The following is a 55,559-nucleotide window of genomic DNA, read 5'->3' as shown; positions in this document are numbered from 1 at the left end:
CCCTTCCAACCGCTGCCGTGACCGCTGGTCTCTTTGGAGAGCCGCAGAGGGAGCGACCGTCTCTTGCTGAAAGAGGGAGATAACTGATGCAAAGCTCAGACAAGGACAGCCTGGCTCTGCATTTTGCTTTATTTCCCATGCCCTTACGGCAGACATGCTGCGGATGCACCCAGGGCTGGCCCCGAGCTCTCGGGCTCCGCTGCCGTTGCCGTTCCTCAATGGCCATCGCCCCAGGGACTTCGGCCTGCGCAGCGCCGGGGAGCGGGACCGCAGTGCGAGCGGGCTTCAGCCTTGGCGCTGCGCCTGGCAGCATCCTCTAAACCTCATCGGTGATATCCCGGCTCTAAATGGGAAACTGGCCAAAAAAAGATAACAGGAGCAACGAAATTCAGAATTTCCAGAACAACTCTTTTTACACCATGTGATGGCTGTTAAAACCAAAACTGTTAAGGCATTTCCAGTAAAAACACAGCTTTCTTTTTTCAGTTAAAGAAATCTTTCAGGATGCTGAAATCTGTCTGAAAGATTTTACCAAGAGCAGTTTTTCTTTGTTTGCTTCTTACTGTGTGCAGTAAATTATCAAGGAGATAACGGTACTGTAGAATTTAGCTTAAGAAAGAATCCAATTAGATTATTCTGGGCTTGTCTCATACGGGATTATATGTGTTTCTGTTAAGATTTTTTTTCCTCTTGGGCCAGACAGCAGCTTCAAATCACTTTTTCTGTTTTATCTGTGATTACATGTGCAAGAACAAGCAGAAAAACCCCTCCTGTAAGTGATACACCAACACCAGCCCCTGAGCTGCTCAGCAGCCCGGGAGGAGGATGGACACAGCCCTGGCCTGGGTTTCCAGTCCCTCCCTCGCCGCTGCTGGTCCTGCAGCCACTCGCACCCCGTCACCACGCGTGCCTGGGAACACGGGAAAACACCGGGAAGGGCAGTGAAGGTACGAGGAGAAGATGCTGAAACACTGCCTTTGTCATTCTGGAGAAGTACGTGGAAGTCCTGCCAAACCAGCTCCGCGTTATGGAGTATCATGTGAGAAACATCATGAAGTTTAGAGAGCACATTGAAGTATCGGAGAGAAAATGTAATAAACTGACGTCTTGGCTGCTTTTGTGTTATCCAGAGTTTGTAGGGAGCTCTGTGTGCCTGCAAAATACCCCTCTCGAGGTAGAGGAACTCACAGTGAAAATCCTGACAGACACTGACTAGAGATCAGTGTTCAGGAAGTTGTTCATGGAATCGTTTTTCATGACTCTCTCTGGATTACCTTTCGCGCTCTGCTGCAGTAGGATGGCATTCTAGATATTTTTTATGAGTGATGTCTTCGGCATAGTTTCCACGTAGACTGATTTACACAATTTCCCGGGCTCGCTATTGCGGCTTCTCTGGCGCTTCACGGCAGGTTTTAAAGAAGGTGGGAGCGGGTTATGGACCGAAAGGAACCGTCATCCACGGGGGAGATGGAGCCCGCGTGCGGCTCGGTGAGGCAGAGCGGTGGGACACGAGGGCTAATTTTTCCAGGAGCGGGAGTGTTTGTTTTGCTTTTTGAGTGATGACAAGTGAGCAAACAAGATCTGAATTTCACATCTGCTCCGAAGACTTCTCTTACTCTCTGTAAGTAGCCAAAACATATCAGGAGTTGGTAAGACAACATGTCTGATGGATTTATCCTTTTTTTTCATCAGCTTGCTGAAAAGTGGAAGCTAGATGACAAAACATTTCATAAGCAGTCACGGAGTCCATCTCCCGGCATGTGGGAGTACTGATAAAAGCCAGCTTTGCCTGAAATTGTAACTGCACTTTATTAGCCTTGATTTGAGCTCTGTAACATGGTCCTCCTGTTTCCCATGAGAACTGGGTGACCACCACCACTTGGAAGCGTTTGCTTTACTCGCCGAGGTATAAGATGACCAGGGACAGGGTCTAGCGTAATTTTCCAAGGTGCTGTTACTCATAATGGGCCATTACCCTGGTTTGGTGACGTTCGGAGAAATTTTTATCTGCCTGGATCCTGCTAGATGTAGTTATTCAGAGTATCTGTTTTCTGACCATTTGGAAATGGCTGTGGGATGGCTGCTGGCAGCTAACACGTCTGTTATGACACAGGGAATATATCCAAACCTATTTAAATAATCTTTTCTCTGTTCTGTTTAAATAGATGGCAGTTATCCTTAGGGGTAAATAGACTACCTTCCCGGTACTCTGTCATCTTTAGACACACCATGCAGTTCGTTATAGCAGCACTAAATCAAAACCACTTCTTGTCAGAAGGAACCTTCCCACCTATTTCCCATGAAATCTGACAGTGTACACGGCAGATAATGGCTTTCCTGCTCAGGTGACCCGCCGGTCTGTCCCAGCCGCATGTCTAACTGGGTAATTGAGGTGATGACATAGTCTCTTTTTTTTTTTCCTTCCCCAGAAGTAGAAGTTTTCTAAGTGCAGTAGAGAATAAGACTGGAATAGCTTAGTAAAGAAAGGGAGAAATTACTCAAATATGTGCTGAATGTCCCTGGGATTTTGCATGCCAGGAAGGAAAAAGGCAGAAGGTGGCGAGGGAATAGGGCCGAGGTGCCCAGGGAGCTGTCGGCAGCCAGACGGGCAGAGCACACCCCCGTTCGCAGCCTGTATTTAGCTGAACCCTTTCGCAGTTGTTGCAGGTGGGGGCGGTTTCCCAACGCGCTGTCTCTGCTCCTCGCACCCGCTGAAGCCCAGCGCCTGCGGCGGGGTGTCCCCGAGCAGCATCCCCCGGTCCCCTCACCCCGCACGGGCACACGCGTACGGACACCCTGGACCACATGGCAGGGATGAATGAGGCGCTTAGCCATTAATGCAGTGAAAATGATTGTTTATTATTAAGGTCTAAAAGCAAGTCAATCTACATAGCAGCCACGTGGAAGAAAGTGATTTTTAGATCAGTTTTTCCCAACCCCAAATATGCAGGTATTTACTGGAATTTTCTTTAGCCTGACTGGCAGAGGGTGAGCTGTCCTGCAATGACTGACATGAAGTTGGATTTAGGGTACAGTGATGAACGTAAACCCCACAGTTAGAGTGGTGCAGGTGTGTTCCTTACTCCAGCCTTTGCCAAGGATTGTTCATATAAGACCAGAATTACGACAACCCTTAAAACCGGTATGAAAAGTGCTGTAGCTTCTAACAGCTGAGATTTATGGTGATGGCTTTTGTACCAGAGCCACCTCCCTCCTCATAAAGCTGCACGTCAGCTTTGAGATGCCAGACAAGAGACCACATGCCTTTCTCCTAATTTATTACCGGAGTCATCTGGTGCCATTTGATTCCTCCCAGTATGAAACCATTTATTATTTATATTGCGAAGAACTAGAAATAGCTGTCAGGTGTCTGTTTTCAGGTTGGCATTGGCAGAGAGGAGCGCAGGGTATTCTGAGCATCTCTACCACTGTCCAAGGCCGCCTCGGAAGGAGCAAAATGGGGAATGAAAGTGTTATTTCTGTGGGATGCTGCTCGGGACTCCCATGCTGGCACACAGAGAACCAGCGCGCCGTGGGGAGAGGCACGTCCTCCTTACCACCACCCGCACGCCCGCAAGCAGCTCTAGGTGCACAGAGAGCATTTTGTACATTTTTTTTTCTGCTTAAACCAGTCTGTATGTTTGGAGCTCCACTGATCTTGGTCTGTCGGGTTCTCCTGACTCTAAACAGCTGGTTTGGTTCTTGCTTGGTGAATAGGTTTCTTGGCTGTGATCCTTATCGTTTTACACTTTACACTTTTATTTCAAGCTTCTGGTTCATAATAATCTCGCAGCTCAAACCGCAACAAAAGCTGGAAGCATCTCGTACAAGGATACGGGGGAAATCACAAAAAGAGTGTAAGTGTGTGATGGCAACAGCATACCAGAGCTACCGCTGCACAAGCTGAGGGTAGATTTAGTATGAAAGCTTCGTGGTTACAGTGACAAATTTTGTATTTCTTGGGAGTATGTGGGTGATTTGATCAATGCTGCCTTCTCTTGAGATACAGTGTAAAACCAGATTTGTAAAAAAAAAAAGGTGAAAGGACAGGCAGGATGGGAGCTGGAAGGAGGCGTGGGATTCAGAGCCAGGAAAATCAGGCTGCTTAGGAAAAGGTGGTCCTTCTGCAGGAGAAAGGCCTCTGTAGATGCAAATGCAGACTTGAAATCATTCTCACGTGGTGTTTCACTGAATTAAAAAGTTCATATTTTCTGTAGATAATTAATAGAGAAGCAGATGCACAGCACAGACCACTCTACCAGATACTTCCTAGCAGAGCGTTTTCTCCTTATTATTTTCTATTGCCTTCCTACTCTGCTTAACAAAATATATCCAATCACATATGATCTATTAGTGCAGATCGCTGCCAGCGTAAGGAGCCAAGCAGTGAGTGTCCTGGAGGACGCGGATGCCAGCTCCTTGGGGGACAAGAGGGACACTTGCCAAAAGGAAGTTTCCAGAACATACTAATGAACCTGCAGAGATATCCCGAAATGATATGTCCAGGCATCTCTCTAGTATGAAAACTATTTATTCACCGTGTTTTTACTTTGTGCTCTTGCTCAGCACAGACCACTTCGTATTTAGTTCACTGAACCCAAATGAGCAATTTTCCCCGCGGCGGGGCACACCGCTCACAGCGGACACAGGATGCGCGGTTTGTACCAGCGCTTCGCTCCTGCCTGTTTTGGATGCACCTTTAGCAGAGGGTGATGATTCTCCGGGCACCGCTCTCCGGGCATCTTTTCTCCGAAGCGCAGTGCAGGGTGCTGCTCTCTGCCTCTTCCCAAGGACATGGACTTTCGCAGGGACCGTATGTTTTGCTGCAGCAATATTGTAGTCTGTCAGTGGGCTGTTGATTGGCAAAATATTTATTCCTTGAGCACAGGTTTTGCTCCGGAACGGCTTCTGCTGTCAGGAGGGAGCAGTGTGGGATAGTTTCCCAGGGTGCCGAGGAGTAAGCTCTCTGCCCGCTGCTCGCCGTGTGGCTCGCGGGGAGCAGGCAGAGCCCAGCCGGCTGGGCTGGCACCGCTCGGGCCACACACGTCCCTCTCTGCTTCAGTCTGCCAATGAAATCGTCTATCAGCAATACTTCTTTTGGGCATTATTAATCTTTGAGACTCGCTATTTGTTTGCTTCCTCCCAGTACTGCAGAAGCCTACACTCACTTCTCTCCCTTAGGGAAAATAAATTCAAAAAACTTTTTGTGCAAGAGAAGGAAGAGAAAATCAGACCATTTTCCTGAGGCCAGAGAATTTCTCAGATATCCATTTCAAGGTGTTTATTACAGCCTTTCATCCCGTCCCCTGACTGTTGAGACTAAATTCCCTGCCTGGCAACAGATGGGATGCCAATTTATTTTTAGCAGTTTGTTTGCTTTGATTGAACCCTTAAACAGTATCCTGCTTTTAAGTCCTTGAATTACCTTGGGGGCTAACAAGCTAGGCTGAACTTCTCTGCGCAGGGAAACGTGGGAGAGAAACTACCTGTGACAAAGGACTATCCTGGCTGCATAAAAACAATGTTTTACTCTTCATCCAGGGGACCTGGAGTATGTTATAACTATTCACTGGCACACTGAGCAGTGAGTTATTCATTTTGTTTTACAGAAAGGAAACCAGCAGAGATTAATGCCACCTCAGTAAGGGCCGGATGAGCGTGTAAGGTCATCCTCAGCCTTAGTGCTCTCTGAAGCTGACAAAAGACGTACAAATGGGTCAAATGGCCTTAAGACAGGCATGTCGGCCCTGTTTGCGTGATCCCGTGCACACAGTTTTTTCTGGAAAAGCAACAGTTATATACAAACCTTCTCATTTCTTTTGTCTGAACCAGGAGAACTGTAGCTGCGAAGAACTTTGTGCAGTTTAGAAGGAAAATAAAGGAAGTAAGACAAATTTATCCTTCCTCTGTTCTTTCAGACTTTTGAACCTTCCACTGCCATTATTTGTATGAGACATTAGGTGTGTTGGCACTGGACTGGCCTGTTGGCCTTGCTGATCTAATAAACCCCCTGGATTAAAAATGTTCCCGTGGCCAGCGGCCGGCTGGAGTCCGCCTGCGAGTCCGTCCCAGCGCTGAGAGGTGGAGAGAGACGATGGGCGGCGAGACAGAGCCGCCGGGGCACAGGGATGCAGATGGAGAATTTTTGCATCAAAATTAGAATATCCCGATGTGGTGGAGTCTATTACATACTTGGAAGGAGTTATTCCTGCTAAATATATCCACGTATAAATAAAGTAATATTGTCCTGTGCATTAGGAATTTGGGATAAACTAAAGCAGAGGGAGGAAAGAGCATCCTGCTGGGACAGGGCTCTGCCAGGTGGGGTGAGATGCGGCACCTCCACCAGCCCCCGGCATCTGCACCCCGGCCCTTGGCCCTGCAGAACCCACCCCGAGCTGCAAATACAGGGTTTTGTCTAAACACCAGTTATCAGTCATCGTTTTTTGGCTAAACAAACAAAGCCAAGTCCCATCCTCACTCATTACCGCAAGCACTCAGCAGCAAGACTTGCTTCCTCACGCTCCGGGCTGGGAGGAACACACACGGATGCACAAATCCATGCGAAAACTCTTCGGAGGACTTTTTAATGCTTTCTGTAATGAACATAAGAGGGATCATTTCTTTTAATTGGCCAACGTCTCTGCAAGCTGTCAGCCGCGGCTGCAGAGAGAACAAAGCCTTTCCCTTGCGTTCCACTGAAAAGGTCTTAATGAAGCTCTGCCCATTTCTGGGAAGCCTAAAATCTTTGTGCTCGTTCCAGCGTCAAGCTGTATACAAAATACAAAGTACGAGAGTTACCAAGTCTCTCTGTTGGGGCCTGGCTAGAGAATGAATTGCTTTTATTAGAAATATTTTACTTCTGGTCTCCTTTCACCCATTTGTTCAGTTCTTCGCTAAAATTATTCTTTGAGTCATAGAGAGCTCTTTTAGTTTTGGTTTTTCCCCTCTACATTGCTTTTAATAATTAAATGTAATGGAGAAGCTTTGATTGGATTCCTCATTCAGATGGTTAATTAGGTATATCTAAATAAGTTACAAAATGTACTCCTTTGGACTCAATTCCTTTCCCTGTATCCAAACTGAAATACACTGTTCTCCAGAGAGTTCTTGTTTGAGAATTGACTGAAGGTAATTATTTCAGATAATTAAGATCACTAAGCAAAGTAATTTAATTTTCTTCCCTGCCTCTTCCTCCCTCCAAGAAATGTAAATGTCTGTGTAACCACTCGATCAATAAAAAAACCTTTTCAAAGGTTAAGTTGGCCAAGTACGCTGTTAAGTTAGAAGAGAGCAGCATGAAGGGAAATCCAGTAGAGATGTTTAGAAAAGTAATTAAATTTCCAGTTGAATGATTTTTTCCCCATTTTTTTTTTGGTTTGGGTTAGGGTTTGTTGGTTTCGTTGTTTTTTTTATTAAATTCTGCTTCTTTGCCAAGGGTGGAGTGGGGACAGCAGGTACAGAGACAGGAACCTCTACGGCCAAATGAGTTGTATTGAAGTCAGGTGCTGTGGGGCAGGGCTGTGAGACCAGCAGGTGCAGGAGATGCAGAATAACGAGCAGAAGGTGGATTGCATTGAGATGAGGAAGCCCCACCAGTGAGATGTGCAGCAAACCCTATTTAGCAAGGACTGTGGTGGGGTAACAAAAGAGAAGTGGAAGTTCAGGGCCTTGGAAGACTGGAAAAGCTGGGAAAGAAAAGGCATTTGGGGTTTTTACTTTTCTTTTTCCTCCTTGCCTTTTCAGTGTTTCTCAGTGTGTGGTTGCTGCACGACATAGAAATAACGTGTGGTTAGGGGAGTCTGGAAGACTTGCTCTAACCTTTTTGTTGGAGTGAGTAACCAGAGAAAACCAATCTGCTCTTCCTGTAAGTCACAACATTTTTCATGTTTACTAACTTTTCTGTTTAAAGGAGAAGGGATGAAATTGGGAGCTCTTTCCTTTTGTGCTTGGTCTTGGGGCTATGAGACAGGAACCTGTTTGCTGAACTTGCTTTATGTAACCAAAGAAACTGAAGCAACGAGGCTTCTCTTTGCTCAGTGAGATCCTGAGTCATTCCAGCTCCTGCCACTTTAACCCACTGCTTTTGTTTCCCCTCTGTCTTTGCAAATGTTTTTTCTCGTCTTAGCTGTATCCTATCTGTGTCCCACGCCGCTTGTGCAGCGAGTCGGTGATATTTATATAGAAAACATCTCTTACGGTTCCCTTTCCCTGTAACTCTGTGGAATCTCAAACTGTAAGTTCAGAAAGTGCGTTGTCTCATCAGTGCAGGTTGGCTGGGTACAGCCAAGCGAAAAATAGCAATACTAAGACTTAAGCAGCTTTTGGGATTTAAACTTTATTCGATCCTGTAACCTGGGCCGTGCCTTAGGCTCAAACAGCATCTACAGCTGGGTCAAACCTTCCTGAGCTGGTTGGTGCTGCCAGGGGCCGCGCTGGGGAGCGGAGCCCCGTCCCCGTGTGCGGGCAGGGGGTCGCTGCCAGCGGAGAGGAGCCGCGGCCCCGCGGGGCTGGAGAAACCTCTCGCTGCTGCGGAAGCCTGGGCTGGGCTTGCGAAGAACAGAGCTGGATACCGAACTGCTGGGGATGTGTCTGCGTATCTAAAGTACTTCTAAAAATCACTCTTGCTCAGAGAGGACAGGCTGGCTGCTCGTGTGCTTGCCTTAAACTGCTTTGGCTTCTCTTCTGAGTCTCCTGGAAGCTGTTGCTGCTTTTAAGGTCGTTTGTAATACGCTGTGTACTTTGGAGAAGCAAAATGGGGCCATTCAAATATGGCTTTTTGGAAAGGATGGATCCTGGACAGAGTGTCTGGGTTGGTAACCAGTGACTGCCAAGGGTTTGGAACGCCTCGTCACCGCTGCTTTCCGCAGCAGCAAGTTTCCCACCTGTTAACTGCCAAAGCTCAGTTTTTCTAGTTCCAGTCATTTTATAATGACTGCATACCTTTATTAAAGCTTCCTGCGGTGTATTCATTATAATTTCTGTTTTACAAGGGCCACTCACTGAAATGCTCAAACACTTCAGCAACCTGTCTGTGCTCTGCTTTGAAGCCGGCGTAGAGGCAAATACCGAAGATCTGCTATCTTAATTAGTACAAGAGGTTACGGAGATGTTAATACCTGATCTTGCCGGGCTGGCAGAAAGGATTAAAGGTTGTGGAATCAGATGCCTGTAAAACAGCGGGTTCTGGGCACTACTGTTCTTGCTGAGCTCAAGTTAGCAGACTGCAGCTTCTCTTGCTCGGGTGAAGGCACTTGTTGGTGTGAGTCAGGGTTGGAGCGTACGGAGATGCGTGGCTTGCGCTTGGGCCAAGGGTGGGAACTGCCAGAAAGGTCTTAATTCCTTCAGGCTTTGATGGTATCAAATTCTATCAGAAATACTTGAAATAATGCCTATGCCTTGTGGCGAAGAAATATGATCTTCCAATTCATGTGTGTTCTAAACAGCCTTGCTGCTGTGCTTAGGAAGCTTTGTGGGACGTAGGCACACGATGTGCATTTTACTGGCACCCATTCCTGCGACCCGAGGCCAGCAGGGCCCCGGTGACATGGGTGCTGCCCACAGCACCTGCACAAGGTCCACTACACAGCAGCCAGAACCACCTTTTCTTACAGCACTGTGACAAACTGGAACACTTGTTTCCGTAGCGCTGGGATGCCGAGCAGCTCATGTGAGAGGGTCAGCAGAAAAGAGGCGCGTTGGGAATCCTCGCTTGCTCCAGTGCTGGGGGGGGGGGGGTGTTACACTGGGGAAAGGGTCACTCCAGTGTGTATTTGTGGCAATTAGTGGAAATCAGATACTAGACAAGATGCACCTTTTGCAGACCTGTTCTCCTTGGCCTTGCCCAATCTGTTCTTGTGATTCATGCGATGAAATTCCTGAGGTGCAGACCGTGCTCTCTGCCAGGTAGGAGCCCTGCTTGAAGCTGTCGCTGGGTGGGCACAGAACAGCAGCGATGCTTCAGGCTGATTTGTAGCTCTCAGGATGCCGTGTTGCAGTCGGGTGTCGGAGCCCTTTGCCCACGCTGCTTCCACAGGCCTTACCCTGAGATGTTTGTAGTTTCAGGCCCCAGTTCTACAGTGAGGTGGCTTTGGCTGAATCTTTCAGGATATCTGTATGTGACAAGTAATACTCAACCTGTCTAAAAGTGGTAAAAATCTTGCTGTAATTAACTAACTTATTGTATTTTATGATGTTTGGTGTGCCTCCTTGGCACCCAGAGGATCTCAGGTCTTTGATCCAGAGGGTGTGATTTATTGGGCAATTACACATCTACACACCATCACTCATGCTGGAAAGAGGCGCTGTGATCTCATCAGTCTGGGGGAACGCGACATGGAAGGACTTTTATCAAATAAGGGGGGGGCTGATGGATGGAGAAGTCGGGGAAGTATTGATTCAAGCCAATGTATTATCTTCTACATTAATACTGTGCAGACAGTAGCAAATAGAGACCCTGCACTGGTGTTAGTGTTTTTTCCATGATGAAGAATTGCCCTTCCGTGAAGTTTCATTTCAATGAGGAATGATGTTTTGGGACGTTAAATGTTTTCTTATGGAAATGTTGCGTTATACAAAGAAACAGGCAAAACGCACAATTATTTTTCTTGTGCTACCAGGAGGAAATGGTGTGAGGTGAATCCTCTTGGGAATATGGTACGGGAGAAGAGTTTTCCGTATGTGCTGCTCTATGTTTTGGGAGATGACGTAGAAAATAGCACGCTGTGGGTCCTGCAGCCTGTTTCTGTAGGTGCGTTAGAAAGAATGGTGGCCCAGGCCACCCACTTGTAGCTAAACTTCACTGCAGGTCTTAGGCCCCGATGGTGGCTATAGAAAGGCGAGAGCAGGAGAAGATTTTTAATCTGTTTAGTCCTGTTGACTGTCTAAATAGCGAATCAGGGCCAGAATGTGCATTATGTGACACAGGTTCCTCCCCTTCTATTACTGTTTCCGTATAATTTGAAGGTCACTCTGAGTGTAGCAGAGGTTTTTCTGTTGATGACTGATGCGTTCCTCCTGCTATCCATTCTACCTTGTAATACTGCATTTATTAATGTATCAACAGAGTTCTTCACATATTCATCAGGGCCAGATGGTGATAAGAAGGACTTCTGCTTTAAAAATTACCTTCCTCCTTTTCTTCCCTGGCCCCCACCAACAACAGAAAGGGAGGGGATTAATCTTAGACCAAAAGTGTTTCTGTTGATGCCTGCCTCCAGAAGTCATTGGTAAGATAACCAGGTAATCAAACTGATGTAAGAGACCTTGACTTGTGTTGGCAGAAGAGAAAGTGGACCACTTTGCAGCATTTTTGTTTTCGTTGGGATCAGGTTGCTTTGTACAGGATACGGCACGGCCTTACAATGGCAGCTGTGATGGATGTGATCTTTGCTCTGCAGAGCACGCACGCTCCATGACTTCGGCACAGATAACCCGTCCCCACTGGAGAGATTCAAGGGGTTGGTGTGTCTTTGTAGACCTCTTATGGCTTGTATTTCTTGAGACACTAAAAATTTATGGTATAATAATTGAAGATGCTATTAGCGTGCACAAGTCGAAGAATTCTGAACTTAGACCATAATGAAGAACTTATTTACAAATAAAGCGTCCCTATTTCCAGTAGATTAATGCTGTTGAGCTGAAAGGAGTTAATGCTGCTTTGCTCTTGCCATCAAGCATCCCGTTGCTTCGTGTGCTTTCCACGCGTGTTGGCTCATGTTGATTTCTTGTGCTTTCTGTGTCGCGTGAAGACATGAAGCTAGGTTTAGTGCACAGCAAGGTCTCTAGGTGACTTCCCCCCCCCCCCCCCCCCCCCTTGTCAGAACACTGAAGAGTTGTCTACATGTTAGAGGGATGCGAAGGTTGGGTTGGATTTATTTGGATAAAAATGCTGAGGAGGCTATCTCAGACCAGCTGGCCTGCTCGTTCATCAGGCAATAGAACTGGGTGGCCTCTGCAGGGGCATCTCAGCCCCACTGTCCTTGCTCCAGGTTTTGCAAACAAAAAGGCTTCTGCTACACCAAGCAGAGGATGGGTGTATTTTCCCCTGGTCCCCACTGGAGGTCACTGGAACATTGTTCACCATTGTCTGTTAGAACAAAGGAATTGCAAAACTGACGTTTTATGAAATTAATGTTTTAAATTTTCAGAGATTTTATCAATTTTACAAATGAAAATAAATCTCCAAATTGCTCATAATCCCTGTGTGTAACACGTGTTTTATAAACATTTCTTATGTCCTGGAGATATATGAGCAGAGCCTTTATTTTACTACAGTATGAATTGACTGATAGGAATTTTGAGAAGGGCTCCTGTGATGGGTTCTCTGTGCCCCAGCTTTTGTCATGCTCTGACGGACGTGCCCCAAGTGCGGAAACATACCTTAAGCTGTTTTGTGTTCATCAGCAGGAAACCTAAATGTTGCCGTTGCCAATCGCTTTATTGCATATATGTTGTTATACATGCTGGAAAGGCGACGAGCAGTTGGGTGTTCTGCAAAGTTCACTTTATTCAGTTTGGTTCAGACCAGGGAGGCAAAGAATGTCGTCCCCCCCTACCCTTGTGCAGGCAGCAGTTCCTGCCCGCTCAGAACTTTGTGAATCCCGCTCAGACACCCCTCCTGGCCTAGGTACAGCCCCCTCCCGCATGAGGAGTCCCCTGCACTTGGTGCTGGAGCAGACGCAGATGCTAGACTAACAGGATCTAATTATCAGTAATAAGAAAAGTTTGGCAACTAGTCGTGGAATCGGCAATAAAATGAAACAAAGATTCTCAACCCATCTATCAAAGTGTGTGCAGTTGCTGTTAATGATAGACTGAATAATAATTAGTATTAACTAAAAGGATCCCTTTATATTTCCCAGTGTTATTTAAAGCCAAGAAGTAGACTCCTGACTTTTGGGTGATATCCAGTTTCAATATAGCACTGGGATTTATATTTTCATCTTTATGTGCAAAGTGCATTTGTGAAATGTATCAGCTTATGGCAAATTACGTGCCATTTGCTGGAAGTTTTTGACTGCAGGAGTGCACGCAGTCGACTGACTAGAGCAGTGCTTGGGCTCCTTGGAAAGTGTGTGGGAGGAGTTGGGGATTTCCATTTCAGATGTAGGTACTTCCTTTAAATCTGTTCCCACAGACAGCTGATGGATCCAAAAGCCCTGCTGGAGTATTTCTCAAATAAATAGAAATGCATACAGGAAAAATCTCAGAATGTAACACTCTCAACAAACATTTCTGTTAGAGAAACACAATTTGCCGTTGAAAAATTTTGAGCAGAAGTTCAAACTGTTTGCAGGCCCATGGGGAGCTCGATGTGGGGCAGGAGGGAGCAGGGTCAGTCTGAGCGGTCTCCCTGGGCGGGCGCTGGGGAGATCTCTCGCTGCTGCCTTTTCCTGCTGCCATTCCCAGACCCTTCAGGTGGAGTCTGTCCGGTGAGTTAAGGTAATATATCTCTTGGCCTCTGACAGTCATCAGAAGTCTCATGGGAAAGTATTTCTAACAGCTGACAACTTGTTTTTCTGTTGTCTCAGATCTCTCCCTCTAAGCTCCCCATTGGGAAAGGGATGGGTGAGGAAGACCCCAGTTTTGGTTCTGCTGGGGCTGTGCTACCCTGGTGGCACCGCAGCTGCCCCGTGGGGCTTTGGGGGCGCCTCTGGCAGACGGAAAGTGCTGACATTGGTCTGATGGCCTGGCTGGAGTGTCTGCTTCAGACGCGCACTCCAGGTGAAGAGTCAGGCTGAAGTGAGAGAAAGTGGCTCTTAAGACACTTGCCCTGTCCCTGCTGGGCCCTGGGCTGTCCCTGTGGCTGGCGCAGGGAGGGGGCAGCCAAAGGGAGACCTGCTGCCAGGCACTTAACAGGGAAAACACTACTGTTATAAAGACTTCAGAAAAGTAACGCTTGATTGTGTTTAGCGAGTAATTTTCTGAACCTAAATAATAGGCTCATCTCAAATTGATGATGAATGCAGGGACTTCAGTCCTGAACTACGGAGATTTGATTAACGCATTAAAATGATGAGGTACTCAGTTGGAATAAGAATGTACTTGCCTGTAAGCTCTCTGTAATACACTGTGCTTGAGAGATCCACGCGGGAGTTTTGTGAACACAGTACTACTTGTAGATTCAAAGGGGGCAGACCATCTCCCAAAACGTTACTGCTGGGCGTTAAATTCTAGAGACGGAGGTCTCTGATGCTGTCCTTACTTAAAGCTTTTGGCAAACGTGGGGAACAGGAAAGCTGGCAGGATATAAGCTGCCAATAACATGTTGCCCAAGAACCATACGTTTATTTGTCAAATTCTTCAGCCTCAAAGAGGTTCAAAATACCCTTGTGTAGGCACCCGAGCAAGCTAGGAGGAGAGATGGCTCCGTTTGCACCACGGCACCAAATCGGAGGCTGGAGCGGGTCTGGAGCAGTACTTCTGCTTTTGCTGCGTTTAAAAGCTTATCCTTAAATGTTTGCACTAAAGCCCTGGAGCCCTGAGAAAGAAGATGCAAATAACTTGACTCTTTTCCCATGGAAGCAATTAAGAAACTGTGTTAATAAGAAATCAAGTTGTTTGTAAATTTTAATGGTTTAAAAGATGCCTTAGGGAAATCACAAACAAATAGGACACTTTGTTTGATGCAGACCCTTGCTAGCCAAGCAGCTCCACCTATGTTGTAGACGTGATCAATTAAAAATTATCAGGAGAAAATGATGTGTTCTTTTAATTTAACATGCTTACCCAGAAGGATTTTTTTAGAGGTAGGAGGAGAGCGTCATTTTGTTTTATTTCCTCCCCACTTAAGAAAAAGGGAAACCGTACTGCATTTGCGTAGGCTGGTTGGGAATGCTGGGAGCAAAAATCAGCAGGAAGTTGCATTAATATTGAAGACAATGATGAAAAAGGGATTTAACAGTGTGCTGGTCGGCAAATGGCATAAACTGTGTTTATTTGACTCGTGGTGTGTGTTTGATGTTTGCTGGTGTCGCCCAGTGCTGTAGGGACAGGCAGATTTGGGGGATCCTCAGGGGAATGGTTTGGGTGGGAAGGGGCCTTAAAGCCCAGCCAGTGCCACCCCCTGCCCTGGGCAGGGACACCTCCCACCAGCCCAGGTTGCTCCAAGCCCCGTCCAACCTGGCCTTGAACCCCTCCAGGGATGGGGCAGCCACAGCTTCTCTGGGCAACCTGGGCCAGGGGCTCACCACCCTCACAGCCAAGAATTTCTTCCTCAGATCTCATCTCAGTCTCCCCTCTTTCAGTGTAAAACCCGTTCTGCATTGCCCTATGGCTCCCCTCCCTGACCCAGAGTCCCTCCCCATCTTTCCTGGAGCCCCTTTAGGGACTGTCAGGGGCTCTAAGGTTTCCCTGGAGCCTTCTCTTCTCCAGGAAATGTGAGTACCGATAGCGGCTTAAGAGCAAAAAAACCCAACCACCGTTAAAATGTCAATATTTTTCTTCTTTCAAGTCCATGATTACAAAGCCCATTTCATTATTTTGAGACCCAGCTTGTGCTTTATGTAGCGTGAGGGTTGGCAGCGCTGCTGCTACCATGGCTTGGAAGCGGTCCTGCAAAGAAGTCCTCTTGCTTTCCAAATGTGCTAATATCTGACATATGCAAAGAGCACGAGCGGAGGCTTTCATTCTGCTGTGGTATCTGAGGAAAATATTAATGTGACAGGAATAGAAGATGGAGCTTAAGGCACAATACTTGTATTTGAGGCAGGTGAGAAACGGAGAGTGACTACATGACAACTGTGTTTACTGCTACTTGGGTGTGTGATACGTATGTGGTCTCCATAAGGCTGAATTATTGTGATTTATAAGAAATTCATGGAACTACATTTAGTTTTATGTAATGTGTGTCTACACATACACGAAAATCAACAGAAGATTTCATTATTGCCATGACACGTTCCTTCCAACTTGTTCACTCCTATGATTATTGCAATTTGTTTCTCCTGAAATTTCTGTAAGGCATGACAAGACACCAAAGTTATGGTGAGTTACACAAAGGACTCCTTTGCATATTAAAGACTTTGTATTGTCACTTGACTAAATTTGGGAAAACATCTACCACTGTGAGTGTCATTAGAGAGAGATGAATTCCAGTGCTCATTACTGGGGTGCTGTGACAAATAGGTGGAGGAAGGACTATAAAGTGGCAGCGTGCTTTTTTCCCAAGCCTTGTCGAGGCTCATTTTACTTCTCTCCATCTCTAGCAGTCTCAGTCCCTTGATAATAAATGCAGCTCGCATATGAACAACCCCCCGGACTGATTTCTTTCCACTGGAAGAAGCGATTTAAAACAAGACAAAAAAAGACACTGAATGTGTTCATTATTGATAATCTTAAAGATTTACTGTGGGCTTTCAGAAAAGCTGCTGCCTTAAAGCAAACTGCTTTTATCTCCTTTATGTTTGCTTAGTTGGCTTTTGTGGGTTTTGTGTTTTTTCGTTCAGTAGCTCATGTAGGTAGAAGCTTGAATATCTTTCTTTTTTTTTTTTTTTTTTTTAAATTTTCCTGAGGGGAACTTTGCCAGCCCCTGCTGGCAGTGGCAAAGCTCAGCGGGAACCACATGAGGATGTGTTTTGCCAGTAGAGTGGTGCGTGGGGTTCAGCAGAGCTGGCTTTGGGTGCCCGTGGCCACTCAAGGCACCTGGCTCTGCCCGTGCTGGGGAGCGTCGCGTGTTACCAGCACAGCAGCTGGGTGCCCTGGTCCCTGGAAAGGGCTAGGCTCCTACCCTTGGGCATCAGGCCATCTTCAAAGCGTTCTGAATTAGACATTAATTGTAAATATTTGAAGAAACAACAACAAAACTCCTTGGCAAAATAAATAATGGAGAAATCAGCTCAGCAAATGAAGCTGTTTCCACTCTTGGTCCTTCTGAGCCCCCGTGGTAACGCCCGATCTCCATTCTTGCTCGCGCTCCCCTGTACCCTTCCAGAGCCCCCTGTCCTGGGTGTAGCCTCCAAGTCTTCATCATAGGGTACGGGACTGCACGAGAGCGCAGGAAGCCAAGAGGAAATGGGAGAGGAAAGGGGAGTTTAATTCAGATGAATCCCCAACTGCTCCTTCATGCTAGCTCAAGGAAAGATGTTGACAAGGTAATTATCACAGCGTTTTGTGTTTTGTTGCTTCCAGCCCTCTCCTTGAGGGAACAGAAACAGTTGGTGCGGTGCAAGAGAGGGGATGGCAGATGGGAGTCAGGTGCACACTGACTCAGCCAAAGCGTAGGAAACCAGGAGAATGGGAATCCATACTAAAAAGCCCAAGAACAGTGAATTTCTCCGTTGGGTTCTGACCTTTCTCAGTGCACATCAAAGGGCAGAGGCAGTCACCCAGTGTTCAGAGTCATTAGATATTAGGGATGTTCAAAGTACAAGATATCAAGCTGGGAGGCGCAGACCAGATGTGCTCATCCACCTCTCTGCCCTTCAGTTTCCAGAAGTTCCAGAATCTCTAATTAAAGCCAGAAATAGGTTCAGGGAGGAGCAGATGGCATTAGGAATCAGGAGGTGAGAATGAGCTGCCACAGGAATATGAACTTTTCACCCACATCACCTCTCGATGGGCCCCGGGAGGGCACTGTGCTGTCCTGAAACCACTGGCCTTCCAGAAGGTCTCCGTTGGAGCGGGACGAGGAGGTGGTGGAGAGATTGTCACCAGAGAGTGGGTGGGTCACAGGCTTCCGCTTGGTTCTGTGCAAAGCATCCTCGCTATTTCAGAGTGATTATGTTTCCTGGTTGACTGTCGGGAAGCAGAGAGCACTGACCCAAAGGTCCATGAAATTGAGAGAAGCTGCAGGTGCTCAGTACCTTGAAAAATCAGGACTTCCAGTAGAAGCTTTTTCACCTTTTTTTTCCTGTGTCTGAAGATATGCATCCCTGGACTTTATAGTATTTGTAAACAAACACAAACTCTCTGGAATTTAAACCCCAGAACAAAAGGAGAGGATCCAAACTGTGCAGTGGGGAAGGACCAAAGACAACCTGGTAATACCGTAGCTGAGTTGAGTAGTACGGACGGATACAATAAAAGCAGAGCAGGGAAAACTTTACCCTGATGTTAAAGCAAGGAAATAACTTTGCTTGTCTGGGGACTCTGGGCTTGTCACTTTTTTCTTTTGCAAAGTGTGCTTTCCTCAGTAAAACAATGCAGGATCTGGGGAGGAAAGTGCCAAGTAGTGGCTTTTAGGCACAGGAGGCACAATTGGCTGGTTGAACCCATGGGCGTTTAGGGGCCTGTGCCTAAAAAGGGTTTGCAGGCTTCAAAGTAAAAAAGCTGGATAATGTTTACTGCAATACTGGTAGGAAATACAGAGAATTTGGTGTTGGAGTCAGTACAGTGTATCTTTGTAACCAAGTCCCTCCAGTTTAGGGGTTTCCTGCATACATAAGCAAAAACCTATCAGGCAGATGTAAACTTGGTGACATGGTGGAGCAAAAGCAGAACTGAATCAACTTTGGTTTTTTTCCTAAGTAGCTAGAAGGAGCCAGGTGACTTGCGCAGAAAGCGGTCAATGGTGTGCTCTCATTTGCCGTTTCCTAGAGTGCCTCTGCCTTCCACCTCGTGGTGTTTGCTTCTGAAGCAAGAGATATTTCCCAGAGGTCTCTGAGCACGTGGAGCTGTATTTCATCCCCATAGTTAATTCAACAAAGAATACTGGAACACAGAGTATCAGAAAACATTTTCTCTGTGTTCAGAAAGCAAAACCATATGCTCAAACCCTGTCATCAGTTCAGAGGCGTTTAATAACCTCATACTTCACCAATCAGAATAATTAAACAGGCTCATTATTTTAAATATTCATTGCGTCCAGATTCCATGTTTGGCTTTCTTGGTCAATTTGGTTCTTGCTAATCTGGGGGAAGGAAAGAATGTTCTCTAGTGCTTAATTTGCATTAAAAACACTATAATTTGTAAGTAAATTGGAAAGCTTTTAAGTGAAGAGGGAACATCAGTGACTTGACAGTCAAAGCTCTCCTTTGTTTTTCAAGCATAATGTTCCAGAAAGATGCTCTTCCTTTCTTGGAATTGCATGGCGGTAAGAATGAAGCCTTGTAATTGTTCATTAATCCAGGGTTATCAGGAGACTGGTGGAAGAAAGCACCAGAAGAGAAAAACAAACCCAAAGCTGGTAGTGTCTTGCCTGTGATACCTTTACTAGAAAATCGATCTTAAATTTCTTGAGTTATTTAAGGGGGGTAAATCATCGTCAGAAGCGCAGTCGCTGCTGCGCGTGGTGGATGCTGGGGAGATGGAAGGACGGTGCTGCCCCTCTGGGAGGGCACTGAGACCCATCCCTGCCCACCGCCCTGCTGAGCTCCAGCTGCTCGGCCGTGGTGCTCGCATCTGGTTTATTTTTCCTTTCCACTACTCCCAACTGTGCAAGCTTCCTCTTACTGGTGAGCTGGTGAGAGTGGCCCACAAGGAGTAATAACTGAAACTTGGCCAAAAGGAGCAAAATGATATAAAGATATGTCACTGTGGCTAAATGGGGGGAAAAAAAGCCTTCTATTTTCTTGCTTGACCAACGCGACGCAAAGAAAACGTCTTAATTGGTTTGATTTTTAAAAATGCCCCAACAGACAGGCTCTATTTTTCTTCCTTTTTTTGGTATATCTGATTGCATGGATATTTCTTGAAAAAATTCTCTCTGTTTTATTAAGGATGTTGCTTTCTTTGTTACTTCCACCTCTTTATTTAGGAGGAGGGGAGAGGAGTGAGAAATGCAGCAGAGAAGCTTATTTCAATGCAAATCTATTGTTGATAATTGCAGTTTTAAAATCTTCTCAACCTTCAGCTGAACAATGATAAAAGAGTAATGGCTGTGAATTATTAGCTGTTCCACTTACCTTCAAAATAGTTCTTACATTGTTGTGATACTTGAAGGTATTTATTTTGCACATCTTTTTGGTTTTTTTAACGTGCATGTGGTTCCTGTGGTCTTAATTGTCCTTAGGATCTCTGATAATTCTGCATCTGTATTTTTGTTATGGCTATATAGGGCTAAAATCAATTTAAAATCTCTACTTTCTTCCATGCTTCCAAATTAACCAGATCCATTTTTCCATTATTCTGTTTCTAGGCCAGGACAATGCAACCAATATGAGTGTCAAAATGAAGCAGCCTAGGGAAGGTGAATGGGCTGGGTTTGTGCCGCTTGGAACCTTTTCCGTAGGCATTTGCAGAGGTGTCTCAACTCTGAGCCGTTGAGCTGCTCGTTGCCATCGAGGCCGGATTTCTGCCAGCTGCGGCACTTGTGCGGGGCGGGCAAAGGGAGCACAGAAGGCAACTGGGGTGGGGTCCAGCATTTTACACACATTGTGTATTTACTCTGCATGTAAACGGCCTCCAAGTTTAGGGAGGTGTAGGGAATCCAGCCCAAGGGATTCTTACCTTATGTGTGCAAATGTCTGACGGTCTGCATCGACTCACAGAGCAGGGGCTTCTTCATTTTTATTTGATTTTATTCATACTTCTTGATTTTTTTGAAAAATATTTAGAAATGTAATGGCAGCTATGAAAACTCCTCAGAAGGAAAGGGAGAGAAGATGTGAATAGCAGTAAATAATAGTAATGAAGCGCTAAGGGTCTTAAACGTGTATGCTTAGAGCCGCAAAGCTACAGGCTTTGCTTTTTTCCAGGCTTAGTGTTGAACACCTTTCCCTCCAAATCACGGAGCCTTGCTTGTAGCAGGCAGGCGCTGTAGCTGATGAGTGTATTTATCTGCCGTGGCAAAAGAATGGCAAATCGAGATGGATATGTTTCCACCTGTCTGAACTGACAATTTATCACCCTAATTCCTAATGGATCAAGCATTTGCTAAAAGAGGGTAATTGTTTGGATGTGAAACTTGGCTTTCTGATGCAAAGGATTTATGATGTGTCAAGTTGTGGACATAAAGTATAACATCATATTATGCTAATTCTCGTCATGCTTATGCATGTCATATGACAGCAACTCTCTAACGTGTAAAAGTAGTGAGTGTCTGTGAACAGGGAGTGCCCACTGCTGATTCAGAGGGTGAGGGTCGTACAGAGACTTACCCTAGAGGTGGAACAACCATATTAAGAGACGGAATTTCTGTGGTGGAGTACTGGGTTACTCTGCCTCCCTGCTCTTGTCAGGGCAGTCTTGAAGCCGTGGAGCTCTTGCCCAGAAAATTCAGTGCTCTCTGGTTTATGCATGGAAATGATCTCCTCTTCCTGGGGAAAAAAAAAAAGGCTTTCTGGATTTTTTTTTTCTGGAAGTGCATGAATAATATGAGAAGAAGGTAGCATTTTCCTTAGCAGGAGGCATTTGCGAGAGGAACAGCAAAGCTCCCAGTGACTTGATGAAATGACATTAAGGACAGAACCAATAACAAGCAGACGAAGGGAGCTCGGCCTTGGTAAAATGGCTGCCGCCGCTTGCCGAGGTAGCAAGGAGATGTCTGATCTCCATCAGGAAGGCCGGACCAGGCTGCTAATGTGTAAGTAGGAAGGTAAATTATCAATGGAAGGGGCAGGATCATCCTTTGAAGCCCTGTCGTTCGGCGTGTTCTCCTCTCTGAGCCTTTTAATCGGCCATCTGTATGGGGCGGCCTGGGCTTGGAGAGTGAGACGAGCCTGTCTCGTCATGGGGGGCATTACTCCCAGAAAATCCGTGCACCTTTGATTGGAAGCTGCTGCTGGCATATGTTATCCATGGCTGTTGAACACACATTTGATTCAGAGGACAAACACGGAGTTGTCAAGGACTTGATTGTTGTTCTCAGCTGCCTGAGGAGTGTTAGACCCTATTGTTTTTGACAATGCACCTCAATTAGGTCTTAAAAATAAAATTGGTAGTACATGCTCTGTGAAATTGGAGGAGCTGTGGTGGATTCCTCAGAGAACCGAGCTGCTTGATTTAGGCTTAAGGATGATGTTTCTCCACAAGGGAGTCACCAGTCACAATAATTACATTGCTGTCTTCTTATAATATGATTTATTTAGATGTTGCCGTATGAATTAATTCTCTCTAATTGCTGCTCTTCTCACTGTAAATCAAGGTTTCTTGCTTTCTGGAGAGTAGTGAACATGATCCTACACTGAAGTAATTAGTCCAATTAGAAAGGAAAGCAGATGTGGAAAACCAATTACTTTCAGGAATATGTCTGCTCCTATGTAGTCCAAATGCTATTCAATCAAAACGTAATAGTAGTTCAATAAAACATTGTTTTGTTCATAAACTCTACCCAACATTAAGACTATACCAGCTCTTTTTGAGAAGCCAGTTTGGGCTAGTTTGTGGCTGGTGAGCTTTCTTCTGACTTCTCCGAGTTTCCCCAACTCCAGTGAGAGAAAGCTCATGGAGACCCCTGGGAGCGAGGGCAGGATGCCCTCCCTGCAGGGAGAGTGGAGTGGGCCGCTCTCCTTGGCACTGGTACACGTGCTGAGAAAATGTCCGGCAGAGGTGGAAATGGGTCGTTACAGTTGCACCCCCAGTTTTGGGTGGTGAGTCCCCTCCTCTCTGTGGTTAAAACACCATCAAAGGGGTGAAATGGGAGTGAGTGCGTGGCCCCATCCAGCCCCGCTGCTCTACAGTCACCTGGGACCTGGGCACAAACTGGTCATCAAATGCCCATCAGCATCCAGATCATGTCCTGACCCAGAAAATGTAAGAGCTGCTGGTGAAAAGGAAACACAGAAGAATGATGGTGGTTTTGCTGGTGGTGTGAGAGCCCACAATCCCTGTGAGCTTTCGGTGAATCCTGTTGTGGTGTGTCATGGGCGTGCACAGTGCGAGCCAGACATGCTTCACCCTATCCGTGGGGTGGCAGTGATTGATGTTAGTAGAGAACTTAAACATCTGAAGGTCAAGATACTTCACAAAACTAAATAAATCTATGGGAAGGAGAAATGCAGGTACCGGAGTGAGAGAAAGTGTGGTGTTTAACAGAGATTTGAAAGGAAATCGAGAGTTGAGGAGAGGGTTGCAGGGGTTTGCAGATGAATCGTGCTGCTCAGCTGAGAGTGTCTGGGGAGAGAGCTGAACTTGAAAAGGTGCGAGGAGTGGGAGGAAACGGGAGAGCACAGAAGATCCTAACGCGTGTTGCAGAACTGAAAATGTGAGCAAAACCCAGTCGTCTTTCTGCAGCACGCTCGTTTGCCGCTGCTGTTGGAGCAGAATGGGCCTAGTAATGAACTTGCACTCACCAGCAGCTGCGCTCTGTGGGGGGCCGGACCCGCCAGTCTCCCTTGCACGCTCTCGTTTTACGTCCGAGTTCTGCAGTATTTATCAGCAGGGATTTTTCAAATGTATAAGCAGGGGCAAGGCTCCCCCACTCTCTTCCCCTCAATGTAGTTGTCAAATCCAGCAGTTGTGCCCAGCCTGAAGCAGCAAGTGAAGGTACCCGCTTAGTTCTGCGGGAGAACGGCTGCCAGACTGACTGCAGGCAGCACTTGTGATCCTATTTCATCAAAGCAATTCTGCAAAATATTAGCCTAACAAACATTTCCATTAGACAGGCAGGAGCTTGCGTAGTTGGAAGAGGTGGTTCTGTGCTCCTGTGCCCATCGCGCCTCTGCCGGTTTGGAACCAGGATTTGTTTTAGGAAGGAAGCACTTTGTTTAGCATACGGAAGTAATCGATAAAACATCAAGCTCAAGAAACGGAGGGAGGCAAACGCTCAGTGCTTTTCCCTGTAATTAATTTCACTGTGTGGTTCTCGGAGCGGCGGCTGCCGCAGCCCCACGCGGGAGGGACAGGAGCAGAGCAAACGGCTCCCCAGTCCCCAGGGTGAGCCAAACACTCCCAATGGCCTCTTGGGGGTTTGGTTTTTACACTCTTCATTAAAATACCTTCGGAGGAGTTTTGCATTGGAAGTTCACTCATCTATTTTCTTCTATCTACTGTGGGGAAGACAAGTGTTCTCATAATTGGGCCATTAAAGAAGGTGTTGAAATGTTACTAATTGTCAAAGGCAATTAAGTTTAGCAACATGTCACAGGTAAATTAACGAGACTCCAGGTGTTTGGAGGAAATTGCATTTCTGTGGGTGTAAAACAATTCCAGTCGTCTTTGCTAGTTGTCTGTACACTTTTGGTGTGATCTTTTTTTTTTTTTTTGGGTCTTCTTAGAGGAATGTAGCTATGCATCAGCACCTGAGCCGGCTGGTATTTATAGGGTCTCTGTGATGTGCTACATTATTGTGTAACCCTGACTTTAGAGATGCTTAAAATCCATAGCCAGTATTTTCTGGCCCTTTGGGTTGCAAGGTGCTATAGACATTTGAGATTTTGTAAATGTGACTTTATTGGTAAAAATATTGTGAGGAAAAAACGCATGCATCCAGATTAGTTTCTGCTTATTTGTGCATCATACGCGCAATACATACAAGCTACTGTAGCATGGGTTTAAGTTTTGCATTCACTAAAATACTAATTTGTCTACTGGGAATTATAGGAGCCATAATAACAAAGTTCCTGTGGATGCTTCTTATTTGAAACAGTAAGAATGCTGTTATCTTTGCTCCGTGCATAGCTATTTTCAGGAAGACCTGCAGTGACCCAAAATCACTGCTGAGAATATTCAGAGTTTTACCCTTTGAACAACTACCACGGGTTTTATTTCTGGTTACCATTTTAACATACAAAATCTGGAGTTACTAAATTGAGAGTGGCCAGCAGCTGTATGGCTCCTGCCAAAGCCGATGGCATCCTGCCCTCCCCCTGCGGCTCACAATACTGGAGATATTAGGAGAGACCACAAAAGGGTGGAACTGTCACATGGTCCCATAATTATCACTCTTTGTTTCTCTTCTGTTCCCGCTGTATTAGATGCCCTCCCTGCAAAGAGATTTGTGATTGTGTGTATGTGCACACGCGTGTTTGAGGGTGGGTGAAACCCTAATTGTATATTATTAAAATATTATGATTTTTTTCCCCTTCCAAGCTGTAGCAATATGCAGCACCTCCCTGATGTCTTGTGCAGCTGGCTTTGACTGGCACTTGCAAGGTTGTCCTCCAGGTGCTGCATCAGAAATCTTTTGACACAGTGTCAGTAATTAAGTGTACAATTAAGAGAATGTCTGCAATTAAGTTCAATCAGTCAGTCAATCAAATCTACATTTGTAAAGGGTTTCTAAAGGGCCTCTTACCCAGCCTCCCCTCTGCTTCAGAGCTCTGCAAAGTTAACGCCAGGCATAAGGCAACGTTCATTTGAAGCAGCTCAAAGAAAGGGCTATAAGGTTTATATTGAGGGGATATTTGAGGCCTAGCTGCCTGCTGAATAAAAACTGACTTCAGCTAAGGAGTTTGGGCACAACACTGAAAGTAACTCTTAAAGGTTGAAAACTTCTGGCTTTTCTAGCTGTCTCCACGGGCTCGGGGGGCTCAGCTCCCACGTTTGTCTGGCGTATGCTCTGTACTCTGGGACACTGAGGCTGTTGGTAACCAACACTTCAAATATGCCCCAAATCAACCCATTTCAACTGGGTTCTCCAGTTCCCCCTCACCAAGCTGTAGTGACAGACAGTATTCAGGACTTGGTGTTCACAAATAGCAGCAGGAAAGGAGACCAGGTTTTCAGTTCTTCTATGCAGGTGGTTAAACCTCGTGTCGCTGAGTGAGCCTGCAAATAGGGAAGTGAGGGGGTTGCACCTTGAAAAGGGCCATGTGTCTCCGTATGGACGTACCTGGTGTTCGTGAGACCCCTTTGATAAGTAAAGGATTAACATCATGCCCCAAGGACCAGTGCTGGCAGCACCAAGAGGCAGCTTCCAAATGCACAAGCCAAGGCGAGCGGCTGGTACTTTTGTGACTGTTTTGCTTTTGATCATTCCTTTCACCTGAAAGTAAGCTTATCATGTCTGAATTGCCAGATCTATATCATCAGCTGCTTACTAAGGTCTGGAAATACTCAGTCTTTAGACTGCGCGTATTACTCCAAAGAGTAACTTGAGGATTTTTCTTGTCTCTGGTGCTACATCAAGGTGAGCACCAAGCCCTGGTGTCTTTGATAATGAGCTTGCATTTACATGGCACCCATCATCTCCTGAGGGGGCTCTGCTCACTGCAGGGCATCGACAGAGACTTGTCGTGTCTCTGGCCGTTTGTCTGCTCTCTCATTGTATTCATTGCCTTAATGTATGGAAAGCTGTTAGCCAAAGTGCCCTTCATATGGGGGGGGGAAAAAGAACAAATGGCGAAGTAATATATTAATAGTAGTGCCATAAACATTCCTTAGCATATCATTAATGCCCAACTACACTTCTGTCTCTTATCTGTAGAGCTCACGGTGCCCTGCAAATGAAGGCTGCTGAGGCTGGCTGGGGAGGGCAGGGCAGGACGGTGGTGAGCGCAGCAATCCCACTCCAGCGGATCCTCAGCAGACACAGCAGCTTCCCAGCAGAGGGTCCTGCCCTCGGGACCTGTCAGTGCCCAGGCAGCGGGAAGGTAGGTGCCCTTATTTTATTACACTGAACTGGTAAATAAGCAAACTTGTGCGTTTTTCATCTGCTCATGCTTGACATGTGATACTTACCCTCTTGCACTTTCACCTCTTTCACTCTTTGCCTCACCAAAAAGATAACAGGGGGCAAAAAAACCCCAATTTTTTGTCAGTTGTTACCCTCCACCAGTAATTGCTACCAGAACTCTAAGGAATGACTTGTTAAGGTCCCAGTTGTCCTGGTATGTCCTGAAGAAAAATACTTCAGGAAGAGATATCAAGAGCTCTTTTTGGTTGTTACATATTTCAAGATGCCTACAGAGATGGAATATTAGATGGATAAGAAAAGCATACTTATAAAAGTATAGAAAACTGAAACAGTATAGGGTTGAGTAGTTTCTGGTTTGAAAACATGTTGTGGTCCTGTTATTGTAATGATTTGATTTGAAATAGAGTGTAACTTTAATTAACACTATGCAGGGAAATCAGTTTTTGTAAGATACCTGACACAGGGCGTGTGTTATGCTTAAGAATGAGCCTGGAAACAGAAGTCGGAAGCTCTGAGGACTCGCCGTGCTGGCTGGAAGAGCTCAGCACTGCTGTACGCGGAAGCTGGCTGTTGGCTTTCCAGGAGCAGACCCTTCAGTGGTCTGTGTTTGTAAGAAAAGCCATCAGCAAGTAGTTTTTGAATGTTTTAAAGTCAGTCAAATAGAAGGGGGAGGGGGAAAGAAGGATTAGGCAGGCAGCTGAGAAATAATACAGGGCAATAAATTCTCGAAATCTGGTACTAAATCTATCAAAGCAAATAATACGTCCTGATGGTAGGAGGACATTTGTTTTTTGTTTTAAACTTGCCAGACCTCATTTTTTTTGGGCATTCGTCTTGGGGAGGTGAGGACTTTGAAAAGGCAATTACAATTGGTGAATGATTAGTGTTAGATGTGACACTTTTATGCATCAAATATGTTTAACTGCATTAACCTTCGAGGAATTTACACTGACACCTTAAAAGATCTATCTCATGCTCAGCCTGAAAAATCTAAATTCTCCCTTAACTTAAATCTTATTTACATTAATTTTATTACAAAATAAATGGGTCTGAAATTTTAATGGAGTTTTGCCAGATTCTGAAGGCATTGTGGCAGGAGAGTTGGAAGGAAACGGGCATTGTTGGTGTGATCCTTTAGAGAAAGGTCCTCCAGGGAACGCGGAATGGTGCAGGTGCACCAAAACAAGGTTACATTCTGGTTTCTTCACTGGATATACCATCCTAGAGGGAAGATGACTGAAAGCGATGAGGTTACGCATCTCATTTATCCACATTAGGGCTTAATTTCCTGCTAATAAGGTATTTCAGCCTCCCAGAAAGCAGCTTGTGGTCTTTGTAGACTTTTAATCTGTACATATTATGCAGAAAGGAAGTACATTCTCAAAATGGGTTCTTACTGGAGACTTTCAAGAAACATTCAGGTTATTAAAGAGTGTAGTGCTCCTCTCCATTTCCCAGCATGCGTGATCTCTGTTTGGATGCCTGGTGTATCCACATTTCCATGCAGTTTCCCCTCTCTGGCAGTGGGAAGCAGTTCCTCGTGTTGCTGATTCATCTCCATGTCTCTTGTGCTTCACTCCACTGAAATCTGGTTAGGTACGAGACAGACTCCGGTGGAATGAAGGACAACAGAACCCATGGATCATCCTTATTTCACTCGGAACACGCAGGCGAGTTTATCGCATGTTACCATACCTTTTAGGGAAGCACAGCGGGTACACCTGCAACGTTTGAATGCTGTGTGGGAGGCAGGGAACTCTACCACCGGTGCTTACGGGGATGCTATGGGCTGACACTTTTGCTTTTTTTCCCCCCTTATCCCTGTTTTTCATTCCCTTTAATTTTAGCCTGTAACAAAGTAGCTGGGTATGCTTTGTAATGTTAACTGTGGGAACAACTTACCAAAGGATAGGGCAATTCTCCATCTTTTGAAGGTCTTAAACTATTAGGAGCTTCTCCAAATTAAACACTCAAGGGTTTGAGCTTTTATGGCTTTTACAAGAGAGATCCAACAAGATAATCACCATAGTCCCTCCTGGCCTTAAACCCCTGAATCTGCAAAATCCAAAGAATGCCAGTAGGCAATTTTCTCCTACGTGCTGGTTCTTTTTAAAGGCCTTTGGCAATAATGAGAATGTGTGGAGCTACTTCCCTTTAGCCTCCATAGGGGAGAAATAATCTTACTTAGTCCCAGCACCCACATGACGTGGTAATTGGAGTCCACTCGCGGAGCACGGGCAGATCACAGAGCAAGGGACACAGGGCTTGTCCCGATGTGGCACTGCCAGGCTGCCGCTGCTCATGCACACACCGTACTGCATCTGTGAAACGGATTATGTACATTATAGGATTGCCCCAAGGCACTGTGAAGATGCGAATAGTTAAGCTAAGCACTGTCCAAACCCTCTGAAAAGCGTGTAGTCTCTTCCAAAGAACTTCCAACCTGTGAAAGAGACATAAAAAAAAAAAGGAAAATTAAGACTGTCAGAAATATTCCCCCCTCCCAAAACCCAATCCCAAGCCATCTATGCAGTAAAGATGTTTTTGAGATTCTTGTAAAGGAATCTGATTATAGACTGAAATGTCTTATTCTTTTTAGGTATGTCCTGGTTTTGCCTGTAAAATGACTACTGAAGTCTGAATATAATGCATGTACTTAGCCTTTTATGTTGCTTCTCATATAAAGAATTGAAAACATTAAAAAAAAAATCTACCCTGAAATACACAAATCCCATGAGTGAAATGACAGTTCACCATATCCCAGCAAGGAATGGCAAATTTTTTTTCCAATTTGGGTGACTTTGCTTCACAGGGAGATGAAGCCAAATAAAGGGAGCCAGCCACGGTTCTGGCCTCCTTGATACCTGGGAAATCTGGGACTTTCAAAATGCCTAGAGAAATGAAGTGTCCAGTTCTGAGTAGCAGCGTGTTTTGGCAGCTCTCCCATGCACTTGGATAACTTAAGATTTTAACTTTCCCAAGCTGCAAAGTACAAGGAAATTAAAAGATAGGTTGGGATGCAAAACCCTGACTTGAAGATGAGCCGAAATGCTTGCCTGTACTTTTTTAAAAAAAAAAAAAAAAGAGAGAAAGAAAAAGCCAACCCACAAAGCCCCCACTATGGGAGGTGCCGATAAAGGATTTAACAGAACAAATAGCTTCGGGTGTTTCTCTCTCCCTTTTGCTTTTAAATATAAACCTGCTTTCTGTTGCTGCATTGAAGCCTCTCCCTTCATTTTGTCAAGACATGTTGAAAGCATTTGGGTAAGTCCTGAGAAAGGGTGGCCCAGGCAGGAACCCATCAACTGAAATTCCTCTATGCAATCCTGGCTTATTTGAAATGCCTTTTATCAGGCAAGTTACAACGGGCTTTAGCACCACAACTGCCTAATGCACAGCTTCCAGCTATTAACCGCTTCGTGCCTGGAATTCACAAAACCAGTATGCCCAGCAGAGAAAATAAACAGCTGCAAGGCTGGCTTCGGCTTCCGCCGGGAACAGCTCAGATCATTAAGTAAAGGTGCTTATCAACAAAATCTTACATTAAAAAAAATGGTAATAAAAAACTTGAAATACAAGCTCCAGGGACCCACCTCCAACAGCTAACTACCCCTCAATCTTGAACAACAAATTTAAAGTAAATTAAAGGTTACCAGTATGGGGTGGGTATTTTTTTCCCAACCTTTTAAGGAGATACCACTTGGTTTTTGCTTCTCCCCGGGGAGCAGTTTTGAGAGTCAGGCTGCAGTCTTTTGCATCTACCTGAGCAGTAGCAAAGATGTGCTGCATCCTCAACAGCAGCAAACCTTTAACTAAAGGTCAGATAAAATTGTACTGCACTTCTCTGAACTTTAAAGTGAGCAAATGTTTCTATATTTCTTTGTCTATACGGTAACTAAGGGATAAAGACAGATGCTCTGCGCCAAAGCTTGCTGCATTTGTGACATTAAATGGACTTTGCATCGGGCCGGGCCTAGTGATTGCAAGCCCTTGAAGTTTTCAGTGCAATGCCCTGTGTGCTCTCAAAAGTGCCGGTAGCTCATAATCCTGGTGAGAAAAGTATATAATAATTTGTTTTACTGTAACATAAGCTTGTATTTAAAATTAAGCATAAGTAAAAACTGCTTTCTGAAGCTCAGATCTGACACTAGGTGTGACTTCCAGCAGCACTCTTCTGCAGCTCCTGCCTGATCCAGCTGTAATGTCTGAAAATGACCTTTGCTGGGGTCTTTTCTAGGAAATGTTCCTACTCGAAGCCTGTTCTGCTGTTCATTCAGGGGTTTCCATTTTTCTGCCTTAAAACCTGCTACTGGTTTTTAAAGGGAAAACAGCTCAGCATTTGTCTTGATTTTGAGCAGGCTTTACAACATCGTGGTTAAGTTAAATTTGTGGTTGGCTTTACCACCACGCATTGCTCTTGGAGAGGAACCTGATCTTACAGCAGTAGCTGAAGGCACTTACAAAGCTTATGATTCTCTGTTTGAAAAGTGAGTGAGCCAGCCTGGGGACTCCTCTCTCGCTGGTACACAACAGCCACGTAAACAAGGCATCCACAGAAGGGGGAAAAGGGGAAAAGCAAGAGGAGCCCACTGGCTCCTCCGATCCCGAGAGAAGCTCTGGCTCTTCAGGAGAGAGCTCTCCTGGCTGAATGCTTCAGCATCCACATGCGATACAGGACTTCGGGACTTCAAAGTACTTGGCAAACTTGTCAAACTAATGCAAGTTAAAACTTTCTCTATAAGGAAAAATAACAAAAATGTCTACTTCCATAAACATTTTCATGATATCTCTGGATAGGTAGGAAAACATTTCAAGTGATTTGCATAGAAAATCAAGAGAAGAATCAACCGATTGAAACTAAGCTAAATTCTTACAAATGGTAGTTTAGGTGGCTGCTCAAATGTGGTATTCACTGCACCAGAGCAACTCCATGGGTTCTAACAGAATTACATTGTTCTTATTCTACATCTTATTCTTATATGGTTGTTCTACAGTGATAACCACCTAATTCTTGCCAGTTCAGGAAATATTTTTTTTTGGGGGGGGGGGGGAGGAAATCTCTTCCTGTATCATCAATTGCTGCTTTGAGTAACTCTGCTATTACTTATGACTTAAAATACCCCTTGGAAAAGTTTAAGAAGTTTGCATTTTTCCTTTTATAAGCTGTTTCCTGGACTCAGTTTCCAAACAGTAAAGGGCAGCTGCGTTGATGGTTGTATGGAGTGAGCATCGCTTCTGCTGTACGAACAGTATTTAATACACCTCGTTACAGCCTCCTGCGTCTTCTCTCCAACGCAGCCGCCTTCCGATGAAACCACCTCTAGCCAAAGTGACTCCCAGCCACGATGCTCCCCCAGTTCCCAGCAGTTTTATACAATACAGAACACGTGGCCGTGCCATTCACTCACCTGTCTTGGTTAACTGGTACCAATCCCCTCGTGCCACTGCTTTACTGAACTTTAAACCAAAATAAAAAAAAAAAGACTAAGGAGACAGGAAACTAAAATAAAACGGCTGGTAAATAAATAAATTCAGGGCCTATTTATCTTCTTTTCCGTCCTTCTTGTGCACAGAATCCCAGAGGAGGTGAAGCAGCAGAAGACGCGTGGTCCTTTACTGGGGTGTCGCGGCGGTGGGGCGAGGGTGCGGCGGGGAGCGGAGCAGAAAGGGCACTTTTTACCCTCAAAAGAGGCGGGGGGAGCGGCCCGTCCAGGTGAGCCGCAGGTGGGCGCTTTATGGCCGCGCTCCCGCGGGCGCAGCCCATGGAGGCGGCGGCGGCGGCGGCTCCTCCCCGCGGCCCGGCGGGGCCAGGCGGGCCCGGCCCGGGGGGCTCCGGGGGCTCCCAACCAGCCCCTCGCTGGGGAGGCTGCGGCCCGGCCCACCGCCTCCCCCCGAGCCGGGAGCTGAGCAAAAAGCTTAGCAAAGACAATCCAAAAACAAGTTAGGGTGTCTTCTGACGCCAGTGGGCTGCAGTGCTATCGCGTCTCCAAAGGGAACCCTTCCAGGTGGTTTCTTGCTCTCAAATAACTTATTTTTAAAAGCATTAATACTGTGAGCAACCGCTATGAAAGAGAACGTCTTAATTTTTCATCAGAAAAAATTGCCTAACTTTTGTATTTGTTTTTCTGTGTAAGAAAGATTTAATTTTGCCTTTCCAGAGCTGCTAAAGAACTGGGAAAGCTACTCCAAAGCCAGCTCTGGAGCATGGGATGGGTTGTGAGGTTGGGGCCATAAGGTAATCCCTCTAAAGAGTAATTCAAGCAGCAAAAACCTGCCGCCGGGGTATCTCCTTGCAAAGAATTGGGATAGAAGGTCTTTGTGGAGTGTAGGGATGCTCGGTCAGAGGGCTTAAATGCAATGGTTTTAATTCCAGCTCTAAAAGAAGGCAGTTTATGGTGGGGCTCCTAGAGTTGTATTGAGTGTTATGTGAATCTGGCAAGTCTTTTTTTTTTTTTTCTTGTCTTTTTTTTTTTTTTTTAAACCTTTGTCTTTGCCCTCCTTTTCCACGGGGTGCAGGGGTGGAAGGTGCCCACCCCCGTCTGGCATGGGTGGTGCCGCGCAGGCTTGGGCATGGTGCTGCTGGAGCAGGGGCTGCCCTTCAGCCTCCTCCTTCTGTGGGCCAGGCTGGCCGTGGCCGCGCTCTGCACTTGGCAAAAGTGTTCTGGAAAGCAGATTACTTCTGGATTTTTAAGTCTGCTAATCTGCACAAATCAAAATATATCAATTAGTTTGCCTTTCCAGTGGAGCAGGGTATAGATAACTAAGAAAACAAAAAAAAATTAAATTTCACTTCTTTATTTCTTTTTGTAGTGCTAACAATTTATTACAATTTTCCCCCACTGCTTTCTGTGTAAGGACTGTGCACAAATTCTACTTTTCTGTTTGTTCATTGGGTAAAACAGCAATTTGAAATTCAGGCTGCTTTGGTTATGACGCAGGTCAGAAGGTTTGCTGTTTTAATTTTGGTTGTGCTGAATTGCACTGAGCAGCAGTGTCCATCGGAACTATCCGCAATTATTAATAAAAAGTTCTGATTTTTTTGCCACTCATTTTAAACGTGGGGGTGAACATACCAGCCTACAAATGTGTCTGCTGGAATACCTTTGGAGAAAAAGGAAGTTGGTGGTTTTCATATGGGAAATATGTACTGAATGTTACTGCTATTCACGGCGTGCTTTTATTTTCTTAGGCCTGTGTGAAACAATAAGCCAAACTCTCCACAATTTTGCACTGCTGCACAGTTTGAAGCCAGTAGTTCTTTTGGATACAAATCAGTTCTTTCTTTTATTTGCTACTGGAAAATAACAAATATGTCTGAAGTTTACAACTAGTACTGTCAAGGACAGATATGGTGGGACTGGCTGTGGCACGGATAGCTGGATAGGAATGTACTGTTGTTCCATAATACCCAATCTTCTCAACTATCAGTTCCCTTAAACTTTCAACACGTACCCGTTAGGTGGAAAAAGCTGCCAACACCTCATAAAACTGCCGCTGCAAGCTCTCAAAGCCTGCTGATGGAAATACGTCCGGGGATGAAGGCTCTTCCCTGCAGTATCTGAAAGGCGCATTCCACCGTTTGGCTTCCAAGGAGGAACCTGTGTGGTCTTGAAGGCTTGTCAGCTTTGACCTCTAAATTTGTCCAATAAATGGAATCAAATTATTTACTTGGTCTGCAGGTTGGAGACATCAAACACGGCAAGGAAAGCTCAGGGCCACATCTCCTGAAATTGCCCACTGTAAATTCAGTCCACAAGCAGGTGGAGAATAATTACTTGAGGGTTTTCCCCCGTTCGCCTCCAAAGTTTATTTATGATTGTGAAAAACATCTTTATAAAGCAGCTGCCTATATAGGAGTAAGGATTAAATGGAGGCCTCGGACTATGCATTCTTAATGTTCTCCATCACAGACAACTGAACCACAGAGTAACGCTGCGTTTCACTTTTATTTTGCGTGGTTTTTTCCCCTGCTGAGCTGCAGCGTAACCAGCCTTCCTGCGCCCTTTCCCTCTGCAGCACTTATTCTCCCACATGCATAAAAGGAAAACACTCTTGTAACATTTCTGAAGTGAAGCCAAAAAGCCTTGTTTGATGGTAGGGAGTCATCCTCCTCACCCTCTTCTCCTGCAGGCTCCTCAGACTGTGGTGGTGGTGAGACCTGTGGTGTTGGCACCTCATCTGTGGGAGCACGGTTCAATCCGCTCAACGCTGACACGAGCGTTATCCAGTCACAGTGCTTCTCCAGCTGCTCCTGTCGCTGTGGAGATGGGCAGGTCCTGAAGCCTATTGCTGTGAACAGCAAGAGATACTTGTTGCAAAATTAAGACTTAAAGCTTATAAGAAAGTCTTTGTATTCCAGAGCAATGGAGAAAAGGGGAAAGATTGAGACTTGCTTTGGGTTCTTTGAGACTTATTCTGGTACCGTCATACCTAACCACTTTTTGAGACTACAGGCCTATATCATTTGAATTATTGATTATTGTTACTTCTTTTTAAAGCCTGCTTCACAGCTATTCTTGCTTTCTGATGGAAACGTCTCAGAAATGTATGTTCTCATTTACATCAGCAATCCAGGAAGCGTGTGGTGTTTCACCATTCGCCTGAGTTCTCTGATCACTGACAAGCAGAGGTGTCTGAGATGGTGTAGGGCACCTATAGCAACTTTAGGACCTTATCTACTGGAACTTGCAAGGAAAAAGGCAGGACGTGCCCAGATGTTTCTGGGGCACTTGTCCTGATGAATTCATGTCACCCCAAATGGCATTAGATCCTGAATGGCTTGGTATAGCCGAGGCTCTAATCCTACTCCACGTTCAGCAAGACATCTGTACAGAGGTCAATGAACTGATGACAGGTTCCGGTAATTTTATTTCAAATATTTGTAGCCATAATTGCTTATTTGCAACTTGCAGAGGAAGGAAAACGGATTGCACCAGCCTCTCTTGTCATCTTCACCCCATCCCCAGGCTCCATGCAAGTTTACTTTTTTCCCTTTTGCTTCCAAATTTGAAAGAAAACACTGCCTCTGTTCTGTTCCCATTCCCCCTTTGGCAATGGGAGTTGGCATGAGCTACCACACCTGGTTCTGCAGCGGAGTTAAGTATCTGGCTCTTCCACATTAATACCTTTGGCTCTTTTCTTCCTTTAGAGGCATCTGATGTGACTGTGGTGTGTGTCCTTGTCAGTCCTGGGCATCTTTCCTGCGAGCTCAGTGTTAATGAGCCGCGGCAGAGCGGGAAGGCTCCCATCTCCCTGCTGCCTTATCCAGGGAATGGGGCTTCTTCCCTGCTGGGCTCTGGCTGGGGTGAGCGTTCGGCAGCGCACGCTGGAATGGGCAGCGGCTGCTCTGAGGGTAGTCCAAGAGTGCAGCAAATCGTAGGTAGCACTTCCAAAGTAGAGAAGCTACAAAAAACTATGTCTGCGGATGCCAGTGCAGGATAACTGCGGAGCCTGTGCGCCTTGCAGGGCCCCCGCGCAGAGGTGGGGGTCTTGCCCCGGTGCTCTCAGCAGAGCTCTCACACTGAACCAGCGTGAAAATGAATACGTGGTAGCATAGCGGAGCATTGGGCTTTTCAGTCTGTTATGACTTCTGGGGAAAAAAAGAATAAAATTGAGACTTTAGAATCTTTTAGTCAATGTTCGGTTCAGCCATTTTCCCTTTGTTTCTTTTCTTCTGTCACTGAAGAGGTAAAAGAAAAAAATAAGCTGAAAAAGGAAAGGATGGAAAATAGAGAAGTAGAGGAAGAAAACCGTTTTCTAGGAGATTTAGTTCTGTCTTTGCAGCAGGGACCATTTCTATGACAGTATTTGCTTCTTTAAAAGAAGGAAGTTTTTGAGCAAAAATGATTTGTTCGTATTTTTTTTTTTCACTCAGCTTCACTCGATTGCTTCAGAAGGTACCAGTCACAAGCCCCCACCGAGAAGAGGCAACAAGCTGTAACCTGCTCTCCTGCACTGTTCCTTCTAGGTGCCACATCCATGTTTCAACACAGCGCTTAGGGCTTATAGAAGGACGCTGGTGACACATCACGTTAGCTCTGTGTTTCCCACCAGTGTTTATGGGATGGCAAAGTAAGGCTGAGTTAAAGAGCGTGCCTGCGGGTGCTGAGACACTGGAAAGGATCTTTCTGCCTTTCCAGTAAAGTAGAAATTTGGAAACCTCACTGTTTATTCCATAGCGTTTTTCGTTTGGCTGTTTCAGACTCACACGCTCTCAGAGCTATGAAGTAATAACGAGCTAAATCCTGATGCGTTAAACCAGGAAAAAGGAGGAAACACAACCTTTAACCGTAGATAAGATGGTCTTTTCTGCTGTTTCGGTAACTAGAAAAATAACAGCCCCCAAGCAGTGTTCATGTAAAGCAGGTTTGTGTCAGGGGAAAAAAGTATCTGTTGACAGGAGCAACTTAAAAGCGTATAGATTTGAGCATTAACAAAAGGACGAGTCTGTAGCCATTGCAGGTGTCGGATGCAGTTGTGCTGCTGAAGGGAGCTACTGTGGACACGAAGCTGCTTGAGAAGACAATGGGCTGCCTCCGTGCCAACAGATCTTCTCTTGCTGGATGATGTGCTGGTGTATATTAATTTCTGGGTAAAAACTGCACTCTCTGCCAACAGAGCTGTGCCGACACAAGGTCCGTCCGGGGGCCGGTGCTGCAGCATGGCCCAGTCAGCTCCCGCTGCTGCCCCATCTCCGCTAAGGCTTCCCAAAGGGGCTGTCGTAAGGGAAGGGCTTAAATAACCTTCAGATGAAATAATTAAAGATTGATTGTACCTTAATTGTAAAACAGTATCCCAAGGCTCTAAAGGTAGCAGGCCTTTTCTCCTCTGCCTTTGAAGATAAGACAGAATGGCTGTGTTTTAATTATAGGAAGGTTACTTGCATTTTCTGTGTCTGCAAGAGGCCAAGAACTGAAATATATAGTAATTCTTGAATTTCTGCTTTAGAACACAACTATGTGCTATGCAACTTTTGCTTGGTCTTTAGATCTGGGTTTACAAAGGGCAGCATTAGAACATGAATAAAATGCAAGCGTTTGTTGTCAGCTTACCTCTTCCTGCGTTTGTCCCAGTTCAGCAGTAACACATCGCTCCCTGTCTGGTGTCTGGAGCCACCCTAAAAGCTGCTTTTGCACAGTGCAACGGGTTAGTGCGTGTGGACACCTTCCACGAGGCACACACTGATCAGACGTCGAGTCTAATTGATCAGACCAACGGACAGTCTTAACGTAGCGCTTTGGCTGGGTAGCTTGGTGGGTCTCAGCTGTAAAGTTTAGCTAAAGCTTATGGAACAAAGATGCTCGTGCGGAGGCGCCGGCCGCAGAGCCGTTGGGCACAGCAGGCTCTGCACTCACAGGTCACTTCGGAATCAAAGCTCTCTGCGCGCACTTGGGTCTGCACGCAAGGTCTGAGAGCGAGAAGGCAGAAGGTATCGTCCTGCTGACAAGACTAATGCAACAGTACTTTAAAAATAAACCTTTTAAGCTGATGTAAGTGGCCTAAAGCCACCAGAGCACTGCTAAGGGGTATATTTTTCAGTTTTATGTTTGTGAAAAAACAAAAAACCACCCTGCAAGAAAAAAGTCTTTGCATCTACCCACAGAGGGAATGAACTTCTAAGCAGAAAAGATGAAATTTCTCACTTCTCTGTGAATTTTAATGCCCTGAAAGAAACATTTGGCATTGTTTTAGCTGTCAGTCTGTGGAGGTCTCTACCTCTCCATACACAGATGCGTTTTAGGAGCCCTGTTTGCCCATTCCCAGGCTGGAGCCTCGCTTGCTGCGCGCTCCCACCCAGGTGAAATAAATAACTGACGGCAGGAGTTCAGGGCTAAGGAGGGAAGGTATCAGGACGCTGATGTAACTGAACGAGATACAGATATATGTCTGTAGAGATCTGTGTTATTTATACTATAAAAATGTACAGAGAAACATAGCACATGGTGGAAAATTAAATTTCACAGAAACCTATTTCCTGGGCAATATGGAGGTAATATTCCTTCCTCTGTTCTGTAGTTTAGAGCAACACTAAAAAGTTACATTCCACAGTAACAGATATTTTAAAGAATCTGGTAACTGTTGTGGGTGGGAGAGACAGAGGATAGCTGGTTTTCCAAAGAATCTGGGGACTACAGGCACAATTTTATATTTTATTTTTAAACTAGGAAAGCCATAAGCAAGAAAGCCAAACCTCTTTGGAAGCACTATGGGCGTGCATCTGTAGCTGCATGAACTGCAGGTCCCCAGTATGTCTGAGGAAGATAAATGAATTATATTGCTGTAAAGCCACTATGATAGGAAATCCAGAGCCAAAAATTACACGAGGAAGGAGTCGGTATCTTAGTTATTATACCTAAATGAAATGCACTGCCTGCTCCTTTGGAAGGCTTTTCCTAAAAGTTGTTGGGCTTGGGTTTCATTCCTGTTACCTGGCTCAAACGGGCCGTTCCTGAGAAGCTCTGCCAGCGCACAAATAGAAGAAGAGAATACGAATATTAGATTTCGCAACTTGGGGAACAAAGCGGCGTGAAGGCAGCTCTGCAGCTGGCAGGCAATGCCCGAGCGTGCCGGCGCGGGGGTAAGCGGGGTGTTGCAATGCGCCTGGCTGGGAAATCTGACTTCTACCATCTTCATACTTAGGGCACGGACGGGAACACTACTGGCAGGTCTGGCATTATTTGCAGATACATTTTTTTCCCAGTTCTTGCAATTAATCCGTTTGTGATTCCATGCAGGCTAGGTTTTGCTTCCTGCAGCGACACCTTTGTTACCTTTAGCATGTGCCAGCACGTTCCTTTCAGAGAGGAATGCAGAGAGCTATGCAGGGCTGTGCCCTTTCTGTGCCAGTTTCCGAGTAATGGATTTGGGCACAAACATCTTTCAGACCCCGAATCTTGGCTTTGCTCTCTGGGGGCAGCACAAGCTCAGGGGGAGCGTGCCTGCCTTTGGTGAAAAACTACCTGCATTGGTGAAAAATGTTCATCCCTCAGTTTGTATGAAACAATTATTAGATAAAGCAGTGTTATTCAGTACTTGTGCCGTCTTGATTGTTTTCTGGGAGACTTTAGCTTTCCTGTGAGATGGCACGCGCTGCTGCACTGGGATTGTGCAATAGCTGCTTATGAGTGCCCATGTGTTCGCAGCGCAAAACTGCCAGCAGTTGTTCTGACTCCATCCTGCAGCTGCAAGTGCTGACGAAGCTGAGTTTCAAATTGTAGTAGTGAAAAATTTGAGTTTAGTTTGGATGAGTACCCTTGACTTCCCGAGGCTTTTTCATAATGTTCTAGCCTTTTCTGATATTTTTTCTGAATCCATTTACTGGTAACGTTAAGAAGTTGGGATGTGGTAAAGTGATTTTTTATGACTTGAATGAAGGTGAAAATACAGAGAAATATGTTTTCTGTTCTGGGTTCTTTTTGCTTTTCTACTGACTAGAAGTAGGAAACAACTCTTTAAAAGTTGACCGTGGGTCTGCTTGTGACGGTGTGCTGGGGGAGAAGTCTCTCCTGGCATTTGACATGAGCAGTTAAGAGAGAACCTGTAGAAGTGACCGTGTTGAGGACAGACTTAGCAGTGCAGGTCTTGGTTTGACCCACTCCTCAGTGCCCGTCCCCTGCTCCCTGCCCAGCTGGCTCCATGGTCCTCACAGTCTGAGGACCGTCCCGCTAGTTGTCCCCGTTGGGCTGTCCCATCACGCCGAGCCGTGAGGCTTTGTCAGCTCATTCCCGGCCTTTTGTCCGCAGCTCCGCGCGCAGCTTGTGAGCAGCCCGAGCCCTTCCCTTCCCCTGGCGTGACGGGACACGCTGCTTATCGGAGCAGCAATTCCAGCCTGGGCCAAGGGCACGCCTTTGGGAACTCTCCTTTCTTTAGCCTTATTCAGCTTTGCCTTGTCTGGACTTGTTTTGCGATGCTCTCTAGGCTGCGAATGCATCTGTGAGCGAACCCTCTGCGGGAGCTTTCTGTGCCATTTTGCCCCTTTGAATCCAAAGGGAACGATGCAGCACCTGTGCGCGGCGGCGCTTTGGGGGGCTGGTGTGCCACGTGCGATGGCTTCTGAAAAGCTGGGGCAAGCCAGACAGTGACGAGGATAATGTGTACTTGTGTGCGTGGACCCCAGCTTCAGCTGGGTGTGTTAAAGTAACACCCAGATTCTTTTATATTGTGGTTAAATAAATAATTTTTAATTTGAGGCTTCATTCTCCTGATGAAGTCGAGTACTGGCAGCATTTAGGAACTTGCATACGGAGTTTGGCGGCTGTTTAACACAGTCTGAAATTTGAAGCTTGCTGTATTGAAGGGAAAAAACCAGCCGTTTCCATTTCTGTGTCTGCAAGTGACATGTCCAAAGAAGATCACCTTCTTGGGGGGGTGTTTGAAACTCTAGTGGAAGGGAGGCCCCGTGCAAACCCTGTGCCGTGTCCCACCTGAAGATGCCTGGCAGAGGGGCTGCAGAGCCGGGGGCTCGGGAGGGCTCAGGATGGACTTGCAGGTTGGGGCAGCTGCTGCAGCTCCCTCCTGACCCCCTGCTGTGGGAACGGGTGCGCCTTTCTGTTCAGAGCTGTATGTTAAAATAAGAGATGGATAATTTTAATAATTCTGCATAATAGCTGATGTTCTGATCTTTATGTAGATTGGGGGGAACAGAGGAGTGTTCATGTATGTGTGGCTTTAGTTGAGCAGGAGATGAAAGGGTTCAGAGGAGTATTTAAAGTACATGCCTCCGCTTTGCTGGAGGTCACAGGGACTGAGGCCTAGCCAACACTAATAACACAAATTTAATTATTTTGGTTAGAAGTGTGGTGTTTTTACCAGGGCAGTTATTTAGACACATCCCCACGGGTGGTGAGTTGCAAGCCCATCCCATCACCCCGGTGGAGCTCTGGGGTGGCCAAAACAGGTGGTGTTAGAAACAGCACCAGTGTAGCACCAGACCCCTGCGTGGGCTTTGCTGGTCTTGGACTGGGAGAGCTGGGGCAGTAAAGAAACTCTGTTGGCAAGGTCTGAAGCACGTGGTTTAAGTTGTATATGTCTTAGCGTGCTTTGCTGACTCAGGACCGGGATGCCCGTGTGTGCTAGTGACAGCCAAAGTGCCGCTGTGCTGGCTGCCACCTCCGGGGGCTCGTGGCTCCCGTTTTAGCTTTTCCCTCTGTCTTATGCCTCTCCCAGTGTGGGATGCGTAGCTTCAGGACATATTCACCCGATGAACAACGTCTACCTCAGTAACTTTGACCACACCTTGGGAAAAAAAACAACTAAGAACGGCAAGGTATTCTACTTGCAAATGATGGGCTGTTATTACCTCCCAGCAGCACAAGAGCAAAAGACATGAACCGGATGCTGTGTACTAATATTCTTCCCTTGCATTATGTACTGTTACACTGTGTATTCCCATGCTCTCCTGTCTAAGGTGACATCTCAGCTCTGGATTTTTGATGACGAGGATTATAATGAGACAAAGGAAGAGAGGCAGCTCAGGTTTCATTTGGATCCCTTTGCCTTTTTAAAAATTGAAGATTTCTAACTCAGCAAAATGCCTTCCACGTGAGACCGTGTTTTACGTTCTGTCTCTTTGCAGACCTGCTATATAGGGCCTTTATGCAGAATCCCAGTATGTCATTGTTCTATTAATGACCGAGTGAGGCGTTAGCTTGCCTTTCCTGATGCTATCTTGTATTTTCATGTTCTGAGAGGGCATTTTTAGATGTGTAATAAGCCAATGTTAACTATTAACATAGATGCTGCTTTAGGGAATCTGTCTTATTCAGCCAAGAATGAAAGCCGTTTCACAGTTAGAAAGTCTTTTTTTTTTTTTTGGTTGACTTCATTTCACGAACAGTGAAAAAGTCTGCATTAACTGCTGTGAAGATACAAGCTATTTATCTTGCCTTGGGATGGACGGAAGGTAACTTTGCAGACATTGTAGGTGTTCTCAGAAAATAACTGAGACTCACTGCCCTCCATCCCACTGAGAAAAATGCAGAATTCTTCCTTTGCGCCTGCGAAGCTGAGCCAGAGCACCCAGGGGCTGAGCTTGAAAGCTGTCAAGAGAATTCACACCCAAACCGTGCTCCCCCCGTGTTAGCTATGCGTGTTCTCAGGAGGGCTGTGTAGGCAGGACTCTGACACAGGAGACTCTACCATGAATGGAAAGCCTTATGTGCTGTGTCTCCTTTTCCTGCATGAGGTTGCCCATGTGGCTCTTAAAGAGCAGTCTGGGACCCGGGAGCAAGGTTTTTCCCTGCTCCGTCCCGGCCATGCTCCAGGCAGCCTGTCCGTGTCCTGGGACCACCTCCTGCACTGGGGGATAACCTACTTCTGAGGGTGTCCTCAAGGCGCCTCTTGGAAAACAGAGTTCCGAGACAGTCCACGGGATGTGGCAGGAGGAGCAGAAATTATCTCCTTGTCTGTGTGTGCCAGGGCCGGCGCCGCTGCAGTTTTACCTGACAGCACTCTGCCCTATTTGAGCTGCTTTATCTGAATACATTTTGAGGGAGTTACTCCAGATCTCTACCAGAACAAGGAAGTAGAAAGTCAAGCTGAAACTCTGCAAGTATTTCCATAACCTGCCTCTGCCTGAGGCTTTTCGTGGCTGAACCTGGTGTTAGCTGGGGGTACCTCAAGTAGCATCTTCGGCTGAAACTGGAGAGAGTCGAGGCAGGATGAGGGTAGGACGTGGTCCCTACTCGGGGCTGCCAGGCTCTTGCAAGGGCTTAGACCTGACCAAGGGGGATGTTTGTCCTCCCCGGATCGCGCCGTGTCCATACTGTGGTCCTTGGCTGGTCCTTGGCTTTGCTACAGTTTTAAGGCATCTGCCACTGATTTCACAAGACTTCCCCTTTTCGAACAAATCTGACTACAAGTGCTACAGGTCCACAACTCGCACTTTGCAGCAGCTGCCCTTCACTCAATACCACAGCTAAACTCTCATCCGCTTTGAATTAATTTCTTTTTTTTCTAGGCAGCAAACATGAATCAACTTGCTTCATCAGTGTATTGCTCTGGAATTACTGTAGCAGAGGCATCGAGCAGCCGGGGGAGTCTGACATCAGTCACTGCCTTACGGGTGTATTCAGTTTCTCAATCACATGCAAACTGGTCTCTGTCTGTACTTGCAAAGCCTCCCGAAGCCACTGCCTTTGAGAAGCTGGTATTCCCTCCTGCTCCAAAGCTAAAATAAACTAGACCCACTGGATCCCACATTTGTGTTATTTACAGTATTTTCATCCTCCGTGTAGTGAGCATGCTATGGGCTGCTCAGCTGTCGGGGGGATGCCGGGCTGGTGGGGCGTCCCCAGGCTGGGGGAGCCGTGGGGGCCGGCAGCTGCCCGGGCTCGGGGGGCTCCTCTGAAGCACAGAGCTCAGTGCCCACATTCGGATCCCGCTGCCATCGCGGGAAGGGGTGTGCGTGGTGTGTAGGCGACACATTACGGATAAGCAACAGCTCTTCTTTAGGGGACGGTCTCTGCCCGTGGCTGGCCTTGTTTGCCACCTGGTGACTCTCTCAGGCGTGTTGCATGAGTTGTTGAGGAGCAGCGGTTCAGTCTCACCTTTGCTCTGTGTCTGTTCTGAGAAAAGTCTGGTAAGGGAATGAGAGATACCGATATTTGTGTCTCTGCTGTTCGTTTGCTCCTATTGCCGGCGTGCAGAGGTGTGGAATACAGTGTACACAACCATTCAGTGTGTGCAGACGCCTCCGGAGGCAGCGGGCAGCCGGGCAGGGTCCTCAGGTGAAGGGCAGGCACTCAGACCTGAGGGAAACAGCCCCTTTTAGTTTCGTACATATCCAAGTACATAAATAAAACATTGGTCCAATAGGTGTTCATGAAGGAATAAAAATCAATACTTAAAACCCCACCAACCAAAAAAAACAATCAAAATTTTCAGGTTTAGATATATACTTAAAAAACCCCCCTGATGGATAGTATCATCCCTTGCCCCAAAGACAGCACAGCCTGTGGGATGGTAGCAGGGAGCCCAGCAGATCTGGTTTTCCTTCTGAGTCCTGTGAGTGGAGAATGTTTTAAGGGGTTCATGCTTGTTTGTATTTTAAAGCTTCTTATTCTGAAGTGCAAGACCAGGGGCTACATCTTCAGCTGGCATAAATCTGCCTGGCTGCATGGAGATAAACTGATTTACGCTGGCTGAAGATCTGGCCTGGGATGTAAGAAATGGAAGCAGGTGGATGTAATTTCTCTAAATTTCCACTCAAGCTGCACATGCCTGGAGCACCAGAAATTGAACGGCACTTTCCCTAAGAGTAAAAAAGTTATTAGCTTCATATTTGTGTTAGTGCTTCACTGCCCTCCCTCTTGACTTGATCATCACACGTAGCCACGGGCTGTCTCTGGCAATGACTCTGTCTCCCCAATAAAATTAAAAATCACTTTTGTTTCATATCTTTTTAATAAGACGTGTCCTTTTTAATAAAGGACTCTGCTCTTTAATGGGTGATGAGCTGATGAACAGCAGGCTCAGAGTTTATTGCATTTCCCTGATTTGAATTTCTGCATTTCAGATGTAACAATAAAGCTAAGTAAAAATCCCCAAAGCCTCGGCACATGCAGCACAAACACGGTTTTGCTACCACTGCTGGGCTGAAATTGATGCTCAGTGGAAGTGGATGCGTGGCTGTTGTGCAGCTGGGTGTAAGGAATAGACTTTATTTTTGAATGTACAATGTGGGAAAGAAGAGAGGCACAGGTCCAGGAACATACGGTCTGAGTCCACGACTGTCACCAACGTTAATGGCATTCTGAGAGCTGAGGATCTCCCCCATCACAAACAATTAATGCCTTTAGCGTAAGTGCTCGTAAAGAAAATAAGGACAAGGCACAGTGATGTGCAGGAGAGAAGGAAATGTTTCTGTGGCCACTGGCTGCGTGCTCAGAGACACATGCACAGGCACGCACAGCTGCTCACTGCCACTCACGTTGGACTGTCCCCTGGTCTTTATGGTGCTTTATGTCCCAACCGTGGGATGCAGCTTCCGGCTGCAGATGGCCACAGAGCATCTCGGAGTGGCAGCACACCAGGGACACGAAGAAACTCTGGTGGGTTGTGTTCTGTTTTCAACGCCTGGGCTCTCATGGAGCCAGGCTCAGAGCCTTGGTGCTGGTGGGTGCAGGGCTGCTGCAGGCAGCGAGGACTCCCGCTGCCTCCCAAAGGTTATCTGCCAGCGAGAGGTGCTGGGAGCAGCCACCGTTTCACAAAGTTTTGAGCAAAGGGCCCTTTCCGCTGGTGGGAGAAAGCTGGGTGCAATGAGCTGAGGAGCCCTCAGCACGGGAAGGCGGTGAAGAGGACGGGATCCCTGCGGGCTGTGGGCTCAGGCTGCTCTCATGCCCTCGCTGCATCCACTGCCACGCAAAGCTGCAAAGCTGGGGTGGAATTAAGCCGTTTGTCTCGTACCATGCTTTTTTCATTATATTTCGTACATTTTCCTTTAAAAAAATGAGAGCAAAGAGCCTTTCATAAGAAAGTTGTTTTCAAATTATTTTTTCTTCTAAAAGATCATTGATTTGATTTCTAAAATCTTATCCAGAAATCTTTACAGGATTCTATTTGATTTTATTACAAAATCGGTTCAGTGATGTTGAAATTAATTTGCAAACGTTTTGATGCCATTAAATTATACTGGGAACAGCTTTGGTTAAAATTACACAATCTATGCCTTAGCACAAAAGTAAATAGCCTGTATTGCTAGCCCCAGAAAAAAAAAGACAAAGGTTAAATTCCAAGGATTTGCTGAGTATTAATTTTATTCAAATAATTTATGCAGATTTCCTGCCTCTGAATTGTTCCAAGTTTGAAGAATTAAACAAAACCAAATGCCTCGCTATGTTTAGCTTCTTATATTGATTCATTTATTCTTGGGATCGTTTCAAACACAGACCTGAAGTAACTTTATGAGCCAGATTTTTTTTTCAAAAGTGAAGAAGCAAGACAATTAAACCTGAGCTGTTCAGGAGGCTTTCGCAACAGCACGTTTATATCCTGTTAATAGCAGGAAATAGGGTCATAGGGAATCTTAGCCTTAGCAGATTACAAAATAAAGTATAAAAATAAGAAAGGCTGGGCTTGGGCCCCATGGCTCCCCCGAGCTCTCCTTTCCAAAGCCACGCTCCTGGTTTCAGAGCAATCACCAGCCGATGCGCATCCTTGGGGCAGGGATTGTCCTGCTCCCACAGCCGGCTCTGCGCAGGGGGATGGATTTATTCGCCTCTGGAGGCAAATGGGGACAAATGCCAGCACGGTCAGGTGCTGTCTGGGTGTCGCTCACTCCAGAGCCTGGTTCCCTTTCCTCTTACATGGGTGTAAATTGAGATAATTAAGATAACACAGTGCCAGGCGTAACACTGTTGAGTTTCTCCCGTGTTTGGGTGTATGTTCCCGTCGTCCCGCTCTGTCTCCTTCCGGCTCTTCAGGGGGAGCGAGACAAATGGGACAGAGTGGAAGGATTTGTGCAGACTTTTAATTTCTTAATCCTGTAAATTAGACATGATTTTCTTTAAGCTGTATTGAGAAAACTAGGTCTGATGCCCTTCTGCTAAAAAGGGTAGACAGGGCAAGGGCTGAGAGCATCATTGCCCTTCTCCCCGCAAGCAGTGGCGTCCCGTGGGCAGGCTGGGTGGAGAGCGAGGAGCAGAGATCTCTAACCCTTCCAAAAGCGAGCCCTGTGCCGCCCCTGCTCCGCCAGCCCAGAGGAGTCTGCGAGTGATAAAACCTTCCTTTAATTAAACCAGAACCTCCAGCTCCGCTGCTGCTCGTGTGCTGTGGTTTCTGGGGTTTTCCAGCGCAGAAAGTATAACTGTGGGCTATGTTTTCAGGGATGGCAGAGCAAAGGTGATACAGTTGCAGTCTTTTTGCATACTTCTAATCCTCAGGCTTTCCTGTGCCGGTTGGTGGCTGTGCAAGTTAGAACAACGCTGGGCTCCGCTCTGCCCGAATCCAGCCCGGCAGCCGCCCAGCAGAGGGAAGATGCTGCGGCTGGGGGGGAGCGGGGCTGGGGCTGCACCGGCCCCCGCCACCCGCTGCCATGGGCTGTCTGCGCAGGACCCTCCGCTCTCTCAAAATCCAGGGGTGCAACAGGCAAAGTTTGAAACAGAAAATAACCGAAAATAGCGATCGGTGACTTCAACAGATTTTCTCTTGCTTATCAGCTCCCTGCGGCAAATTTGGCAGGGATGTGAAACAAATCATGGTGTCGCTTTCCCAGTTAATTCAAACAAGATACAGTACAGTTAGTGTTGACCTATGGCAGGTTGGGGGATATCGCATTCAAATGCCTGTCCTGCACCCAAATCTTGGATCTGAAAAATTCTTAATGGTCAGACTAGTCCAGGCTTTGCAGCCCTCACTCCTCCTTCATTCCACACGCAGACTTGTGCATCAATAGATGAAGCACTGAGCACCGGGCTCTGCTGGAACACCGATGTGAAAACCAAGGCTGAGGATGGCTCTGCGGCAGCAAAGGGCCGTGGGAAAGGCTGCCCACGCGGCACAAACGCACCCTTTACGCTGAAGGTGTAAATGATCCTAAACCAACCCTTGCAATTCCAAAGCTCTGAACCAAAACATGTTCCTGTTTTAAAAGAATTATCGTGTCACACTTTCCAGGGCATTGTGAGCAGGGGGAAGGTCATTTTATGTGTTCTGTGGTCCAGGTCAAAATGATGTTCTCCTGTTTAAGGCTCATGGACTTGGTTGGCTGAGAGCTTGCAGGCGCAGTGGGCTGTACCCGGGGGCGTTTGGCAGCTCCGTGCACGGCGTGTGTGGGGAGAGCTGGGTGGTAAACGCTCATTTTAGCACCGGGTTCACAGAGCATTGCTAGATCCTCTCTCCAGCCAAGTGCCACCACTTCTGGAGTGTCACTGAAATCTCTGCTGATCTTCAGAAGGGGGAAGCAATTTGTCTTTATTGTGGACTAGGGTAACTAACTAGGAAGATAAGTTAACATTAATTTTTAAATTTCTGTGCAAGTTTAAAATATTATGGGCATTCATCTTCCGGAGTAGCCTATGCTCTTTCTGTCATGGCTTTTCATGTTCTTCCTCCTGCTATTTTTCTTTTTTCCATGTCGGAGCAGTGATGGAGAGGAGTGGATTCCAGGTGCGTGAGCCATGCGACATTTACTGGTTGAGGTTCAGAAATTCCTACCCTGGGGTGGAGGGGGAAGTTAGAGGGAAGAGAAGAAAAAGAAGAGAAATGAGAAAATAAAGTAGGCTCCACCACCTGCCATGTAATGATCGGTTCTGGAGATAAGGCTGTTTTAAGGTGCATTCCAGACATATGGGTCCTGCCCAGACACAGCACAAAAGAAAAGGGAGACTTAAAACAACAGCCAGCTCCTCCTCCCCCCGGATCAGGTGCGCACACACATAAGAGAATAGCTAGCTCTAATAAAAACCTCTCTCCTGGCCCATGTTTTCTTACAGTTTGGATTCAAAGCCCCCTTTAAGTACACACAGCCCCTCTCATCAAGTTGACGCCTGTCACTGGGGGTTAAGCACAGGGGATCCGAGGCCAATCCAAACAGAACGTCACCCCGGAGAAGCTGCCGGCAAATGCCATATGGGGACTGGAAAATGCCCCATCCCCTTCTGTGATCGTTGCAGGGAGACTTGCAACGTTGTCAAAAAACCCGAAAAAAACCAAAATTGAAAAGAATTGCTCGTTTTTCCCTTGAAATGGGAAGATTCCCTACAGCCATCCTGGATGCACGTTCGTGTCTCAAAATTAAAGCAGGATTAGACTTTAATGTGGCACCTCATGCAGCAATTCTGAAACCAGGGGGCTGGACCCTGTTGTGGTGCTGCGGCTCCATGGGGGCTGGGGGAGGTGGCAGAGGGTGAGCGGTGGAGGGGGAGAACGGTCACAACAGCCAGATACGCCTTCAAGAGGCTTCGCCTGCTCACCTCGGTGTGATTAGTCTTCCCCCTGTTATCTTTATGCTCCTGCGATTGTGAGCCATTTGAGATGGAGACAAGAATAAGGCCTTTATATTATTTCGAGATGCTGCCGGTGGCACTATAAATTTACATCTCGGGGGTACGCGGCATGTCTCTGACGGTGACAAGGGTAATATAAAGTTGCTAATTCACTGGGATTTGCCCCAGTGAAAACAGAAGAAAGAACAATGGGTAATTGTAACAGCAGCTTAGGAAAATGCCAATGTGATAAAAGTGGAATCACCCAGTAAAAATGTGTTGTAAAGCTCCTAAATTTCAGGCTCACTTGTCATGCTGTCTCTAAGCAAATTTGCTCTCTGTTGGACTGTAAAAATCAAGTGGTAGACACTGGCTTTTGATACAAAAATAGGAACGTTAACTCTGCAAGACAGAAATTTTATCTTGAATCTTAGAGATTTTTTTGGGGGGAGGTGGTTTCTTTTGGAAAGGCAGTTATTTTTAGAAAGCAAGAGAATTACTACTTTAATTCCTTTCAATGTTCCCTAAAATTAATATTGGTGTGAATTTTAATAAGTGCAATAATAACGACTTGTAAGATCATGCACTGTGCTTGTATAAGTGATAAAACAAACTAGAGGAAACTATTTAAAAAGTAGCATAATCTCATTTCTGTTTTTTACTGTAGTTATAGTAAATGCGCTCTGGTTAATTAGAGGAAAAAATATTTAATTTATATTTAGTCAAAGAATTTTTTTTCTCTTAAGGACCTTATTAAAGTTTGACAGTGTTTCCCTATCAGCGAGGGTGAGGAGCAGAGCACGAGGCTGCTGCCGGGGGCCCGGCTGGGCCTGGCGGGGGCTGAGCATCCCCGGCATTCCTGGGGCGACACGGGAATTCTCCTTGCTGGGCCCCATTGTAGCAGGTCTGCTGCTCCAGTAGCACAGAAATCCCTGTTTATTTTTAAAACTGCATCAGAGTTAGCTTGCTTAAGTTTTGTGTAGTTACTTCACGTGATACCTGTTGACCCAAGTGGAGGGTGAGAGGAAATGTTAGAAATACTGAGATCTTTTGGAGGAAATTAGGGTCATTTTTTTTCAGGTTTCACCTTTAACATGGGGGGGAATTATTTGGAAAGAGTGTAGCAGTATTGAGAAGAAACTACAGACAGATGCAGCCACGAGTGCCCTATTACTGCATAAATATTCAATGCAAAAAGTAATGAAACTACAGAACTTAATAAGAATTAAAATCCCTGTTGCCATTTTATGCTCTGCCCCTGGCATTTCACCCTCGGTGACAGATGATCTCTCTTTACAAATAACTTGCTTTAAAATGAAATCCCTGTGAGCTTTCTTGTGCCCTCAAGTAAAAGGACTTTATTGCAGTTGCGTCTTCAGGAGCCTGGGGTGAAGGATGCTGAAGGCCCCAGAGCTGCTGGGGGGTGGTGGGAAGCAGACAGAGGAGGTTGTACGGGACCTGGACCTCTTGGAGCAGTTTGAGAGGAGGTGCAGGTGTGGTGCTGTGTTAGCCCTTGGCATCAAAGTGAATGTCAGCTGTAGCACACTATTCACAAGGGCTGCTGCTTGGGAGGAGCTAGTGGAGGTGATCACCTTCCTTCAATATAGGAATCGGTTGTCTTGAAATGCTACCAACAAAAGGCTGTATAAAAGATGGCAGTGTTGAGCCGTGCCGTCCGTTCACAGCGCTGGTCCTGTGCGGATGTGCCCAGCCTGGCACTGCGGGGAGCAGGACGGTGGCTGTCCCTCCTCGCCTCCTGCTTCGCTCTCCATCCATCCCCAGTCCCACTTTTGTGGGGACGATGGGATCTCGAGCAGCCTCTGACTGAGCAGGACCTCGGTGGAAAAGCAGTGGCAGCAGCAATAAGTCACTGCAGCGTTTTGATGTGGAGATGGACAATCCTCCACACAGTCTGCCTGAAGGGCACGGCTTCTGTCTCTCTTCAAATAAGGGGGAAAAAAAATAATCTTTCTTTTTTTTTTATTAAAAAAGATGTGACAAGTAGTAATAAATGCTTGTGTGAACTGCTGAAGGCAACTCTCTTTATAGGTGATGACTTTTCAAGTAGTTGTATTCATAAAATTTTAGCTTGATTCCTCCCGTCCCCCAGAGCCCTGCTCCGTCTGGCGCTGGCTGTGCTGCTCGGAGGGAGTGACCAGCGCCACTGGTGGTGCCGAGCTTTTGTACCTGTGTAATTGTTAATCCCACTGACTTGCTGCAGGTACCCCGTGTGTGGGACTTTGGTGGCATGTCATTATTTATTGCTTGCATTGGAGGACCTTGGAGGTGGTTCCCTTCTCCCTGCCGCCACCCAGGCGCGGGGCAGAGCCAGCGAGGAAGCTCTGCGGTAGGCGCAGGAGTCGCAGGCTGAATCGGAATGAAAAATGGTTACATTGGAAGAGAAAGGAATATTTGGTTTTTGTTTTAAATATGAAGCTGAGAGCAGGGGATACATCTTCTTGAGACTGCGCAAACACTGTGTCTATCCACTGAATCTTCGTTCTTCTAGATGTGCTTGTTCTTCACTTTCTCTGCAGTCTCTTATTTACTCTGACAGCACGTGCTCACTCCTTTGGGGCAGCGCTAATTCTGTCCCTGAGTTTCCTCTGGACGATTTCCATCCTGTGAGCTCTCGCCCTGCCAGGTTTGACTTGTGCTGATCCATGTGCTGAACTGTGCCATTTTCCCTTATTCCAGAAGTACTTTGCCTCTGCTCATCCCTTCACACGATGCCAAAATTTCCTTCCAAATTTTGATTCTTATCTCAATATTCATTCCCTCCCTCCCATTCCAGTGAGTATTTCAGTAGATTTGCCCAACAATGGAGATGTTGGAATTTTATTAGAAATAAATGTGAAATTCAAATTAAGGTCAAAATGGAAAATATGTCTATAAATATTTGAAAAGGTCTGAGCTGAGGCAGGTTTCTTCCCCTTTGGGTCAAAGGCAGTGTTGATGTACGAAGGTATTTTGGCACTTTTGAGCAGTTTTAAGCAGCCTTTAAAATATATATTCAAATCAATTCAGTATGGGCTAAGGCCCACAGAAAGGTTAGACTATCTCTTTTAGTCGTTTCCCGAATTTTAGTTTCCTTATCTTAATGCATTGTATAGCTTTCTGCCCATTTAGTCCATTTCTATTTGACTCATGGAAGTTTCCTGATAATTACTTAGCCCCATCTAATTCCCTAAGGTCCCAAAATGCAAAACAATTCTTTGCAAGACAGAGATTACTTTTTACAAGCTTTAACAGGAGAGAAAAAAAAAAGGCATTAAAATGATGTGATCTAAGGTAGAGTTTCACTGCTGAGCCATTTTCTACCAGACCTCATTTAGCAGATAGCAGATATTACGTGACTGCCTGTAGCAGAGGTCTGAGTCTGTCCTTGCTCTTGCCCAAGCCCAATTACCTTTGACATCGACAGGGCAAAGCCACAGAGGTTGCAAACTGACATCATGTTGCTGAATTCAACATAACCTGTGCAATCTGAGAACCTTACTATAAGTGCCATATCCCAATGTAAATGAGAAGAAGATCAAGCCCAACGGGGTTCTGAATCCGTAGGCGTCAGGAAGAGACATTTGTGTTTTATCTGTTGAAACACTTGCTCGCCTGACATACTCTTCCCCTCATATATTTGTCACTGGGGCCAGGAATTGCTCCCATTTTCACCAGTCAAAAAGCTAGCGTTCGATACTGTTGTACTGACCCGCTTCAGCTCCCTTTGCTTCTGTTGTCTAATCTACCAAATTGATAAAATGGTTTTCCAAGTGCAAAACTTCTAAAGTTTCAGTGAAAGGAATTCCTTTTCTGCGAGAAAAGAAATCTTATGTACCAGTCTGTGCTGATGACATGGCACAACTTGTAAAAATCAATGGATTTATTTCATACTGTACAGAGCGCAATATGGTTAAAGATAAAATTACGGTAAGGCCAATTCCGACCCAGCGCTGCATTCACACGGTGAGTCGCTGCGCAGAGACAGTGCCAGCCCGCGAGGCCGGTGTCTGCGGGAACTGGAAGGGCTGCAGGGGGTTTGCCTGGAGGGTTATTTACATTTCACTTGTGCTGACAAGCTCCGTGCCAGACCAGGGCTGCGCTATGGGGCACATGCCGAAACAAGAGATCGCTCCCTACCGTGAGCAACGTGCAGAGTAAACTGAGATGGGCGGCCGGAGCCCCCCCAGCGCTTTGCGGCCACTACAGTATGGGGAAGGTCGCTCTGAGAGCTTCCCTTTCCCCCCAAAATGCAGGACCTGAGGGAGTGGAAAGGCCTGGTTTTAGGAGAGCCTAAAGGCAAGTTCTGTGGGTATTTGAATTAGCGTTGTGACCACATTTGTCAGGAGCAAGAGGTGAGGAGGGAGAGGACACATGCTGGGAGGTCGGAACCCACGGTGCATGTTCGTGGAGCCCGTCCTGAGGATCAGGGCACCCAAAAGGGGCTCTGGGGCACTGAATGTGCTCCAAAGGCATTCCGTGTTGTCTTGCTCACGTGATGTAAAAAAGGGCTCGTCTCCAGCTCCTCCAGGATTGTGGGAACCTTCATTTGTCACTGCAGAAAGGAGTCTCAATATTTTATGAAAAAAGTGTTTTACCACAGGACTTTGGTGAATATCGGCATAATTTAACTGTGATTTAACAGAACCTTTCATTGACTTTTTAAATTATGCCTCTCCATCACCTACCCTATAGGTTTCCTTGCTTTTCATCTTGCAAATCCCATTACTTATTAATTTCCCCATAATACATAATAGAGGCGGAAAAGCATATAGCATCCCATTCAGCAGTGATTTACAAGTCTCTTAGTTCTGAAGCAACATAAGAAAGAGCAGACATTTTATGAGTTTCCTCTGTGCATGTTTTCTTTGGAAAAATGTATAAAGCAATGCATACGAAGCTAAGGCTTCTTTGGACATGATCTCATAACTGCAGCTATTGCAGCTGCTCAGAAGATGCAATCTGATGAAGATTACAGAAGCACAGTCAGGGCAGAATTAGCAAGAAGATGGTGAGCAAGATTTACCTCACGCTCATTATGATAATGGATGTAATATCCATGGAAATGCTGATGGGCTTTGCTTAGAGAGGAAGAACTGCAGGCAAAGAACAAATACACAAAACAGCATTATTTACCCACATTCCCAATCAGGCTTTTGCGAGCATGTTAATGTTTCTACAGGGGGCCCATGAGAAACTTTGATTCCCTCGGCGTTTGGAGAAAATGACTAGCACATACCATGAATCAGAGGGGCTCATTTAGGAATGAAGAAACTATTACTCATCCTGCTCTGGCATGAATGAGCATCTGGCAGCATATTCTAAAATTCTGTGAAGACAACAGGAGGCAAACGAAAAAAAAAATCGAGCTCCAGTACACCTCTTGTCAGCTCAGCAGGCAGCATATGAGAATTGGAAGGAGGTAGCACAGAGACAGATCTGCTGAACTGAGCCCTTATACACTTGCTTTCTGTTTCCATCCATCTACTCTTTCCAGCTTCTTTTTTTTGGTGCAAGCTGGGGATCCTAACAGAATACATGGAGACAAATCCACCGGGTTAATGCTGCACCAGGTCGGCCCTGGAACTTGTGTTCCAGAAATTCATGGGCTGCAGCAGCTGAGGGAAACGCTGCTGCTGGTTGATGCTCTGGCCCCTTTGAGCTGTAGCTGGTGGAGTCCTGAGATTAATCAGAGTTGCTTATGTGTGTGCTTAGACCCCTTTTGGTATAGATAATGTACAGGAGAGTGAACGTGCTGTATTCCCAGGAACAGATGTGGAACAGTAGGCATCAGAACAACGAAGTGTTAATTAACATTTTTTTTGAGGTGTAACCCACATCTAGGTCAGTAGCTGATGAAAAATCAAGCAAAGTTTCTCACAGCAGAGGAGCAGAGGGGCATGTAAAGCACGGGGTAGGAAACAGTGGCTTATTTTATCTATTAATGCCTGTATCCCATGATTGTTTACAACTGTTGTGTTGTCTCCTCTGCTTCCTTATCAGTGTGCAGAGGTGTAACGTAGACTGAGCAAACCATTGCACGTGCACATTGTTTTTTCTCCTACAGAGGAATATCCAAAGTCAGTGTGACCACTGATGGAAGGTGAGGCTACGTGGGGGGGCCGGACACTGCCTCCCCCACTGTCCTGCAGGGGCTCTGGCTCTGCAGCTCCCACCTTCATTGA

General features: G+C 46.1%; 1 long non-coding RNA gene across 1 annotated transcript; it reads left to right on the top strand.

Annotated features, from left to right (window-relative positions):
- Positions 1–7,269: 7,269 nt before the first annotated feature.
- LOC141733628 (uncharacterized) lies at positions 7,270–37,631 on the top strand. Its single transcript, XR_012584358.1, has 3 exons — positions 7,270–7,867; positions 26,246–26,411; positions 36,330–37,631. It is a non-coding gene; the product is annotated as an uncharacterized LOC141733628 (long non-coding RNA).
- The last annotated feature ends 17,928 nt before the right edge of the window (positions 37,632–55,559 follow it).

This window comes from Larus michahellis, chromosome 21 (genome assembly GCF_964199755.1).
Source record: "Larus michahellis chromosome 21, bLarMic1.1, whole genome shotgun sequence".
NCBI lineage: Eukaryota > Metazoa > Chordata > Aves > Charadriiformes > Laridae > Larus > Larus michahellis.
This window is presented reverse-complemented; position numbering and strand designations above follow the sequence as displayed.